The sequence below is a fragment of the Phragmites australis genome, chromosome 1 (genome assembly GCF_958298935.1).
Source record: "Phragmites australis chromosome 1, lpPhrAust1.1, whole genome shotgun sequence".
Lineage (NCBI taxonomy): Eukaryota > Viridiplantae > Streptophyta > Magnoliopsida > Poales > Poaceae > Phragmites > Phragmites australis.
This window is the reverse complement of record NC_084921.1, coordinates 55,675,902-55,745,090: the sequence shown is the minus strand read 5'-3', so window position 1 is coordinate 55,745,090 and position 69,189 is coordinate 55,675,902. Positions and strand designations below refer to the sequence as shown.

The window sequence follows — 69,189 nt, the reverse complement described above, 5'->3', positions numbered from 1 at the left end:
GTTGGATGCATTTTGCCATTTGGCTGCAGTTGGGTACGTGGTGTGGGAGATGGGACGGTGGAGGTTCCTGCTTCCTGCCTGGGCAGCTTAGACTCCCGCTCCATGGTTTCAATTTGGACGGAGGGAAATCAATTGAGGAGGGCAGGTGGCACATAGCGGGCAACGAAATAAACGAGCTTGAGCCGATCTTTAAATGAGCTCTCGAAGAGTCGATCTCGAGTACCTCGCGAGTCTTAAGTTTTTTTTTTATAGTTTTAATATGGACTCTCCGGCTTCCCAGACCACCACCACCAATAAGAAGGATACGCACCAGCGCGGACGAAGGAAGAAGATGAGATGTTGGGTTTTAGGTCCCTGTCGGGACTGGATTTGGTTTGATGCTTCGGGTTTCGGATCTGATACGTTCTTACTCCACCCGGGTCCGACCCAACCTATTGCCACCCCTAATCTTATAACCCCAGACCCACCTGTAAAGAAATAGATTTGTCTTCCTCCCCTCTGTCTTATGTGTGATCTTCAAACTCTGAAAAGAACCCTAGTATCCTAAATCATGTACTGTGATCTCTGTAATAACACTAACACTAGACGTCTTGTATTCACATCCATCTGTCAATAAAAATGATGAATTCTATCCCTGCCTTATCTCCAACATTTTTTAAAATATATCTTGTCTTATATAAAATTTACTATCTCTAAGGTGGAAATGCAAATTTTATAAAAACACATTCTCTCCCTCTAAGTGGGTCTTCTCGCCCACCCATTTCTCACCCACAAGCTGGTTAGTATGCCATGACATTTCTTGCCTATTTAATGGGTGAGAAATATAAATTGCTCGCCGAACGAGCTAGATTTATATCTCGTTTGTTCAACCGGCAACAAGAGTCTATTTTTCTATTTTTTTTGAAACAGATTCATATTTCTACAAATTTTAAAAATAAAAAGACCGGTGAAGGGCTGGGAAGCGGCAATGTTTCGGCCTTTGAACCCATCCGACCATCCCTGGTCCAATCCATGTCTCGACCTTAAACAAGAATTATATATATATATATATATATATATATATATATATATATATATATATATTTAATAATTTCAAGAACACACGTCGGTTTCAAAAAACTCATATCTAACCTATCGTCGCCCGTTCAACGGGCGAGAACAAGGTCTCGTCCGTTCAACGGGCGAGATGTTGTGGGCCCAGGCGTCTGCGGTTTTTATGCGATTTAATTAATCGAAAAGAGTTAGATCTCGCATGTTTACTGGGCGAGATGAAGTTCTCGCCCGCTCATCTTGTACTCGCCCACTGAATGAGCGATATGTGCATATATAGGAAATTTTATTTGTAATCTCTATATATGTGCATATAAATTTGTTTAGACGAAAATTTAAAAAATAGTGCATATTTAGCATAGAACTCGGTACGATGGTAACCTACACTGACAAACATTTTATGGGATATGGAGTTTATCGCGACAACAAACATTAGCATGTATGGTACGTCTAAAGACTAATCTAATAGCGTGCCGCTACTATACCTGACATGCCTTAAAGAATGAAAATATGTCGGTTACAGTAGATGCTCTCTACTGAGTGCACCTAGGATGTTTTCCCTTTCTCAGGGCATCGGGCCCCTGCTCCTTAGCCCGATGAGCTCTCTCACACTTCCTTTCCCTCTCTGCTTCGCGTACTTCAGCCTTAGCGCGCTCCGCCGCTGCCTGTCTCATGCGCTCCTCCTCCTGACATTTTAGCCGGAGTTCCTCCTGCTGTTGCTCATACTCTCGGCGTTCATACGCTTCCCTCCTCCAGCGCATGCTCATGTCGACCCACCGCTTCTGGTGCTCATCTTGCTCCACATCTAGCCATTCCATGAAGTCACAGATAGGTGGAGGCGACTTGACAAACAAAAGAAGATGAGAGATTAGTAAGACATTGTATGAAATCAAATGTAAAGTGCCACATGAGTGATCTATGCCGCTCTACCGGTGGGTACTCGTACAGTCCATGTCGAGGCTTATCGTACTGGTAGTTGGCACACATGAAGAAGCGTAGGCCATAGGTGTAGGAGATATCCTGAGACTCGCGAAGCCTACAAAGGTCGCCACAGAAGCACATCGGCGGTTGGACCCCCTGGGGGATGGAAATCCCCCAATGTTTCTTGGGTGGGTTTGGTGGAGCTGAGGAAAACATTGCTGTTGCGAGAGCTGCGGAAGGAGTGATGTACACATGGATGAGAGTGGGGTTATTTATAGTGGCTGGGGGCTGGTGCACGGACTGGTTGCATGGGCTTGGCAGGGGGCTGGAGCATAGGATTTCCTGTTAAAGCTGGAAAAGTTGTGGTATTGATGCTTGACAGAGATTCCCTGTGAAAGATGATGTTTGGTGTGGTCATTTCATTATGTAAAAGTTCAGCAACGAGTTATTAGTGTCTTTGCATGAAAGACAGGGAATCCTATGAAATCATTGGGATTAGAAATAACATAATTGCAGAGTGATAAATCCTGACCATTTTATTGAAGAAATTAAAGTACATCCCATACAAGGGTTATCGTAAGCAATTTATTGCCGGTCTGTGGCTACAGTACGTAAGGCAATATGCACCGACTCGTACCTTACTTGCACACAATCTACGACACATTACAACGACATGTAGTACTCCATCGCTAAGCGAAGCATGCATTATGGAAAGACAGACTGCCGGGTGCAAGATAATATCTACTGGGTTGGTGGAAAAGATGGAGGTTTCTCATCCAGATATTCCCAGCGGATCTCTTGGAAGTTGCATCCATGGGGTTACAGCTTGCTGCACACGTACCCTTGTGCCATTCCACGTGCCACAGGCCCCAGCACTGTCGGTAGGCCGCACACGCAATGTGGAGGAACCTGCATGTTACCGCATATAGTTAGGTACTTATCCCACCACTTTTCATTGAGTTCCTTTAGCCACTTCTTCAGCCGTTCAACATCTGCGCGCCTCATTACCTCAGTCTTATCGTAGCCGTAGTTGATGTTATCGTACTTTTCTTTGTTCGCGTTCCATTCGTACGTGCACCTGGGTATGTTATACTGTTGGAGGGAAACAACTGAATTAGATGATATTCTCTATACCGATAGGATGTCATGCACACTTACCCAACATTGGAACCAAGCGTCAGTGGCCATGGCAAGCAGGATCGATTTCAGTCGTGCTATTTTTTGGCAGTCGCATCGCGGCATGCGTGCCTTGTGCGCTTCTATCTCTAGCTTGATCTCGCGCTCCTTCTGCTCAGGGTTTTCATTTCTCTTTCGCTCCACTTCGTCACGTTTGAATCTATCATGGCGGTTGCGCCATAGATCGTAAGGGCCCATCTTGCCCTTACCCTTGTTGGACCGTGACCCGGACCCTGACCGTGACCCGGTAGCCATGGAAGGGAGTGTGTTGGAGATGAAGTAGCTATGGATGGGTTCACCTTATATGGTTCAATGCTCAGTGTTTGCTGCGTAGTTGTCAGCGTGCGGTCAAATCGGTCAGAAAAGGTGGCAGCGTGCGGTCACATCTCTCAGAAAAGGTGGCAGCGTGCGGTCAAATTGGTCAGAAAAGGTGGCAGCGTGCGGTCACATATCTCAGAAAAGGTGGCAGCGTGCGGTCACATCTCTCAGAAAAGGTGGCAGCGCGCGGTTATTTCATGGTTAAAGCTGGGTGGTCATTTCGTGTCTTAGGCCTGACTCACGACAGATGTGTTGTCATTTCATGATTAAAGCTATGTTGTGCAGTCAATTCATGTCTAAAGCTAGATTCACGACAGAGATACTGTGATGGGGTCCTCTTATGACTAATGTTTGTCCATTAAGGTTGATAATTTATTGTAGTGGGTACATAAGTAACATCTAGCACTTTGATATTAATCCAAAGTCGAATCCTGTTTTAAGCAATCATCATAAAGCAAGCAATCCTTGTGTGTTGAACCGTTCGTACAATTGCATGGTTGTTGCTAGAGTTGCAATTAATGTTAGTCTCTGATGTGTTTGTTATACAACCTCAGTCTATGTCAGTCCCCAAGGTGCTCGTGCTACAACATGAGTCTAAGGGATTCTTTTCGCGCGTATGTCAAAATCGTGCGCCGACAGAGAGAGAAAGAGTCTTGGTACTACAGAAGAAGGGATAAGGTCGTGGTGGAGACTGTGCAAGCATTGGATGCCTTCCTGCAGCGAGTGGTCACTTGCGGTGTCAAGGTGAGTCCCAGGGATTAATGTCGCGCATCGAGGGGCCGGTGGACGCTGAGTAGTGGGCAGCGTGCGGTCACATCGCTCGTGCAAGGTGCCAGTGTTCTAGCGGTAGGCAGAGCTGTTGATGCCGTATTTGCCGTGTACTAATTTTAATTTCATAAGGCATGTTAGGTGATGCGTCGGTACACCACTAGGGGTATCGTATATACCATCGTACGTTCCGTCCACAATTTTGTTAGGTCACTGTTATGAAATGGTAGATATTATGACAATAACACAAATATAGTAGCATGAACAAAGACAGTTACGTAACACCATGAAAGTAGCAAAGACATAACAACTTACAGGTTCCTTCGAGCAATGGTCTGCAACAAATGTGGCAGATTGTCATATGACGCTTCGTAGGTCCCGAACCTCATCTCAATTGCCTTCCTCTTCACCCTCCATACCTTGTTGTAGCTGATAGTATATTTGTAATCTTCCTCGATTTGCCTGATTATTGACATGGGTTCGTAGTTCAAGTTGTTCACAATCTGGGCATACATCATATTGACGACAAAGGATGAGGTGATGTTCCTGTGGCTGGGCTCAAGTTCGTCCATCATGCAAGTGTGCTCGACAACAATCAACACCTCCCAATAGTCAACCCACTTTCCCTTGAAGCCGTGCACCCTCCACTGGCAACCCCCGTTGGCACACTTCACATCATATTCCTTCTTGCTTGACTTCACAACATAAAACTGCCGTCGTAGCGATATCGACCATTGAATCACAGCATCATTCATGGCTTGACTGGTAGGATACCTAGCACCTTGGGTCACCTCATTCTGCGTATACTCTCAGGCCACTTGATTCCCCTCATTCACCACAAGGTTGTTGAAGTTTGGATTGTTCCAGTCTGCGGGAACCGGAGCATCGTCCTCATCATCCAAGATGTCATACTCAGGAGACTCATCAGCCTGAAGATCATCCCGCTGCATCTGTTCAATTAGAGAAGAAATTCGCTCCCCCTCATCTGCCTCACCGGTCAGTTCAGTCGGATAATCCGATGAACGTGCACTATCCGGATCGACATCTTCCTCATTGTCTTCCTCATCACCCTTCTCCTTCGCGTACTCCACACCCTGCATCTCCCCAGCTGTCTCCTTATTCTTCCATTGCACAAGCAACATCGGAGGCCAACCTCTGTGCACAACATCCTGCAGATATCTCTTCCACACATGATCTTCCCAGAGCGGAAACACCTCCCAGTACACACCTTCTCTGATACGGTTGCTCACAATACTAACAGTCATCTCTTGAACCTCGAGGTCTATTTTGAAACCCCGCATCAGCCACGCATACAAGTGTCCGACACTTTTGTGCATAGGTCTTGAGATACCCTTGTCCATTGACTGAAATACGTACTACCCCTTCCGGACAATATAATATTTCACTGTCCTCATAAAAAATCTTAAACTGCCACATATCCGACATACCTGGTAACTATCGACAAAAACTCTAACATTATTGCAACCGAACAAAAATAAGTATGTAAAACTACATCTACAATAAAAAATTCAGTTACAACTACACTATATCTAAAACCTACATCTAATACCTAACATATATCTAAATACTACATCTAATTGTTAAGATATATGTTTAAATAGTATCTAATTACTAAACTATATCTAACCCTAATTAAAAAACTAGATCTACATTCTAACATAAATCTAATGACTATCCTATCAAGTTTGTAAAAAAATTTAGATCTCGTATCATATCTATGTCAACATCTAACACTACTGGCTATCCTACCAGGTTTATAAAATAATCTAAGAAAAAAAATATATTTCTTCTCTCCGGCAGGGTTTCGCCGCAATTTTCTCCTCTCCCCTCCCCTCTCCTCTCTGCTCCTCTCCTCTTCTCTTGGCTCGGGTGTGGGAGGAAATGAGTGCTGCCGTCGGCAGGGCCGGCATGACTGGCCTAAATATTCAGAAGATCTCGCCCACTCAACGGGCGATACCTTTTGGGTGGGAAGGTGTGGGAAGGGCCCGCTACCTCTCTCCGATTAATTAAATTGCACAAAAGGTGCAGACGCCTGGACCCACAACATCTCGCCCGTTCAACGGGCGAGATCTTGTTCTCGCCAGTTGAACGGTCGACAGTAGGTTCGATTTAAGTTTTTTGAAACCGACATGTGTTCTTGAAATATATATATATATATATATATATATATATATATATATATATATAGGACACCTATTCTATACTCCTAGAGTATGTACTCCCACATGCAATATACCACCTAAACAAACACTTTATACTCTTTTATCATTTTTAGTATACTCTAATACTAATTCTAAGATACTCCAATATGAGTTGTATGAAAAAAAATTCAATGTTAGCCTTTCATTTTTGCTATATACTCTTTTTTATATATAAAAGAAGTATATACACAAATTATGATAAAAAATCATGGAATTTCATTAAAAAATTAGTGGGATTTGCATTATAGTATCTTATAATTACTAATGAAGTATATTTAAAGTGATAAAGAAGTATAACACATGTGTAAAAGTGGTATATGAGAGGTGAGAGTACATACACCCAGGAGTATATACTAGTTTTCCTCTATATATATATATATATATATATATATATATATATATATATATATATATATATATATATATATTCGAACAAGAAAACTTGGCGTCATAGCATTGGCCTCAATAGGGTTTCGTCTTCATCACGACCCAATCACATTAATTTTTTTTTAACGGACGAAATACCAAAGGATATTCGTTATGTCAACACATAATCGACATACAGACATACCATCGTAACTGCTTATGTCATCTTGCGATGATATCCCGTACCAAACTAATTACTACCCAGCAGAGTTAGCCGCCACAGCCATCGTTAGCGCTTGCATCGTCATCGATATTGACCTGTACAAACTAGCCACCGTCAAACACGACTAGTCGCCGCAGTCCGCTGCAAACCGTCGTGTCATCACGTGTGCGGCACATCGATAGCTTAGCTGCGGAGCAACTCTATAGCTTAGCTGCCAAAAATATCCAGGAAGACAGATGGCGTTCTCCCGTCCTTTCGAATGGATATATATATAGGAGTAAGTGAGTAACCAGATTTCAGTGGTTGCGGCTCCCTGGGCAAAAATGGCGCAGCGCTCCCTCGGCCGCCACAAGGCTATAGCCGAGCCGTCGAAGGTCGCCGCCGGCAACTACACGAAGCACGGCAAGCACTGCACGAAGCAACACGTCCGGATCGCCTTTGCTGAAAGGATCATCACTACGACTACGGTACGTACTATCCAACTAAATGAGTCCATGATCCAGCATCCAGCTACCAGATCTTCAGTTGAATCACAATTGCTAGCTTGCAATTAATTACTTTCTGTTGCTCGCTAGTTAATCAATTTCCATTTCGGATGCACTGCATCACGAGAATATATCGCGGCACATGCTTTGCACACGATTACGTACGCGAGGCAAGAGATGATGACGGTAGGGATCCGATAGGGGTTGTTCTTGGAAAGAGGAGTGGATGAGACGATCGAGGGTCCAGCGGGCGACTGTATCAACTGGTCGCTCTAGTGTTCATCTGTTTGCCGAGCATTAAATTAAGATCCCGTTCGATCTAACTTCAGATCTAAGATCTTTTCGAAGCCGATCAAATTTAGCTCTAAATTTTTTTGGATTTAGAGTTATGGATGGATTAAACATATTTAATTGAGTTATTTGATTTTTATTTTAGATTAAAAATAAAATTTTAAATCGTTTTACTTTATCGTATAAATTCTAGATTCAGTATCGATCTCGGAGTTAAAGTTATAACAAATAGATTCTAACCAGTAGGATTTACATTGACATACACAGAAGACGCGCACGCACGTGAAGTTCATCGTCATGGGAGCATACGCCACGGTACGACGTGCAATCAACCTGCACACGTACACACGAGAGACCAAGGTAGGGTTCGCCGCCTGCGGAAGGCGCAAGGAGGAGACGCGCCACACGCACACGACGAAGCAGCATGCCCAGTTCGGTCCCGTCGTGGCCATGGTACGATCCAAATTGAACGACTCCATGTCTCCAATACCGATCGATCCTTCATTCTAAATTTCGGACTGTTGTTGGCTCAAATTGAATTTCTCCTTCTACTTTGTGTCTCCCTGACTAATTGCTTGCCATTTGTGGGGTGTACAGCGCGACAAGTGTAATGCGAACAAGGCACGTGCGCTCGCACAAGCACAAGGACAAGGGATCGCCGCCGCCGTCGGCAGAGCGGGTCGGGTTTGCTACAAAAATCAGCCACAGGGACACCGCTTCACAGTGATCGGTCGCTAAGGCAATAGCAGGAGTGTGCACTAAGTCTATAATATTTTGAATAAAAATATTTTATATCGAATTATATATTCTCACAGTTTGATAAAGATGTTCAATGGTATGTATTCTCTAAATCGAACTTCAGTCACAACCCTTGATGCACCAGGGATAGATCAAAGCACAGCCTCTTCAGGATTTATGATGTTGTACTATTGTATGATAAATTATGCATGAGACGACATTATTTACTGAAACATAAGATCCATTATGAACTAATTGAACCGGTGGTTCTTTCAGATTGATTAAAGTGTTTGAGAGATATGATACAATAAAACATTTCTATTTTCTTAGTCAACAGTAACAAAATGTCGATGCAATTCCAAACGCCAATACAGTTGCATAGCATCATCAATTGTTGTTATGATTGTTGCCTTTAGAATTTGCAAGATCACTCGATTTGCTCGTTTTGCTTAGTACAAGTTGCCGCTTATGAGTCCTGATGTCGCCCCGCCTTCTCTGGAACGAGTTGTTGCTGCTGCTGTCCCCCACCGTAATAGCTGGCGATGAGTTAGTATGAATCGCTCCATCAGCACCATGCCCACACCCTCTGAACATGTCCAGCGACACTCTTTATCCATGACGGTTGTCTTCTGATATCATCTGAAGAAATTCAACTATGCATCATGCAATCCAAAGGATTGACAATCTTTGAGCAGAAAATAAAATGTAAGCCAACGAACGTTCCAATGTTCTGTGTTCATAAAATCCACTCTCATAGCATGCATACCCCTGTTACCTTGTTCATCTTGAGGTATGATGCCTGATGTGATGCTGATGTTCCACTCGTAAAGATTCCCTGTTATATGTCATAACTGCATTGTGATCTCTCTACACTGCAACCATTTCAGTTTAACAAAAAGGATCAGTCTCCACAATATGAGGAATGCATAGGTCAATTGGGATGTTTTACTTCCTGAACTGTTAAGACCAATACCATGCACTTGAAAGAAGCAGTCCACTGAAATAGCTTCTCTGAAGCTAGTTTTATCCACATTACAGAAATTAAACCTCAATATTATGTATGAACTAAAATGCAGAGGAAATAAGGGGGCACAAATCAATAAAATAAGCAAACATGGCGTGCAACATTAGTGTAAACGATGAAGGAAATTTTGTGTACATCTGTTGGATAATAAGGTGGCGCTCAGATACATATTATTCTTAAATTCAGTCACCAGTAGAGATCAGCCCGTAAAATTATATCAATCTGAACCATGTAATCGAAAATTTCTTGTCATGCTGCAACGCTGGGTAATTATATAATTGAGTGCACAAAAAATTTGACACACCAAAACAATATATGGATATGTTCATAGGTACGTGCCAAATAACACCACGAACGAAACCAGCTATTAATAAACAGAAAATATTGTTCATAGCCTGCCCAGTTGCATTGAACAAGACATCTTCTCTATGAGAATGCTATAGATATATATGTTTTTTTTTTAAAATGCTAAAGAATGGAGATAACCCCTTGAGTTAAATACTTCCTGTAAGACAATTTGTTGCATAGTATCTTAGTTTAATGGGACCATATATTTGTATAATTTACACAAAATTATGTACGAATCTTTGCCATTCTAAATTTGACCACATGACATATAATTTCTTGGCCAGCCTTTCACTGTAGCCTAGGCCAACTCCAGCAAAGTCAAAATCCAGTGCTACAGTACTCCGCAAATACTGTAGCACTGGAAACTGCACTCCATCAAATACCTCATCCAGTGCTACAGTGCCAAACAGTGACGCTACAGTGTTGCGGAGAGAGAACGGGGTCTGCATTTTTTGCGGACTACTGTAGCAGCGCGTATCACTGTAAGCAGTACTGTAGCAACACTGCTCGCAGGGACTGACAGTGAGCTGGAGGCAGGAAAACGCGTCGGGTAGTACTGTAGCAACACTGCTCGCAGGCTGACAGTGCCCCGGAGGCAGAAAAACGGGTCGGGTACTGTAGTAGTGCTGTAGCACACTGTTTACAGAGGCTGACAGACGGGCCCAGAGAGAGAAAAAGAGAAGTAGAAGATAGGAAATGGGGTAGCTGTTGGAGATGAAAAAATAAGGGATGCTGTAATAGTGATAGAGGATGCTGTAATAATATTTTTAAAGATAAAAATTTAAAGTAGCTGTTGGAGATGATCTTAAAAAAAAAAAAAGACAGACAGTAAAAGAGAACTTCCTAGACAGACAGACATGACATAACAATCCTTGCTTTTAGTGACATCTGGTAGGCGGACAGTAAAAGAGAACTTCCTAGATAGATAGACAGACATGACATAACAATCTTTGCTTTCAGTGACATCTGGTAGTTGTTCCTAGAGAACTTCCTCAAACAAGATAGTACTGTGTCCAGCAATCGGCTTGTTTATGATATGTTGTGCTGACTTTTGCCTCACTTATCTGCAGATGTTCTATAAGCAGGCCAAGAAAAAGAAAACCAACTCTTGTTGTACAATCCTGTAAGGAAGTTTGGCATCCAAAGGCAGTATAATTGAGTTTTAGTGGTGCGAAACGATATATGTTGCCATTTTCTTTGCTGTTATCCCTGACGAATGGCATAAGCATCACGTTCTTGTCAAGTGTTAAACGAAGTTATGCTAACTTATTAGTAAACGACTCGGCATTTGTGATTCTATGTTATTAACATAAACGTGTCCAAGTTGTTATTGCGACGGGATCTGTGTTTGCCTTTGGTGTTAAAGCTATCAGGTGATTAATCCCATCCGTTTATTTCCTTGGATGACGGTTGCTCCTCGTATTATTTTTTAACCCTTTGGTGGTTTTGTAGCATCGTCAGAAGTGAAATTCGCGACGATTTGAATAAAATTTTAGCAGGGGATACTAGGAATTAACAAAGGCAAAGTGAAATATGACGCTCTCGAATTTACAGGAAGGTGAAAGCTAATATGACGCTCTCGAATTATGTCACCAGCTCACAGTAGTTTAGGTAAGGAATAACAACAATTAGCTCGTCCACAAGAAGAAGATGGCGAAGAAAACCACAATCCCAATCATGGCGATCTGAACACGAACGGACGCTGCGAACCCCACCACCTGCATCAAAGCGAAAGGGAGCATGAGCGTCAGAGATCACATCAGCAAAGGGGAATCATGGTCCAGCACAGAGAGATCGCACAGTACCTTGCTGCCGGTGCCGTCCCCTGTGTCGGGGAGCGGGAGCATGGTGGCGGTGTCCGTCATGCCAGTGGGCAGCGGCACCGTCGGGTTGCTGCCGATGAACGGGTACCCCTCGCCGCCGCTCGGCCCCACCGTGGGCGCCACGAAGCCGAAGTGCGGGGCGGCCTGCTCGGGGGCGCGGCTCGGCGGCAAGTCGGCCCCGGCGGTGGGCTGTGGAGCGGAGAGCGGTGGGAGGCCGGCGTGGTGGTGCGCCGGGATGGTGCCAAGTGAAGAGCCCTTGCTGCTGACGCCGTCGTGCCGCCCGGAACTCGGATGCCACTGCGAGACAGGTTTTTTTTACAGTTGAGTGACAAGTGCAGAAAAAAAAAAAGAGAGAGAACTTTGGTTGGGACATTCTGTAGTTGCAATGCGAAAGAATTGGCAATGCAGAGCAGGAGTGAGCTTCGCTTCTTCCCTTAAATGGAACAACACTAGGAAGAAGGACCGGTTCCTATGAGTTCAGTGCAAGGAACTCATGCGCTTGGGCATTTCAGCAAGTGAAGAAGAAAAGCTTGAGGCGTCTGGAGGCCAAGACATCAACACCCTCGAGAGTGAAGGCTAAAGAAGAGGAGGAGGACTTCTAACAACAAACTGCATCCCCATTTCGACAAAGAGAAGACGAGACAAAGTTACCGTCGAATCCGCCGCCGCTCCGGACGGCAAGCACGCCATGACCCCGGCGCACATAATGCACAGCACAGTAAAGCCGCCGTGCCGCTTCTCCACCTTCATCTCCGGCAGCTGCTCGTCTTCCTCTTCCCCCTTTTTGTTGCAGGTTGCAAATGTACTAGCAAGACGCTGGCAGTGGCAGGCGAGCTATTGCTCTGCGTGCTTTCTTGGTTCTTGCTCTGAGAGTAACAATGGCAGCAGTGACCTTCCTTCAATGTGCAGTACAAAATGCAGGGCCTGCTTCTTTTGTACTAGGAGAGGTAATGATATGCTACAGTCAGTGTCTACAGAGAGAGGACCGCAGCTACAGTCCTACCGCAGTGAGCCCCAAAACCGAAAGCAAAAGCTCTCTCTGTTTCTGTGGCCTGCTGCGGTAACGAGGCATTGGAATCTCTCCATGCTTTGGGGTCGGCAGTGAGTTTACAGATCTAATTACCCCGCCGCATAGGATGCCACAGTATATTTCAACTTTGAACATATCGGCAAGGCAATTTACTGACTCTTGCTGTCGCGGAAGATTTGATTCCCAGTGACTTGAAATCTAGAAAAACCCTGCAACTTGAAGGAACAGTGAACTAGTAACAAGTTTGGTTTTTCCTATGAGAGCAGAATCCTTTTTGCATCTTTGACCTGCTGATGTAGGAAGTTTGCTGTTTCCGGAAGCAGCGCTTTTTAGCGAAGCATTGGTATACTAACACCGCTTATAAAGACGTGCTAAAGAAAGGGTAATGAGGTGCTCCTAATTACGTTGAACGGCGCAGTTTATTTAGTACTAATTGCTTTGGTGTCTGCACCGGAGGGTCTAGACCTAATCTTAAAATGTCAAGACATAATCCTATAGAATCCGATTCAAGGTGAGTCTAGACCGGGCAACATCTTCACCCACAGGTTGCTCGCGGGCCACATTTAGCCCAACTCGGCCCACACTCCCATAGGCCACAACCCACTCTTGAGGTCAAATTCTAACAAAACCATCTCGCTGGTCCACTCCCAGTTTGCTCGATCGACCGTTGGACCCTCCCCCTCCCCTTGGCCATCGATCGATGCCTGCCACCCCCTCCCCTCGGCCATTGGCTCCCGCCCCATCCCCTCTCCCCCCTCAGCTGCCCGGCCATCGACACCTCGGCAGGCAGCAAGCTCTAGGGCGGTGTGGGCGTGCGCCATTGTTGGGATGACTGAAGAGGATCCGATCTGGAGAGGACCGAGATGAGGAGGGCCAAATCTGAACTAAGTCTGTCAACGAGCTGAGCTCGAACGAGCCTGCATAGCTAGGCTCGAGCTCGATACCATCACGAGCCGAGCTCGAGCAAGTCTAGGAATCTCGAATGGGCTCGAGCTTGACTCGTCTAAGCTCGATAAGCACACGAGCTCACGAAGAAACTCAAAAATATTATTCTTGATTGAGTACTAAATCCAAACGGATGGTGGAGATTGGAACAAAAATAGATGATCAACGGATGTCTACTGGAGGCATGCACATACGGACACACAAAAGAACGAAACGAGCACACACCAGTGCAAGAAGCAAAAAGATTGTCACTCGTCTGGTCCTTGCTGTGCTTGCGCTTGGAAATGGAAGAGGCAAGAGCCGATTGCTAGATGCGGCAGACGGGCAGCGGTGCAGGTCCTTTGTGGCCATGTCCAGCCGTGTTGCAGATCCAAGCATGATGGGATGAGCTGCGGACAGCGCCCACCGACCGGCAACCTCACCCCGTCGGCGTTGTGGGAGCTTTCGTCTGGTGACCTGCAGCCTTGGCGAGGAGTAGTAGGGAGACGAAGGAAATTTGTGGAGGGCCCAAGGGTAGCATTGGTTGGATGCATTTTGCCATTTGGCTGCAGTTGGGTACGTGGTGTGGGAGATGGGACGGTGGAGGTTCCTGCTTCCTGCCTGGGCAGCTTAGACTCCCGCTCCATGGTTTCAATTTGGACGGAGGGAAATCAATTGAGGAGGGCAGGTGGCACATAGCGGGCAACGAAATAAACGAGCTTGAGCCGATCTTTAAACGAGCTCTCGAAGAGTCGATCTCGAGTACCTCGCGAGTCTTAAGTTTTTTTTTTATAGTTTTAATATGGACTCTCCGGCTTTCCAGACCACCACCACCAATAAGAAGGATACGTACCAGCGCGGACGAAGGAAGAAGATGAGATGTTGGGTTTTAGGTCCCTGTCGGGACTGGATTTGGTTTGATGCTTCGGGTTTCGGATCTGATACGTTCTTACTTCACCCGGGTCCGACCCAACCTGTTGCCACCCCTAATCTTATAACCCCAGACCCACCTGTAAAGAAATAGATTTGTCTTCCTCCCCTCTGTTTCCGCGCTGCTGTGACAGGAAAACAAGACAGGACGGGCACGCCGGGTCGCTCTGTGGCTGCCCGGTGGGCCCTCTCCACGGCGCCCGTTGCCAGGGCATTTATGGTGACGGACGATCGGGCGTGGGGCGCATTTTTCCGCCCCCGGTCACTTCGCACAGAGGCTGTGATGACGTCCTTTCTATTTATGGTGCCTTGGAACTCGTGCCCTCCCGTTCGGGGCACGCTGCTGTCGGCGGGTATTTAGAGCAGCCGGTAGCACAGAAGAAAGGTGTGTGGAAAAAAGAAAAGAAAGAGAGGAAGAAAAGGGAAAACAGAAGGAAGTTTGAAGTGAGAAGAGAAGATCGAGAGCACCCAAGGCCAACAGATACACACAGACCGAAGAACAAGGAGCCCCAGGCTCTAAGATAGATAAACATTCTTGTAACTAGCAACATCCTTGAGGGACTTTCTCAGGGCATTTATAGTATCCACACAGGAGTAGGGTGTTACGCCCCCGTGCGGTCCGAACCTGTTTAAATACCGGTGCATTTACTTCGTTCCGCACTAGGTCACTCCACCCCGCCGGCCATCGCATTCATACCCATTTATTTCTCTGGCGAACATATTCAGGATCATCCCCAGGCCGAATCTCTAAAAAGGGGTCCCTCAGGATTCCTGCGACAGGAGTTAATCCTCCGACAAGGGCCGAGATGAGGAGGGCCAGATCTGGACCCTCTGGCTCCCCGGATCACCACTGCTGACAAGGAGGATGCATACCGACACAAACGAAGGAAGAAGATGAGATGTTAGGTTTCAGGTCCCCATCAAGTCTCGGGTCGCCGCCAGGGATGGGGCTGAGGGTGGTTTTTGTTGAGGGTTGCCATCGAGGACCCCAGATGCCCCCTTAGCTCTGCCAATCTAGGTCCGAGGACCATCAAGCTTTGGACCCATCCGGACCCCATGCCTCCGGAGGGGTCCCGGAGACCATGCCTTCGGGACTCTCTAGACCCCTGAAGTCACTGGCTCTTCAGAAAGATCAACCAGGAGGGGTCCCACAGGTTCTCCCTCCACCCCCACTTGTAGCAAAGTGACCGGCATTTAATACCAGTCAAGTGGTGGCCGCCTGACACGTTGGTGCAAATGGTGACCGTCTGACACGCTAGTGCAGTGCGGCGTCGAAATAGACGACCAGTCGCTAGAACAACCACCTCACCAGCCGTAACAATGAATTACGGGATTGTCCCTGTACCCTATGGTACAGTAAAGAATTTGTATCTCTACCAGTATAAATACAGATCTAGCCAGCAAGCCATGGAGCACTGTCTTTTCCCATAAAACTCATGGCTTTCTATCCGTCTTCGTTTCTCCTCCAAGCTTAAGTCATTCCTGTGAATTAGCTCTTGTCGCACTTTGTTCATGGAAGACAGTTTCTTCCCCCAATAGTTTTACACCCAGTATTAATTTCGAGGCCGAATTGGGTTTGATGCTTCGGGTTTCAGATCGGATACGTTCTTGGTCACTTAGTCCCAACCCCATCCCGTTGCCACCCCAGATCCTATAGCCCTAGACCCACCTGTAAAGAAACATATTTATTTCTCCCCCCCCCCCTCTTAGTCTCAAGTCTGATCTTCAGACTCTGAAAAGAATTGCGAACGGACTTTAGCCCGGGTGGCAAGGGGATCGCTCGATAACGAAAAGGCCCAGGCTCGAGTCTGTAGGTGGGGATGTGAATGGCAGCCGCCCCCACCCACCCGCGTGGAGTCGCGTTTCCATGACTCACGGGTGCACACCAGTAGTTTAGGTGGTTATGTGTTTAGTATGTGCGTTTGTAATCTAAAAAAAAAGACTCTGAAAAAACTCTACTATCCTAAACCATGTACCACAGTCTCTGTAATAATCCTAGACATCTTGTATTCACATCTATTTGTCAAAAAAAATTATGGGTTCTATCTCTATTCTATCTCCAGCATTCTAGTATCTACTGCATATTTTTTTTTAAAAAAATCTTGTCTTATATAAAATTTGCTCTCTGAGGTGGAAATGCAAAATTTATAAAAAACACCTTCTCTCCCTCTGAGCGGGTCTTCTCGCCCAATCATTTGTCGCCCTCTGGGTTCTTTGCATAGCCACGTTGGTATGCCACATTATTTCTCTCCAGTTCAACGAGAAATATAAATCGCCCGTTGAATGGGTGAGATTTATGTATTGCTTGTTTAATGAGTGACAAACCTATTTCTGTAATTTTTAAAAATGGGTGCATATTTCTGTTAATTTTGAAAATTAAAAATATATAGATAAAAAATTCTCGGTTCCTTAAAGACCGGTAAAGGGATGGGAAGCGGCAATGTTTCGGCCTTTGAAACCCCCCTGTCCAATCCATGTCTCGGCCTTTGAACAAGAAAACTTGGCCCAGAGGCCGCGGCATGGCATTGGCCTCGGTTTCATCTTCATCATGACCCAATCACGTCGTGCGGATTCGAGTTTTTTTTACATTTTCTAACTTAAAAAATTAAATAAATAGCTCTCAGATGATTTTTTTTACAGAAATAGACACCTACCGCCCTCTTAAAAGACTGCAGCTCTTTCAGAGAACGGTAAGATACCATGGTGACAAACACAGGCTTACCGCCCTCTTGCAGCCAGAGAGCAGTTTTCCCGTGGTGAACAGTACTCAGCGCTCAATTTTCTCTTCTCGTCTTCTCTGTTTAAAATAGTGGTCTTCTGTTGCTCCAAAAATCTTAAATTTTTTTTACATATTCTATAATACATGTTCAACCCATTTTAATTAGATTCACTTAAAAATCATATGTATAATTTAAACTAAAATTCTCTAAAAAAATGTACTTTTATAATTTCTAGAAATTATTAGGGGCATCAGATAAATTCTCAAAAATCTAAAAAAATCACTAATATTCTTCTTATATGATAGACTAATAATTTTAGAAAATAATTTTAGAAATTAGTCCATCATATAAGAAGAATATTAATGATTTTTTCTAGATTTTTGAGAATTTATTTGATGCCCTAACAATTTCTAGAAGTTATAAAAGTACCATTTTTTTTTGATAATTTTAGTTTAAATTATACACATGATTTTTAAGTGAATCCAATTAAAATGGGTTTCACATGGATTATGGAATATGTAAAAAAAAATTAAGATTTTTGGAGCAACAGAAGACCGCTATTTTGAAAAAAAGAGATGGAAAAAAAAATTGAGCGTTGAGTACTGTTTGCCACGGGAACACAACCCTAGCCGTTGCTACAAGGGCTAACCGCCTTTTTAGAGGGTGATAAGGTCTGTGCTTACTACCGTAGTATCCTTACCTCTCTCTAAAAGAGCTGCAAATTTTTTCATCCGGGAACTGTTTATTTAATTTTTTAAGTTAGAAAATGTAAAAATAATAATAAAAAAACTCTGCGGATTCTCCGTGCCCCTGAGTTCAGAAGAAGCTCAGCTAGGGGATGGATTCGGTGGAATGACCGTCCGGAGGGCAAGATGGTCTTTTCAGTTGGCAAAACAGAGGGAAAAGAAAACGAAATAGGTTTAAATGGGCCAAAATGGCAAAATATCGAAGTACGAATCTTTTGAGTGTAATCCTAGCGAAACCAAGCAAGGTTCAAAGTGGCAAAACATATGTCGGGTGTGAAAATACCAATAATTTTCTCCTGCACGTACGTTAGTAATTAAGCAACGCAACCGGTACGCGTTTCTTTCTCGACTGCTCTCATCCATCACCGAGGGCAGTTTCGGTTTGCATTCACATGGAAATTTCTGCTGACCTGTAATGTGAATCGATCGAATAGGAAGGAAGAGGTCATGCATGCATGCTATCAGGTTGAGTTGCTTAGCCGCGTGGAGCGGGCAACACCACCATGGATGGAGGCTGGATCCATCCATCGACCCACCTTGCTTGTGAAATCCTGCAGCAGATCAGTTTCAGTCCATAGATATGTCGACGGACACGCGATTAATTACGCGCTTTCCAATCGATTAAGTTTCAACTCATCAGTTGCAATTGATTATATATACTCCACATGGCAGCCGGTTTCATCCTCATCACATCGATCCATCCATCAACACTTACACACCAGCAGTGCATTGTAGCAGCAATTCTCTCTAGCTAGCTAGCTAGCCACAGTCCACAGACCTCCGAAATGGCGCACCACTTCCTCGGCAAGCACCACAAGGCCAGCGCGGCCGAGCCGACAAAGGTCGCCGCCGGCGACTGGCGCAAGGAGGAGAAGCACCACAGGCACATGGAGCAGCTCGGTCAGCTTGGCGCCGTGGCTGCCGGAGCATACGCGATGGTACGATCCAGAATTCTTATATGACTCCATGGATCTTGCGCTGTGCTTCATTAGCTCATCATATCGTTAGTCAATTACTACTCTCTCTTGCTGAGAGTTACAAGTAGCTAACTGTGATTTGACATTTGGGTATGTACTCCGAACAGCACGAGAAGCACAAGGCGAACAAAGACCCGGAGCACGCGCACTCGCACAAGATCAAGGAAGAGGTCGCCGCCGCCGTCGCCGTCGGCAGCGCCGGCTTTGCCTTCCACGAGCACCACCAGAAGAAAGACGCCAAGAAGCACCGCCGCCACGGACATCACAATTAGTTATATATTTCGTCGTGCTATATATATTTAGATTCATGTACCGCACATATATATATAGCAGTACAATAAATGGGACGCCGAGTATATATTTGGGTATATATGTATCATCCTACTGTGTCCTGTACTAGTTACATAGCGTGCATTTGTTCGTTACTGTATTTTTTTTGTACTTAGATTTGATCCTTAATTATTTATCCCTGCATTTGCAGTTTATCACACGTACATTTCTTTCTCCACTTTTGAGTTTTGACATACCCTGAATTTATTCCATACCAATTTTTCAGGAAAAAAATTGATAGTCCAGTACATGATTAATAAAGTTCCTCCAAATAGCACGTACGTACATTGCAAGCAGCAAATTAAACCAAGCAAAATGAGATAAGTACAGAACCGCAACAACCAGGCTCTTATTGAAAAAAAAAACATACATGTATATGATCAAAGGCAAATAAATTACTTCCCCGTCAAAAATACTTTGGCATTTTAGACATAACATGATTTTTAAGATATATCTTTGACCGCTATTTTATGACCTTAACCAAAAGGTCAAGTATTTGTGACAATATGAAATACCGTAAAATGATATATAAAGGTTTATTAGCAGCAAACACGTGTTCGGAAGCAGAGGCATGCACGACTCTGCAAATACCATTTAGCATGCCTAGTATATAGCTGAGGGCTCAGAAGAGGTGGTGGTGCTTCGTGTGCTCCTTGGTCTCCTCCTTCTCGTGGTGCTCGTGGAACGCGAACCCGCCGGCGGCCGCCACCGCCGCCTCCGCTATCCTCTCCTCCACCTTGTGCCTGTGCGCGTGCTCCGGGTCCTTCGATCTTCTCCTCGTGCTGCATCCGTGCGTACATACAGCTCATTGATCGATGCTGCTTGCATTGCTAGCTTACTCCGAGGAAAACAAACGAACGTACCATGGCAAAGGCGTCGGCGGCGAGGGCGCCGACCTCGCCCATGCGCTCCTTGTGCTTGTGCTCTTCCTCCTCCTCCTTGTGCCTCTGGTACTCCTCCTCGTTGTCGGCCGCCGCTGCCACCACGGTGGTGGTCGTGTCTCGGTGCAACCGTCGTATCCGCCGTAGGTGGTCTCCTGGACGACAACGGCCACCGCGGCGGCGACCTGATCCTCCTCCTTGTGCTGGTGGAACAAGTGGTGGTGGTGGTGCTTCTCCTCGGCAATGGCTCTTCTTGCTGGCAGTGGCAAGCTTTTCTACTTGCCCTTGGGGATTGCAGGCTTTGCGTGTTTGATCCACGTAGTTGAAGCAACGTGGATCGTGTCATGCACTAATGAATCATTATTGATCGGTTATACCGGTAGCTAGCCTCAAAATCAAATTGCAAGCTGATGAATATCCGGCGCGCAAATTCTGCAGAATATGCAGACCGCAAATCCGATGAGGTAGAAATTAAACCCGATTTACTGGGCACGTAGTAATTTCTCTCCAGCCAATCTTCAGAAGATTGATCATCTGATTGTTTCGGATCGGGATTGACGGTATGGATCAAACAAGCTGGTGCTTGAATGCATGCTTAATGGTGCGGCATCTTCTTCACATGATAAGATCGATAGAGATTAGTGCTATCTTACAGGGACATAATTTATTCTTCTTGCATATATTATCTGAAGTGACTAAATTAGCAAAGAGTGCATAAGACAAAGATAGATGGTCATATTTGTGCGTTGAAAAATTGCACATTCCCATACCATAACCAAACCAAATAAGGCCGGACCGGCTCGAATTGTAACATTATAACGGGTCATCACTATGGCCGTAGTCTGTTAGTTCCATGATGGCTTATTTTACATTAGACGGTCAGAAAACTAAATAGAGTGCCATCTCACTTAAACAAGTTCATTAGCAAACAAAAATTTAACATCACGATCGGTTAGGGTATTTAATTTCTGACTGTTACATCTATTGAATAGGTGGCACGTTGTTATCGTTCTTTCAACGGACGACGATAGCTCAGATGTGCAATATTTTAAAATAGATTTATACTTTTACAAATATTAAAAAAATATATATATATATATATAAATAAAAAAATCACATTATAACTAGGCTATATTATACACACATTTTCACTTCATGTAATACCCTGGTCTAGTATTTTTGGTTTCGGCTCATGTGGTCTAAGTGTTTTGATTTGGTAGAATTAGCCCAACGTTGGTAATTTAGATATGTCAGGACCAATTTATAAGACTTCGTTCTCCAAACATCACTTCCGGGTTAATCGTTTTACACAAAGTGAGGAAAAAAGTATAAGTGGGGTGCTATATGTATGCGGGCTCACCCTACAGGTGGGTTAGGCTATAAGAAAATTTTAGAAGCATGGTGTTACAAATGGTATTTAGAGTCAAATCTCGCTGCACGAGTGCATGGCACCAAGGGGAGATATTGTATTTGTCTACCGTATATGCGGTTAAGTATCGAGTGCGTCAGCATTGAAGGGGGTATAGTGTAATACCCCAATCTAGTATTTCTGATTTCGGCTTATGTGGCACAAGTGTTTCGATTTGATGGAATTAGTCCAACCTTGGTAGTTTGGATAGTTTGGGGCACCTCTGGGTTAATCTTTTTACATGAAGTGAGCACGAGAGTGTAAGCAGGGTGCTATACATATGCGGACTCACCTCACAGGTGGGTTAGGCTATAAGCAAATTTTGGAGGCAGTGTGTTACACTTTATTAGGTTGATCATATCATTCTCCGATTAGCTGTATAACAAATGCTCAATGATAGCCTTCAGTTTCCAATTAATACCATGTAGCCATTTGATCTCATATATGAGGATATATTATTGACATGTCGTCCAAGTTACCAGTTAAACAAGATCATATATGCCTTAATTTCTTTTGAGTGCATCCATGCGATCCAAACTGGGAACATAAATGCTCAAAAATTTTGTGCTTACAAGCTGGACTTATCTAAAGCATATGATCTAGTGGATTGGACATATCTACAGGGAGCTATGGTAAAGTTGGGTTTTTGTGAACAATGGATTAACTAGATTATGCAATGTGTGACCCTTGTATCTTTTTCTATTAATTTTAATGGAACACCGTATGAGAAGTTTAAAGCAACTCGAGGGCTACATCAAGGTGATCCCCTATCACCTTATCTCTTTCTGTTGGTGGCTGATGGGCTCTCAACCTTACTCAATAGAAAGATTGGACAAGGTAATTTGCAAGCTCTCAGTATCTGTCGGAGAGCACCGCCAATCACCCACTTGCTATACGTCGATGATAGCCTGCTATTCTTTAAGGGAGAGGTCAGTCAAGCAAATATAATCAAGAGGCTCTATCTGATTATGCTCGCAGCACAGGTCAACTAATCAACCCGTCAAAGTGTTCAATTATGTTTGGAGCTGGGTGTCCCCTAGATGCCAGGATGGAGGTATGTGGCGTGCTACATGTGCATTAAGAAGCTTTCGAGACAAAATATCTGGTGCTTCCTACTCTGGAGGGGAGAATGAAGTGTGATCAATTCCAACAGATAAGCGATTGCTTTGGGAAGAGACTAGCCGATTGGAGCGACAAAAATTTGTCTCAGGCTACTAAGGAAGTGCAAATTAAGTCTATAGCCCAAGCCCTGCCTACGTACAATATGGGTGTCTTTAAGCTACCGGCTACTTTGTGTGATGATTATATGAAACTTATCAGAAATACTGGTGGGAGCAAATAACGAAAGATGCAAAACTCAGTGGATCTCATGGGAACAAATGATTATGCCTAAGTGTATGGGGTATGGGCTTTCAAGACTTGCATCTGTTTAACCAAGCTTTGTTGGCCAAACAGACTTGGCAGTTTGTCTATCATCCCGACAGTCTTGTTGCACGATTACTGAAAGCAAAGTACTACCCACAGGGTAACCTTATTGACACTGCTTTTTTAGGAAATGTGTCTCCAATTTGGAGAGCGGTCATGTATGGAGTGGAGCTACTACAAAAGGGTACCATTTGGCGTATTGGAGACGGACGATCCATTAGGATTTGGCGAGATAATTGGATATCACGTGACATGTCTCTAAAACCAGTCACAAGAAGACGGAGATCGCGAGTTAGGTGGGTGGCGGACTTAATTTCACATAATAGAGAATGGAGAGGTGACCTTCTACGAGAAAACTTTTCGTCAATCGATGTTGACAAAATTACGAAGATAAGATTATCTGGTCGGGGTAGAGAAGATGTGCTGGCTTGGCATCCTGAAAAGTGCAGCATTTTCTCAGTAAAAAGTGCTTATAGGCTGGCATTTTCTCAGTAAAAAGTGCAACAAGCTGAACATCAGGCCACATGCAGTGGAAGGACGGACAGAAAGATCTTATGGAAGAATATTTGGGATAATTATGTTCCCCACCAAAAATGAAAGAGTTCACCTAGCGAATAGCAAAAGAAGCTTTACCTATAAATGTGAATAAGAAGAGCAGACACATAGCACATAGATACATGTGAGGTATGCAAGAATGGGGCGGAGGATGGGTTTCATGGAGTAATTGGATGCAATCATTCTTGGATTCTGATCGAAGCTGCACGAAGGAGTGGTTGGTTCCTAATGTCTCAATGCTTCAGGACACGGGACTGGAATGGTTCTTGTTATTACTAAATAAGCTCCAAAGAAGAGAGAGGGAATTTCTTATTATTCTGTTGTGGAAGAACTAGAATGATAGGAATGCCATCACACATGGTAATTCATGGTTCTCGGAAGAGAGCTCGCTGATATCTCTGTCGGCACTTTACCGAACCTTGTTCCAAATTCGACAACCGGTAGATGCTGTTTTGAAGGGGAAATCAGTGCTGGGGGTGTCTCCTAGAGCCAGCAGGAATGTCCAATAGGGAGGCAATGTAGGTAGGAAGGAAAAATATAAGTGGAGACCGCCGGATACAGGTTGGTTAAAAGTGAATGTTGATGGAAGTTTCATAGCAGGCACTGGGGAGGCGAGTGCCGGAATTATTGTCAAAAAGGCCGATGGAGAAACCTTGTTATCCGGTTGGCGTATCTTGTTCAACTATCCCTCAGCGGAATGTGCATAGATGGAAGCATGCGAAGAAGGTATGTCTCTTGTTCTGAACTGGTTCAGCGGACCAGTCAAGGTGGAGACTGATTCCAGCGCTTGTGTGATGGCCCTGACGGCTCCAGGATCCAGTAGATCAAGTTTGGCAAGGGTGATTCAAGATTGCAAAGACCTGATGGGAAGTCTAGGACAGGTGAAGATTGTCAAGGGAATGAGAGAGAAGAATGTTATCGCTCATGAGTTGGCGCAATATGCTAAGAGAGCAAACAGCTCAGCGGTTTGGCTAGCTGGTGTTCCAAGTTGTATTGACCACCTCCTAAGTACTGATTGTAATCATTCTATTCCTTAATCAATAAAGATCTTGTTCCCCTTGCAAAAAAAAAAAGTTAAACAAGATCATCCCACTCCGGCCATTGGAACCCATCTTCTTTGTTTTTAATGGAATTTCACATAATAGTCACCCCTGTTATCTCCATAATGTCAAATTATCCATATTAACTCCCATGAGAATACCTCCAAACTGTCCTCTGGGAGATGTCCAATGCCATATGTACTCTTTACCACCACAAAAGTGATCGAGGCATGTACGCAAGTAGTCATCTCGGAGGATGCCAATGGAATCTAAATTTTCTTCTATAAATGTGTCAAACAAAAACCTATACTTAACTAAGTCCATAAGACATCTACTATTCTAAAATATTCTTTTCATTTGAGGCAAGTAGTCATCTCGACGTGTTTCAAGGATGGCAATGAAATCCAAATTTTCTTCTATTGATTTGTCAAACAGAAAACTATACTTAACTAATCTTTAAGACTTCTGTTATTCTAAAAGATTCTTTTCATTTAAAAAATTTTAGTTGTTTTTTTAAAGTACCCTTCACATGTATCTTTGAGATGAGGGTCCTTTCCAATTTTGAGGAGCAGCTTTCGGACTACTACCAATGTAGTCATTGTCCTCGTTCATAACTTCCTCAGTCAGGTCACTACATAAGTGCCAAAGAATGAGGTTGTCCAAACCGTTACCCTCCGCATCATGTGATTCACCATTGAGCTGATAAGATCCTGGCATTTTAATACAACTAACAGAAGACATAATAATCTTACTTTCATTATCCCCACCCTATGTTGTTTATATTGGAAGATATACAAAACAAGAAAGAATGCGAACGGGCTCACAGCCCGGTGGCAAAGTCTCCCTCAGGAGGGACCAAGCCGCCTCACACGACCCTGCTCCAATGAAGATCGTGGAAATAGATCCCACCGTTCAAAGAAAAAGAACAAGAAAGAATGGAATTGTTGAACATACCACCTGTAGTCGGTTCCTCCAACTCCAAGTTACGCCTAACTATCAGCCTCTGAGCACGTATCATGGAGTCCTCATCCGTCGTGGCTTACCTTACTTTGCTCCAGTGAGCATGTTTGGTAGAGCTTCTCTTGATGCAAATTCTCCAGAAGGAGTGATTATGTGAGTAAAATGATTTTGTTGTTGAGAGTGATTCTCTAATGTAAACTCTACGAAAGAAGTGATTTTACGTGAAAATTAAATCAGAAGAAATTACTTTTTTCAGTTCAACAGTATCAAGTTTATTTAGAAAATCACTTTTACAAAATCATTTTGAAAATTAAAAACTAAAAAATGTTGTTTGCAGCTTCCTTTGATTCTGAGGGATCTCCCAAACTGGCCCTTTGAGTCGAAGAAGGTGTTCGCTTTAATTTGCCGGTGTTAGAGAACCCCTACCCGCCTGATGCAGCCCTACCCATGGTGTTGGCCACAATAGCCATCACGCCAGCCTCCTTGGTCAGCTCCGGAAACCCATGAGGCCATGACACCACGCTCATCAGCCGAACAATGAGCAACTTCCTCGGCTATTACAATTTCTTTTCCATCTCCTTATTCTCAACAACTGCATCGAGGATACCCAATTTTCGAGCACCTACGTACCCTGTGCTTGTGCTTGTGAAAAGAGCAGCCAGAAGAGCTGAGATGACACTGACACGCAACACATAACTTAATTGTATAAATAATTGTTACACGCTGACACTGCAGAGTAGAATGCAGAAGCAGAGTGATCAGACACGTACGGTACATACATGCATGCATGCAGCATGCTCTTATTTGCAAGCCGACTTTATTTGATTATACTAAGAGCGGTGAGCAACACACGTCATATATATTTAATTGCTCTTATTTACTTGCACACACACGGACGTCATGTCATGACCACATCGCCGCGCGCCGGCTTGAAGCTGCGGCGAGGCTCGCCGTTGGCATATCGTCGATCCAGCATCTCAGTTGCAGTAGTAGCCGTGCGGCACCCTGTGCTCGTTGCCCTGGTGGCGGGCCTCCTTGTGCTCGCGGTGCTCGTGGTAGGCGTAGCCGCCGGCGCCTAGCGCCGCCACACCCGCCACGCCCTGCTCGATCCTGTGCCTCTGCGCGTGCTCTGGGTCCTTCTTCGCACGCTGCCCCTCGTACTGCAATGATCACCACCAGCTTCCATTCCATCAGTTACATACTACTTACGTACATGCATGGTGATCCATCATTTAATTGATTAGTCAATTCGTTACCAGAGCGAAGGCGCCGCCGGCGAGGGCGCCGACCTCACCGAGGCGCTCCCGGTGCTTGTGCTCCTTCTCCTCCCTCTTGTAGTACTCCTGCCCGCCGCCATAGCCGCCGCGGGAGTAGTCCTCCTCGGAGTAGACGGCGGCCTGCTTGGCGCCATACCCACCGCCGTTGTAGCAGTCGTCGGCGTACGCCGGCCTCCTGCGGTCGACGTCGTCGTAGCACTCGTCGGTGTGCGAGTACACCCTCCTGCTGCCGTGCCTGCCGGCGTCGTAGCACTCGTCGGTGTTGGAGTACACGGTCCTGCCGCCGTCGTAGCACTCGTTGGTGTTGGAGTACACGGTCCTGCCGCCGTGGTAGCAGTCAGCCATCTCGGTCGGTGCGGCGTGCAACTGCGGCGTTGATCGGAGTGTTGCTATTGTTTGCTTTGCTTGGTTGCAGCAAATCGTTGCAGGAGCGGGCGTATTTATACTGTGACGAGTGACACTGACAGGTCACCGTGGACGGTAGGGATTGGCGGAATCGCCTCAACCTCTTCACGCTAAGTATTTGATAAGTCCCTAAATATGAGTTGTTGTTTTACACTTTCACGACACTTTTCTAAAACGGTTTTATATTTTGGATCCGAAAAAGTACTAGCATTGCGAATCAAATTAAGCCCTAAGACGTTTGTGTATGTGTGCAGAACCTGATGCTTCCGGCGAGCATTTTTTTTCTTTATGCGATGATACGGCAAGCAAATTAAATTAAGCTCAGGCCCGGTTATAAAAACCAGGGAAAACCCATCGTGCCAAGATTTAACAACCCGGTACGATTTACAGAGTATGGCGGTTGCTTTTTTTTCACGTGCTTGCTTTTTTTTCTTCTTTTCAGTTGATGGTTGTGAACTGTTTTATATGCATCCAACGTCTCACAGTTTTTCTTCAACTTTGGCCCATTGCCCTCCCGCCTGCCTTGCCCCGCTACGCTAGCTCCCTCGCCTCCCTCCCGCCTGCCACCTTAGCCGCGCTAACCTTTCTATTTTTATGCTCCGCTGTCTCCCGTTGCCTCGCCTCTACACCGCCTCCTCAGCCAGGCGACGAAAGAACCCCTCCCCCAATCAATCTCCCATCGGAAACCGCCGTCGGAGCATGCCTCCCCTCACCGACGTGTGTTCATAGGATTTTAGAAGCCGGAAATTTAGAAAGCGTGACAAAACATATAAGTGCTGTTTTTGGTCAAATTTAGGTTCGCATGCTACTGTGAAGTTTGACAAAACAAGAGTCAACTGTCCGTCGAAAAGGCATTTTAAACTGTAAATGGTACAAAAGATTATATAGATGACCCCAAGATTTCCCAGTTCACACAAGTTTTTTCGTGTGGTTACATTTATCACTAAGATGGAGATTATACAATTGATAAGCAAGGATGAGAAGATTCTTATGCGCGTTGCTATCTCTCTTTCCGTAAAGAGCATGCGATAATTCGCCAACTGGGAGAATTTTTCGCAGCACTCAGTAAAGTTATTGTTCTTTTTCCAGCAAGTCTTGCTATCACATCAATTCCATCTCTTCTTGTTTTTATGTGAGAGAATGCAGTTCGAAAAAAAAAAGAATGTACATTTCTTCATAATAATGAATTTGTGATAATATATTTTGTCAAAAAAAAGGGGATAACAGTGCACAAATACGGCAAATTACAGTAGGTCTCAACAAACCAAGACGACACGAGTAACCCTCGAAACTTAGCACGAACCATTAGCACATGCATGAAGCCATATACATAACTACAGTATTGCAGGGTACTCGAGATAAACATACAGATCCTTCACAGTACTCAGCTGGTGGTGAGAGTGTGAGACATGCATAAGCAACAACCATACAAAGACCAATAACATACACCCAAAATTGCAAGATCACATAAAATAGTTCTAGACATATCCAGCAGCACCACTTCGAAGTGTATCCTTGGCCAATTGCGTTGCTTTTACACAAGAACACAGCTTTTCCATGAAGCAAAGAAACATCCAATAAATTTGCTGACTAAACCCAAGTTTGGATTTAATAACTCTCATCTGCATGATTTCTCACAACAAAATATCCTCCAAGGGCAAACAAAGCACCACTACTACTCATATTTACTCCAGAAAATTCAGATAATTTTAAAGGTTCCACAAAGGGGTAAAAAAAGGTAATCTTAAAGGGATACTTTTGTCACTTACTTATTCGCTACTCAAGCAGATATTCTAAGGTAGATAGATGATGGAATCCACAATCGCTCGCGCCGTAAGGGAGCAATACAGTGGGGAAAGAAGAACATTTCATCGTCCAACATGCTTTCCAATAGTATGATTCCAAGTCGGCCAAAGGATAGAACATGAGAAAATGCAGATGGAAAGTAATTATTATGAAAAAAGGAAAATGGTGTCAAGTGCCACGTCAATCGAAGTAATTCACATAAGAATGTATGGTATACGGAAATTCCTTGTCATTGTGTGCCCGCGCCATGTGAGGGCTGGGCTAGGAGCGGATTTTGGACCCATGGTGTTAACAGTTTTGACAATGAGATAATATCAATTAACTCTAGTTAAGTTCAATCAATCCTAATTTTCACCAATTACCAACAATTCAAGGTGATTCTGACTGATTCAAAACATTTCAAATAAATCTCAGAAATTATCCAGTATACGGAAAGGCAATAGGGACTGCAGGGCAGCAATTCATCCGATTCTGGGATTTTTTTTACCTTGACCGGAACCATATATACTAACCGGTGTAGAAACAATAAAGAACAAAAATATGGTCACATGTCTGTCAATCTAAAAAGAGAAAGAGTGATCGAATAAACATGTATTGGCTTAGCTGCTTGATTGGTTTGATCTAGAATCCCCAAGGAAATAACCCCTTCAATACCAACCAATGGTTTCACTGTCAAAGAGATCCCATTTGACATTTTCACTCCTAAACTTAGTGGAGGTTAAAGACAGCATCAAAACAGAAAAACTGATGGTGGTAGGTGATAACAGGAAGGATTTTTTGGCAAAAGAAGAGTCATATTCTATATCATAGATAACTGAAGTAGGAGAAAGGCGAATGGATCTAAACTTAGCTAGTTCAGAAAAAAAATCATGTAAAATATAGTTATGAAACAACATGGCCTTCCTACAACTATTTTTTTGTCAGTCACCCACCTGCAAGTTTTCTTTGATACCAAATACCCACCTAGTATTGTTGACTTCACAATATGGTTCTTTTTATGGCTTCCGTTGTGGTGTGGCGGCTTCTACGTGACTTCCAACATCTCCTATACCATTTAATCCAATATATCGCTCTATTTATTGCACGCTTGAAGAGGATAAATCCACCTAAGTATGAGAGAAAGAAGTGCACATTATAGAGTTATATATATTCTAGACCAATATTTAATGGTCCTGGAGACACTAGAAGCCTAGTTGGAAGTCATCATATCATGTTAAAAGACATGCAAGCGCCATGTTGTACACAATCAACAGCCATTGGGGGGTATTTGACATCAAAGAAAACTTATGGATGTGACGTTGACAAAAAAAAAAGTTGTACAGGGAAACACCATAGTTGTAGGTGGGTTTTTGCAATTTTCCCTTATTACTATCACATAACTTCGCTGATTTCATAATCAAAGGGGGAAACAGGTATACTTCTTTTTTTTGTTAGTTATACTAATATGAAACCAATATGTCTCCAACAATGTTCATCACATTAGAGCTGGAAAAGAAATTCTTACTGCAAAAGATATACTTTAGTCTCTATTTTTGGCCCTCAGACCATTACAGTAAAAGATCAAGTAGCAGAGGATTCAAAGATTTTCAATTTCATAGTTTGAGACTATAACTATGAAGAAAAATGCCAATTCATATCGTAATCCAACTAGGATCTTTTGAACAATAATCAAGAATACATATCTCCAATCATAAAACTTAGCATGTAGAGGCACATGTTATGAGGTAGCAGCAAACATTTTTGGGAAAAAAAAATCTGCCCTGCTCACCATATGTGCTACTTTGTGACCGCCAAAGCACTCTCGATCTGTTTGACCAGCTGGTTGGCAGGCAATGCTCCCTCCTGAATGCCAGGTAGCAAAACAAACCATGAAAAGGACATAAAACATAGTATCATTAGCACAAGTTAAACAACTATTCACGAAAATGAAAAAAAAAATGGTTTGTTCAAAACTTACAACGCGATAGCAAGGTTTCCCATTTTTGAAGATGATGAAAGTTGGTAATGCTTCGATTTTGTAACGATTTGCAATGCTTGCGTACTTCTCAGTGTCAATTTTCACAACTTGAATCTTGTCACTTAACTTTTCACTTACTTCTTGAAGTATGGGAACCATGTATTGGCATGGACCACACCTGGCCGAAGAACAAAAATAAATACAAATGTATGTCATTAAAGTACACATTTGTTAACCATCCTAATTCAGGCTAAGTAAAGGCAGGGAGCAATGCCGATGTAAGGACTGGTCATCGTTAATTTGAATGATCAACCGTCTGCCTAATATGCATGGCTTAATGAAGCTAAGAAACCAATAGACATTAGCTGTCAGTTTGGAGTTGGGACAATGTTTGATGAGCACACTATGAAACTAGGTTTCTGATTTCGTTAGAACTCGGAAGGAAACAATGCACAGCATCATGAGCAGTGCATGAACAAATTGACCACACAGTGTCTTGTTTTGTTAGAACTCAGAAGAAAACGATGCACATCATCATGAACAGTACGTGAACAAAATGACAATACAAAGCAAAAGCATTGAAATCGGTAAGGTACAATTTCAGATATTCCAAATACCAGTTATGTATTAGGAGGAAAAGTAACACAATTGCACTTGCTAGTCCACATGGTGAACACTAAAGGCAAAAGTGGAAAACACACCCAACATCTCCCTCTCTATTCCCCACTCGAGCAATAAACACAGTGATACTGGAGAGAACTTATATGTAGTATAGAACACTGATATAAAGACATTTGGTACCACCAGTTTCGGTACTTCAGTAACTTACCAAGTTGCATAGAAGTCAACTAATAAAGGCTTCTCGGACTTCTCTAGTAACTCATCAAATGAAGAAAATGTTTGCTTCTTCGCTTCAACCTATCCAAAAATTAAATATAGATGAAATATCAGAAATAAGTGACAGAAATCCACAAGTTTTTTTAAAAAAAAATAGAATTATGTAGTATTAACAAAAAAAATATTACATATACAAACAATTATAGAAGACTACACAACTATAAGCACACAAAACAAATGCAAATAATATCAGTTGGCACTTGATCATTTCTAGAGTTACTCAGCAAATGAGAACAAACTTATAGTTCCAGTTAATTCCTATAGTGATGTTCAGGAAAGTAATCTCAGGAGTACTAAGAAAAACATTAGCTACTGATGGCATAAAGTTCCACCGTAATCAGGTTAACAACCTTAAAACACAGCTATGTTTAAAAAAAAGTTGGATATAGTCACAGATATATCAAATTACTAATTTATTGCCTTTGAGCTCAGAGACCCCAGACTCTGAATTGGAAATTTGGTGCAGTAGAAGAGATAAAATTTGATAGCTCATAGTTTCAGTTTCAATCTCTCAAAAGTATGAGGACAGAGTGCAGGCATTTAGGCAGCCTCGACTGGACCTAACTTTTTCGATTTCCCAGAGGTAATTTGGATTGAGGTTTCTCCTATGATACATTTCAAAGGAACGACCCCGCCGTATAAAATTCGCGCATTCCATTCCATGAGCTAACAGACACAGCAGCCAAAATACTTCGTCGGGTAACAAGAATCAAAGGGTAGAGGAACTGTCACGAAGGCCTCACCACGAGCGTGGCACCTCGTCGAGGAGGCGCGGGCCCTCGCCGGAGGCCCAGGGCCGGCGGCGAGCAGCGGAGCGGCGTCCACCGCGTCGCCGTCGAGCGAGCGACGGGCCGGCACGGCGTCGGCGACGCCAGCGCCGCGGCCGCGGGGGCGGTGGTGGTGGCCGCCATGTGTTGTCGAGCTGCTTGGCCTAGGGTTTTGGTCGGCGCCTGCGGCTGTGTGGCTTGCCGGCTTCCCTTATCTGCTTTGCCGTTCCCTTCCCGATGCCTCGGAGGAGGAGGAAGATTTTTTAATAATATTATTTTATTAAAAGTTGAAAAAATAATACCTAAAATTCGATATTTGTATAATAGATTCTGTCGGTATTTACTTTTGCAAGTTTTCAATAAATATATTATTTAAAAGAGTAAATTTTACAAAACTATAATTTTTTGCACCTAACTATCAAAAAATATAACTTTTGAAACGAGTTTAACAAAACTACGAGTATTTGTGAAATACAAAACTATATTTTTTTTACATAAAACTATAAATATTTTATGTAAAATAGTTGTAGTTTTGTGAAACTATTTTTATGTAGTTTTATAAAAAAAAATGTAGTTTTGTGTTACTAAGAACATAAATACTTGTAGTTTTATAAAACTCGTTTTGAAAGTTGTAATTTTATGATAGTTATGTGTAAATAGTTATAGTTTTATAAAATTACTCTATTTGAAAAAGAAAATTTGGTTCTGAAGCACCCAAAGTGCATGCTTTAGAAAACTAGCACCAAAATATCCTTCTACACTTTAATAGTACCAAAAAATCAGAATGTTTAGTTTTTTAGATCTCTGACACCTTTTCCATCCAAGCTAGTTATATCTGACCAAAATACATCTTCTTTCATTCATTCATATAGCAAAAACATAATCAAATTAGCCTATCATCCATACAACTAGGATAAACCATCCAAAAGAAAATTAAGAATAGACCAATCATCCAAAAGGAAAACAATAACATCCAAAAGGGAGGCAAAAACAGAGAGCAACAGCAATGCTCACTTCTAATCAAACATTATTAGCCTCCTACTAATACCCCCTGGTAAGACATGTGCAGCAGTCATGCTCCTAGTTGTAGGTCTGGACTTACACCTAGTGAGGCTTGTATAGCACCCATGCTCCTAGTTGCAGGTCTTGGGCTTCCTGAAGTAGTAGGACTTAGACTTGCTACCATGTTTTTATTCTTTTTTGGTTTTTTAGGTGTCCTCTTCCTATAAATAGGGAAAGTAAGTTCAAGTTTTTTTTTTAAAAAAAAACTTGTGTGAGAAAAGGAGAAGTGATGTCAAAATGCACCTCTTTTGAGTTGTTGGGGCTGCAGGAATTGGTGGAGGAAGTTCCTCTTCTAATTTCTATTTGAAGATCTTTCAAGCTTTAGAGGTCTCATGGCTATATCAGAGTCCACTCTTGCCCATTGAGTTTTATCACATATAGGGTTGATCTCAAATACATATGTCAAGATGAACTTCTCCACTGAATAGTACTCATGGACATATGACTCAACTTTGACTCCTCTCATTGACCCTATTAAAGAAATAACATGTGTGCAAGGTTTTCCACTTACCTCCCATTGTCCACAAGTACATGCGTGCTTTTCAAGGTCTACTGCATTCCTCCAAGCTTTACCATACCCAGTAGTTCTAGAGACATATGCCTTTCCTTCTCCTTTTCCTCCCCCGCTTTTAACGATGGTATAGCGTAGCCTTCTACTCTTCAAATACAGCTCATGGATCACACTTGGGCAAGATTTTGTCTTTAAGTTTACTAGCTATAGCTATCTCATAGCAATTTTCTCCATAATCTTCTCCCTGATCTTATCCAGCAGATCTACTAGTGGCAGTTCCTTGAAATCCTCTATCCATGAGTTGAAGCATTCTAATATATTATTGTTGACATAGTCCACCTTGCATGCCCTTAAGAATTTAGCTCTATACCAAAATCGGTTGTGGTGGGTATGTAGGTAAGAGATTGCAGCAGGCTCTACTATAGATCTATTCTCCAGCATCATTTGATGCCTCATCGGTGTGCATACCCAAGCACATGGCCACATGTACTTCAACACATCCCCTATGAATTTCTTCCTGAAATTGGCCATCAAGTGTCGAAAACACTCTCTATGTTAAGTTGCATCACCAAAGACAATGTTCACACTATATTCTAGCCCCTTTCAAGTATCTGTATGTATAACTAAACCAGGGGGTGGTCCAACTACCCATTTTAGATGAGTCATGAACCATTTCCAATTTGCATTCGTCTCTTTGCCAAAAACCCCATAGGCTACTAAATACATCCAATTGTGGTCATCAATTCCAGTTGTTGAGGCTAACTGACCACTGTATTTCCCAGTTAGGTGTGTAGAATCAACCCCACGGTACGACCTACATCCACCTAAACAACAAGGTAAGTATCTATCATATTGCACCTTTGTCGTATTGAATGAAGTCTAAATATTGATAAATTATGCTTATCAATAGGTTTGCATGTATAGAGAGTCAATGTTGGGTTTTGATGGGTAGATCCTATGTTGAATTGCATTGTCTCTACCTTGATGTATTGTTGATCTATATCCTTGTAGCTTGGGTTTAATCATGCTAAGGTCTAACTTAAAAGTGATGCGAGATGCTTAGCAATGCATAGGTCCTCGGTAGAAGTCGAGCGGTGGAACGTCCCATTGTTCGCGAGCTATAGGTTAAATTACTTTCACAATGGTTACCGTGTTGGTTGGTCGAGTGGTGAGTATGAGACGAGCTGTGGATGGTGCTATGATTGAGTTTTGTCCTGTCCGGATGTGGAATTCTCCTGGGTAGGTCGGTAGAGGAAAACCAGACACCGTAGGCCGCTTGCATCGTTAAAGGCCGATCGTCGGGGTAGTTGGCTTTAGCACTTACCTTACTCACCACATGCTGATCTAATGGTAAGGCAAGCCGAATACCTTCGCAGCTGTGGCTTTGTGGGCGTGAATATCGACGGTGTGAGCGGGCGGGGTTGTAAGTGGTACTAATTTGCTTCGGGAGTAGTTCTAGTATCGCCGCGCCGAGCGATGCATGCCCCACACGGTTGGGGCTGGTTGGGAAAGGTTAACACGGGTACCCCCTTGTGTGCACTTTAGCGGGTGGCACAAGCCGTATGGTCCCCGAGTCGTGTGTGTTCAGGAGTATCCCTCTGCATGGTGTATAAACAGTTTGAACTGCCGCGCATTCGGTCATGAGCATGCTATTGTTTTATTTGCACCCGGTCGTAGAGTTCTCGTGGTTTGTGGTTCGGATATGTGGGAGGTGGTCGAGATGGCACTTGTTATATGTTGATACTAATGTGGTTTTAGTTTCATATGATCAGTTGGTAGTTGCAGGGTAATTTCATATATGTTGGTTAAGTTAGTTGCTCATACATATGTCTAGGTTGCTTACCGCATATATTTTACTTAACCTTGTGGTCTACTCTTGCTAACAGCTTAATGCATAATCTTTGGAGTCGAGATATTATATACCCATATTATGTAAGACTTGCGAGTACCTTTGTACTCAGGGTGCTGCCCTTAAGTTGATGCAGGTTCACAGGTCGGTGAGGAGGGGGCGGCGTTTGTCTACTTTGTGCCTGCCGATTAGCACACTTTACTCCGGACTCAGTGTCTTGGTATGGAGCCTAAAGGCATGTGACTCCATATCCTTTTGTTGTGTAGCTTTTAGTCTTCCGCTGCTTAGTTCTTTTACCGGTTAGGAGTTGAGCAGGTTTTAGTCTCCTCCTAGCTCTCTTTTTGCTGTAAATTATGATAACTTGTTGCATGCTTAAAAACTTATAATATAATGTTAATTACTCGCTCTTTCTTAAGCTTTGTTGTGATATACATGTTGGAAATGCATGTGTTTCGATCTTGGACACAAAACACATGCCGGGACTACCAGGATGATATTCTGGTTAATCATCGAGGTTGTGATTATGAATAATGATCCTCCTGGTGATTAATTAGAATATTATTTGGACGTTTTCTCACACCTCATATCAGCTATCCATACCTTTGAAATCTGCTTTCCGGTTACCTTGATAGTACTAGCACAAGTGTGCTCCACCAACTGTGATACCACAACCACATGTAAAAAAATATCAAATTATATAAGAATATGTTCGTCACATTTACATAAGAACTAATGAATGTTCACCAAATTATATACCACAAATGTGATATACCCTAGAAGTTCCTTTACATAAACCCTCCATCGACAATCTTCGTCTGCACACTTGGTCCTGTACCTTTTTGTGCTACTATGTGTAATTGCAGTCTCAAACTCATTTTTAATAGCATATTGCTTCATAGTTAAAATGAAAACTTTCTTGTCTTCAAATTTGCTTCCTACATCAATCATTAGATTATCCTGATCATATGATGTGAGGGGTGCAATAGCAGCATCTAGAACTTGTGCTTCATCATCTAGAACTCAGTCTTCATCAAGCTCTTTTCTGTTGGTTTGGTCTTTTCTGCCGGCTTGATCCTTTCCTTTGCTCTTTTCTACTTCTTGTTACACTTTCTGCACCATCTGTTCCTTTCCTTTGTCCTTTTCAACTTTCTTGAAGTACCTCCACTCCTCATCATACCTAACTAGCTCATATGCATCTGGATCATCACCACAAACCATATAATGTTTCTTCTCTACCTCTAGTGGTATGGGTGTACCTATAACAATGTCGCTATACTAGGGTTCCTCAGCCCAATCAAGTTCTCGTTGTAGAGTGTTTCCCACCGCCTTTACATCCTTTGGAATCTTTGTGAGAAACAAATGCTCATATTTGTCTTCGGTCGTGATAAGCTTCACCTTCCTTAAAGTCCTAATCAAGCCAAGAAATTCATCGTTAGTGGCTAGCCTCACAGTGTATGCATCCTTAGAACTATACCAGAAATTGGCCTCATGTGCACTGTCCTAACCATAGTCTTTACCAATTTCTTTCACCATATCAATTATCGAGTATTTCTCCGAATCCACCACTCAGTGTAACATTTTTCCCTTGCAATACTCCTTTATACCAACACGGATATGCACATATGAGCTCAGTGTCACTTTCAATTTGCACGCATTCTTTGGGTCGACGCTGCAACATAAGTGCTTAAAGTTAACACATGTCACACAAGACAACATCAAAACAAATTGGACAAACTAGATTGAAAAAAGAAGGGAAATAGCTCACCCGTCGGGAATCTCAGCAGGGTCCATGAATCTGTTCTAAGATGCTCTACTTCTTGCTCTAATATATATAACTACAAAAAGAACAACAACCAATTTTAGGTTTCATCGTCTAATTTTTGGGTCCAATTTTTTTTTTCCCAAATTCTAGGGTGGGTTCACCATAAAATCCCACAAAAATGAAGAGAGGTAGTGGGGCTTGCTTACCTATGGGCGCTCGGAGGGGAGAAGTCAAGGTCGAGAGCAACCAGTCCAAGAAAGAGATGGGTGCAGCCCCCTTGTAGTGTTTTAGCGCAGCGGGCGGACCTGCTCGTTTAGGCAAGGCCAGCGGATGAGGCGCAATGGTCCGATAGATAAGATGTGGAGTGGGCCGATGAACGAGGAGAAGCAGGACGCCAGGACTTTATGGCTGGACGAGGTGTCTAATCGCCGCCGCTCGTCGGGGTGGCCGGTCGTCACGGCCTGTCACCCTCAACTCGTTTTCAACTTCGAATGAGACCGAAAGGAAGCAGGTGTGACTTGAGGATATAGATGGAGGTAGTTGTAGTATTTCACAATTCTTATTGGATTGAAAAAAATGAAAAATAGGAATAATATTCACGGTAGCCCATAGAGTGCTAAAAAACAAAATTGTGTAACTTTCAGATGCTATTAAAATGTACAGGGACATTTTGGTAGTAGTTTTTCTAAAGCCTACACCTATGGTGCTTTAGAACTAATTTTTCCTTAAGAAAAAAGCTCAAGGAAGAAGGAAAAAAAGGCGGATTCATATCCTCTAACTTTACTTCAGCAAAACCAGATGTGCTACAGTAATTTGCGAGTGTATAAACAGTAAAATGCAGTAGCAAAAAGTAAAATACTGTAGCAAAACACTGTTGAAAAGGGTAATGTAGCAGTATTGTATCACTGAAATCCTGACCGTCTATTCGTGATCTGGCTGACGGGGAACGCTAACTGCAAATTACTGTAGCACATCTGACTTTGTCAAAGCAAAATCAGATGATGCGGATCCGAAAAAGAGCGCCTGCGTCGTGGACCGACGCAACGAACAAGAACCGAGGCCATGCACCGAGTCTTCGGAGCCGTCGGTGGACCAGCCCCATCCACAGATCGGATCCAGATCCTCTGTCGTTACGAAGTCAAGTCACGGGTAAACAGAACCTGTACAATAAGCAGCGAGATATGCTACAGTACATGTTACTTTAGTAGATTCAAACATTGTTCTGATTTTACTATACGTGGGTTCTGTAGCACACTGTTGCTTTAAATCTTGACCATCCGTTTCCAATCCAACGACTGCCATCTGCCTAAAGTCACAGTTACTGTTTCTCTCTGATCCTCTTACCCACGGATGACGGATCCACCAACCTCCAGTCCCCAACGACGACGAAGCAGAGGGAGCCGGGAGGGAGCGGAGCAAGCCAAGGATCTCCTCCGCACCCAACTCATCCAAGATCCCTCGCCCCGAACTCTTTTTAGGGTTTCGGAACCGGAGAAATCCAAAGGGGACACCCAAAGCTCCCCAATCCGTAGAATCCCCATGAGCTCGGCGCAAGATCCATTCTACATCGTCCGGGAGGAGATCCAAGATTCGGTCGGTAATCCTAGCTCTCCTTGCTCTTTACTCTCTCTTCGTTTCCAGCGAGTGCAAGCTTCCTGCTTCGAATCGTCATCTTGCATCGATCAGGATTGGAAATCCGAGCGTTTGTGCACGTACCCGTGTTTGTCTAATCTCACCGAGTTCGCAAATCGTGCCCATCGGGCAAGAAAGATGTTGAGGTGGTTTCGTTACTCTTGAATTTCAATTTGCAGTTAGGGATGTTCTCGAAAATATAATTTTGTAATGTGAGGTATATTTTCTATATATTAAACATATGTAAATGGGGATATGCAGGCTACCTGATACACCGCCTGCACGGAGCTCTCATGGTAGAGACTAAGGCCTTAATTATCTCTCTTGATCTGATAACTCTGTTGGACTACTTTGGCTTCATAACTCTCTCATAGTTTCAGAAACATATCGCATCATCATGCATTTACCTTCATTGGAAAAAAAATCATGCATTTACCTGTGGTATTCAGTTATTCCTCAAGATAAAGCTCCTTTGTACTTGTGTTGCTTGGCTCCACCGTAGCTTCAGAAACATATTTATTCATCCACATGCATGTTTCTACGTTCTTCTTTTAGTCCTGACGGTATAGTTCTTTCTGCTCCAGATTGATAAATTGCAAAATACCTTCCACCGTTGGGAGGAAACTGCTTCAAACACAGGAGAATATGTTCATCTGACAAAAGAGCTTCTTACCAGCTGTGAAAGCATCGAGTGGCAGGTATAAAAACAGAGTGTAACAATGCCATAAATCTTTGCTGTTGCTGTTGTTGGTACATCCGTACATGTAGAAGAAACTGCTAACACAAGTGGAGAATGCAAAATTCTTCTTTGGTCATTTGTTATGCATCTAATATATCAATTTTGTTTTTTAATGGGATAAGATATCCACTTCCTTGATGCAGAATTATTCTAGTCTAAATGGCGTTTGTTTATGTTGAAAGGTAGATGAGCTGGAAAAGACAATCTCAGTTGCATCAAGGGATCCTGCATACTATGGACTTGATGAAGTCGAGCTTTCTAGACGACGGAACTGGACTGGTTCTGCTCGTAATCGGGTAAATATTTGATATTCCATCCTTCATTTTGTACCTTTTTTTCATAATATAGCAATTCTTCAATGATTGCTTCTTTACAAATTATACTACAACCACCCTTTGATGTCTCTTCTACCTACTTGTTAGGATTATCAATGAGGTGTATTTTGAGCATGCATGAGTTGCACAATTGCAGTTAGCATGATATCCTGTAGTATGGAAAAGGAAAGACAATTGGGGATATTATGTTACTATGTTCCGGATTCTGCAGTTGCCAATGTAATGTTTGTTTATTCTCGGATCCCATTTACGGATGATTATATTCAGGTTGGCAGAGTCAGGAGAGCTGTTGAAAAGGGGAAGAGCAATTCAGCAATTTCGAAACACCAGGACTTAATGGGCACAGGCAGAACCAACCTCTATTCTGCCCAAGACAATGATGACTTTATTTCTTCAGAATCAGATAGACAGCTTCTACTTATGAGGTGAGTTTGCTTTTGCTTTTTTTCAATGTACTGTGCAAATATGTTGGTTAGAAACATGTTGTCTGTTTAACACATAGGATTCTGGCTTTATGCACGTAGGTAGTGTTTAATTTGCTGTTTTTCTAGTCATCATACATATAACATTTATGTAACCTCTGCTGAATGTCAGTGCTTTTAACCATCATAAGCATGCTTTCCTTTAGTTCTAAGGCTTTGGTTTTTGACACGCTGACACACACACACTGCTTTTTAGTTAAATGCTAGAAGTTGTCAAGTTGAATTTGCCTTAGTGGCACATACACGTTGTATTCTTGCTCATCTGTTCTAGTTGATGCTTTCGTTGCTCTTCCTGGAATATTACTTTGGTACAACTTATCCTTGTTTTCACTCATTCTTGTGTTTCCACCAGCACATCGTTATTATTATTTTATTTAAGTAGCTATACAACATTTTGTTAGTTTTGTTGTTGCTTTCTTGTTGCTGCAAGTAAGCCATGCATGTACCAGGATATCAATTGTAATCAAGTTATTATCCCTGGCCATTTCTTTCAGTTGTCTAAAGATGTAAAATAATGTAGATAATTATTCAACTTGAAGTTGCGAGCCAAAATATTTCTGTACTGACTTTTCCGTCAGGCAGCAAGAATTACTGATTATTTTATCTAAGTAGCTATACAACATTTTTCAGCTTTGTTGTCGTTTTCTTGTTTGTGCAAGCAAGACATACATGTACTACAGTACTAGGCTATCAATTGCAGTCTAGTTACTCCTGATAATTGTTTTTCTAACAGTTGTCAAAAGATATAAAAATTGCAGATGACGATTAATCTTAAAATTGGTAGCCAAAATATTTCTAGTTATATATTTTTCTACTGAAGTCATGAGAAGTTCATATGTTTTGCATTGGCTTGATATCTGTACTGATTTTCCCCCCTTCAGGCAGCAGGATGAAGAACTTGATGAGCTCAGTGCAAGTGTCCAACGGATTGGAGGTGTAGGGCTAACCATACACGAAGAGCTGTCTGGACAGGTAATTGCTATTGGCAAAGGGCAAAGTTGCTAGAGTTGTGCTGTAAGGGTAGCATTATAAAAAGAATAACCGGATGTAGTAACTGGAATACACATTACTGGTTTACAGGAAAGGATCCTAAACGACCTAAGCTTGGAGATGGAGACTACTTCGAACAGACTTGACTTTGTGCAGGTTTGTTCTTTCTGTCATCTTCAGTGGGTATGTTCCAGTTTGCATGTCCACATAACATGCCTTTTCCGAGAATATGAATATCCACATGTCGCGAACTGAGCAGTAGCTCAGTTGATTAGTGTCTCCGGTAGAGGGGACGGTCACCCGGGCTTGAACCCGGGGCACACCAGTTTGTGGGTATCTCCCTGAGAAACTGATTTCAATGAGTTTCCTGGCCAGTCAGGATTCGGTACTCAATTATCTTAAAATTTAAAAATTGCCCGGGGGAGTCTGGAGTCTCTCGTCGTCGAGAAAAAAAAAATCCACATGACACTTGATCCTGCCTTTTCCTTTATTTCTTTTCCCCAAGAATCTAATTGCAAAGTAAAGCCCTGACCATTTTCTGGTGCAGAAAAGAGTGGCCATGGTAATGAAGAAGGCTGGCATCAAGGGGCAGATTCTGTTGATCGTGTTCCTGGTTGTTCTGTTCATTATACTATTCGTTTTGGTGTTCTTGACATAGCCAAGTGCACCGGGCTTCAGTTTCTCCTACTTGTACTACCTACCTGCTTATTGTAAGTTGTGGTGAAACATAAATATACGAGCTACCCATCTTTCATAAATCTTCTCGTTCTTGCAATTATGCCATTCTATCTATCTGTGATCGTCGACGCTTATATATAGACAGATAACAGGAAATTTAAATTGTCCATGAAACTGGATTAGCATTAGTAGATATAGCCGTCCTGACAGCTTAATTTACACCAGATTTTGATTTCGTGCCATGCATGGTCATTTTATTTCCCCAAGACGCTTTCGACGACATTAGCAGCCTCTTGACACCGATCACGGCTAGTCTAGAAGACGAGGCTCTCTGCCTCGACGACGCTCTCCACGGCTGACTACGGCAGGGCGGCGCCGGTGCTGGGGTTGCGCGTCGAGCAGTTCCTGCGGATCTGCCCGAACTGCCCCTGCGAGCCGGTTAGCACGTTGATCTGCCCCATCTTCACGACGGAAAAGGCGAACTATGGTTGAAGAAGGCCTTCTGGCTCTGCGCGAACTTGGCGACGACGGGCTTGGTCCTGGCGTCGGTGAAGAGGTCCTGGTCAGAGGTGATCGAAGAGCCTCTCCCGGTTCACCAGGTTCACGTAGTACTTGTTGTGGAATGCGTTGGGGCGTGCGGACGTCGAGCACCGTCGTCCTCCGGTCGGTGCCCTTGGCTGGGCAGGTCTGCTTCAGGCTGCCGGCGAAGGTGTTGTTCAAGGTGGGGTCCGGCCGCGGGAACAGGCGGTCCTCGAAGGAGGTGCAGTGCCCGAGCCCGATGGTGTGCCCGCCGGAGAGCGCCACCAGGTCGTCGGTGTCCAGGTTTATCTTGGACAGCACGGCCAGCAGCGCGGGGACGTGGGAGGTCGGCGCCAGGAGTCCGTTCAGGACGTCTTGCTGCGTCGCAAAGTGGAGGCTGTCGCGCCGCCCCAGGGGCATGCACCTTGTACTCCGGCCCTCCCGACTGCACAACGCTCGCAACGTCGTCCATGCATCTGGTCTCGCGTACGTGCAGCTATCTGTTTGTAACCAGAGCTAGATCGAGACGACGACTGTGCATGCGTACCACCACGACGGAGTCCCGGGCGGCGAGCGCGAGGATGTCGGAGCAGGAGACGACGGGGCGGTCGCGGATGTCGTTGATGGCCTTGAACGCGGCGGGGCGGAGCGTGAGGTTGGGCGGCGCCTGCTGCTCGCCCGGCCCGGTGGCCAACCCGTCCAGCAGCACGTACGGACGCGTCGCAGCCCTGCATGCACAGCACATGCACCACGACACGTACGTCAATCCGTTCAGTCGTGGACGAGTAGCTAGAGACCTACCTGGACGAAGCAGTCGTGGAAGTGGAGGCGGAGGAGCCCCGCGGCGAGGCCGATGTCCTTGCGGACGGCGTCCTTGACGTTGACGAAGGCCCCGGACGATTGCCTCCGCCTTTGGGCAGCTCCGCTTGTACAAGTCGAACGACATGCCGCCCACCACCGGAGGCTGCCTCGCGTTGCCGGCCTCGGCAGACGCGCAGAGGAGGGCAGCTACTGCCAGTGCGGCAGCGAGCGTAGCACCACGAGCAGCCATCTCTGCTCTCTCCTCTCCTCTCCTGTCCTGAGTGGAAAGCACTGAGGCTTCATCCTACCGGAAACGAGGCCTATACCGAGTGCCTACGTGTATGCCGAGTGCATTATATCGGGTACTCGGCAAACAGCCACATACGCCGAGTTCCCAACGAAAGCACTCGGCAAACAATTAGGCACTCGGTAAATTCATCAAAAAACACTCGGCAAACAATAGCACTCGGCAAAAAGAGAAAAAACACTCGGCGAATTCGGGCACTCGGCAAACAACGCGCCACGTGTCCCTCCGTTCGGCGGCTGACGGTGAGTCGCCCCTTTGCCGAGTGTCGTCTAACGGACACTCGGTAAACATGTATGTTTGCCGAGTGCCTGATATTAGGCACTCGGCAAACTATTTTTTTTCTTTTTTTTCTTTTTGGTTTCCTTTTGTTCTCTTTTCTTTCTCGTAATAACAACCGATCAAGGGCCGCCACACATCGATTCCGGTACTACTGCAGTATGGTTTAAGGATGATATTGTTATGAACTTGGAGTTAGAATTCAGTCGTGCTTCAAGATTGAGATGCAGCAGATGTGGACTCCTGGGAGTGGCCCTTGGAATCAGTTGTGCTCTAAACATGTGTCAAAGATGCTACCGTGTGATGAGCTGAGCTCACAAACAAAGGAGAATGACAATTCTTCTTGCTTGCCTTAAAAAAGGAATTTCTCTGCTATATACTATCATTCCAGCTGTCATCCAGACAAAGAAGGAATTTTCAATGCTTGCCAAGTGGAAGAAGCTAAACGTATGGAGGAAGTGCCGGAGTCAACCGCAAAGGACTTTTATGATATGTTGTCTACGGCGTAGCAACCCCTTCACGGGCATTCCAAGGTTTCTCAATTGGATGCCATCGGACGCCTAATGGCTATCAAGTCCCAGTTTAGCTGCAGCCGAGAAACCTTCGATGCAATGCTGACAGTTGTTGGTAGCCTTCTCCCGGAAGGTCACATTCTGCCAAAGAGTATGTACGAGTCGAAGAAAGTCCTCCGTGCACTTAAGATGCCATATGAGCAGATACATGTTTGTCCAAAGGGATGCATATTATTTAGGAAAGAATACGCGGACGCAAAGTACTGTGTGAAGTGCAATTCCTCTAGGTATCTCGGCGCTATTCTGTACTCACTTTGCCGAGTACCCTCTAATACACTCGGCAAACGTGATGTGATTTGCCGAGTGTATTCCACGGACACTCGGCAAAGTCGCGAGCGCCACGTGTCCTCTTTTTGCCGAGTGTATACATTAGACACTCGGCAAAGAGGCCGTTAAGGCCCTGGCGCTGTTAGGTCGTTTTTTTTTGGCCGAGTGTCGTATTTGGCTCTCGGCAAATATGTTTGCCGAGTGCTCGACATAAAACACTCGGCAAACAGCTGTTTGCCGGTACTGTGTATGCCGACCGTGTTATGCCGAGTGTTACACTCGGCAAACACGTTGCCGAGTGTTTTTAGGCCTTTGCCGTGTGCCCTGGGCACGACAAAGTATCAAAATCCGGTAGTGATGGCTACCCGGCGTCCCGGCCTTCCAATTTATGCAGGTTATTAGTTTCTTCTTCTTTTTTTCCCACAACAGAAGGGGAAAAAAAGAAAGAAAAAAAAAAACAAGCATGCATGGCATATTGACGTGATTGCAGAATTCGAGGAAGAAAAGAAGATATTACATCTCTCTCACGTCCAAGATTGCATATATAGAAGAAGCAAGCAGCAGTGAGAGTGAGGTGATGTATATCTGTGGACCTTCTTCAATTTCCTAGACAAGCAATTCTGCAAGTGCTCTCGGCCAAACACAACCTACGCGTGCGTCATACGGAAATGCAACTCCATATCCTTTGTACACCTGCATCTCAGTCATCTATCTTTTCTATGATACTCATTCATCCGTTGATTCTCTTATTTACCTTATGATTATTTTCATCTAACTCTTTAATACAAATCTCAATACAAATAAACGATTCTGTTAAAACATGCGTCCGCAAGGACCAATAGAATTTTCATGTTCATGCATATTGTTGCCATGTGCTCTATCTTCTCCTTCTCCATATCCATGTACTCAGTGGACCGGAGGGGGTGCAGATGCACCCAGACCCAAAGAAAAATTTAGCGCTAACTATTCTCTATTCATCACATATGCACCCTCTTGGCTCAAGACCATGCACCCACAGAGCCAACAAGCCAAGCCTCAACAGCCCAAAAACCAGTTAGCCATAGAGGAGGTTGTACTTCAGTGTTCCAATTTGATGAATTATTGCAGGGTTCGATTAGATTTAAGATTTCAAATTTGTTGAGGTCAAATTTTGTTTGGTAAATTACTTCTTTTACGTTTACTATTGGTAAAAAATGCATGTTTTATGAGATGTGGCGTGTGTCATATTGGGATGTATATCATTAATTTGCACGTATTGAGGTGTATGGGGAGCTGAAAAAAATTCATTGAAATCAGTTTCTCAGGGAGATACCCACAAACTCTCCGATTTTCTTGTAAGATTGAACCATTTTTTATCAATATAAACAACATCAAATAGCCCCTTGAATATTGGACTATTCGGCATGCTGCATGGATCAAGCATGGATACACACCACTGTAGCCTACTTTTCTTGTTTGCATCTGTTAAGTATGGTTTTATACTGCTTGAATGACGCCTAATGCGACCTTCCCGTTTCAGTTTCAGCAGTTTGGATTTACTCACATGTAACAGAGCACATACATCTTCCAATGTTGTTCGATCCTTAAAAGGAGTGTTACGTAGTGCAGATAAATCTATTTCAATTCGCTTACGACCGGAGTTGCACTTTCTATTAGAAACATCTACCGCAAGGCCTTGATCAAGATAACTTTTACCTTGCTTCCAAATACGTTAGATAGTTCGAATGTGAAATCCGAATAGTTCAGCAACATCCTTGGTCACATGATGCTTTAATTTTCCATTGGTGCTTCTTCCTAATAAAGCTTGAAATATTTGTTTTCGTATTGCATTTGGCACATCTTTCTTGCCTGAACATATATACACTCAGATTTAGAAAAACAATTGCAAGAGAAGATCGAAAAACAAAGAGAACAAGAGACTTACCATTAGCATCTTCTACAGGTGGTTCCAAGTTCAAGTCAATCCCCCCTTCCAAATCATTGTCATTATCATCTTCTACAGATACGTAGAATGCCAAAAACATGAGTAGGTTGGAGAAGAATTGTTCACGGTAAAAAGAACATTGTACTAATCTGGAAAACATGAGTAGAAGAGTAGAAATCAAGAAAGTTACCGTCTTGTTCGAGTAGTTCCAAGATCAGATCCATCTCTTCATCAGGTGGTTCCATATTCAAATCCATCTCTACTCAGGACTGTTAGCTTCCTCTGATGTGTGGCAACGTGATTTTGCTTAGCATGCAGTTTGATGCGTGGCCAGGAGGCCCAGCTGGACTTATATAGATGCATGGCACCATCCAAAACAAATGCGCGCTGCTGCGATTAGAATACTTAGGCGGGAATGATTAGCAACATGTACGCGCGGCCGCAATTGACAAAACGAATACTCGCTGCCGTCGAGTAGTTCGCGCGCGTCACGTACGTAGGCGGAGGAAAAAAAAATACACACGCGCGCGTCACGTACGTAGGCGGAGGCAAAAAAAAAAACCCGCAAAACAAAGTTTCGAACCCAGGCCTACTAGCGTATATGCTCCTATACCTGAGCTCAAACCACTAGGACAATAACCATTTGCTGACTTGATGGGGGCACCCAACCTGTTTAATATGGGAAAAACAGGAAATAGTCCACCGAATTAATCACTCCTTGGTATGTTAACCAAGGTTCAAAACGACTACTTTTTGAAGACCGGAGGGAGTATATGAGCTCGTTGCTGGACCGTAACAAACTTAAATATGCAATGAGTCAATAAATATATAGTATCATGTCTAGGTAACTTCATATCACCTCTATTTCATTTTTGCACCCTTTTTTCTATTTATGCATATAAGTATATATAATCACCTTTCTATGTATTATTTTTAGAAAATACAATATAACTATATAAGTATCGGTATATCCGTATCAGTAGCGGAACAACATGGTGTGCATTTCTAGTTTCACCTCTAGTTTCGCCCTGCATGTACACAAAGAAAGAAAGAAAGAATCTTATGAACCGAGTGAGGTCCTGTCAATTCAATTTACATGCCGTCCAGATTACTGGAATCGCGTTCTGCACTGGCACTCTGGTTGTGCTCTTTCCTTTACAAGTCTGTGTGTTGGTTGGCAGTTGATTCTGGTTTGAATCCCCTTTTTCCACTTTACAAATTTGTGCCGGCCGAGTTTATGTAAGCGTCAAAATTGGCATCACTGGTACGATGCGATGGATGAATATCAGATGAGAGAAATAGATATATTAGATAGGTCATACATTTATAAGGACACGTGGAGTTGCATTTTCCCTCTGGTTTCATCTATATGCTAGTTCTAGCTACTATTCACGTAGGCGGTCGTCTAGGACGACGACTAAATGCTAGTCTAGGCCTTGGCGTCCAAGTTAGACAACAACTAAATGGTCGTCGAGCGCGTTTAGACAGCGATTAGACATTAGTCACGGGATGACAATCTATCTAGTGTCTAGATAAGAGCATCTCCAGTAGACTGACTAAATTTCACCATTTATAACTCTATTTGGCTATTCACTCAAAAAGATTTCCTCTCCATATTTCTACACACTCTAACAGACTAGTCAAACCTCACTTTCTATATCCCATTTACCTATGTTTTATTCGTAATAGCTAGTTTTTGCAACGACTATATTGCAACAACTATATTTCTCCTCTATATATACGCAACACACACTAAACACTAAAATTCCTCATGTAACTTAGGGTTTTCAAAAAATTTAGAAATTAATGCATTAGTTTAGATGAATATTCATTAATTTTTCCTGATTTTTTGGAATTAAATTGATACCCTTAAAATTCATATAAGTTACAAAACAGTCAACTTTGGAAAAGTTTCATTTAAAATCTGTAAGAGATTTTGAGTTGAATCTAGTTAAAATGGATTCTTAGTTATTAATTCTATTAGCACAAAAACAGGCGTGATTTTAGGAGCTCTATAAAGTCACCTTTTGAATTTCTGAAAGGGGGGAGAATTAATGAAGTTCTGAAGCAAAATGCCTCAAGTTGCTGGAGAGGTCAAGCACAATTCTTTATGAGCCCTATATTTAGGGGGTGATCGGTTGCCTGCACGAACGCATCTTGACTCGGTGAATGTATATAATCTCATAGAGAAGCGTGTTTGGTTGTCCGCATGCACTGTTCTAGCCTGGTCCGCTCATGCAACTAGACTCACTTATCAGTGTCACAAAATCACCTTCATGCGAGTAACCAATCAGAATCTCAACTCTTGCATCCGCTCATACGACCACAGATTCAATCAACCAAACAGAAACTAAGCTCAGCCTGTCCAGACAGATACAACCAACTAAACACTCTTCTTTTTAACCAACATGACTCCGCTCAACCTGCTTCCCCTTAGCCTGCGTATACGATTCATGCAAGCAACAATACATGCGGACAACCAATCACACCCTTAACTTCTCTCTTTTCTCACTTATCCCCTCCCTCACCTGCTCTCTCTCTCATTTCTCTCCCCAGCCGAGAGCACAACAGCGAGCAGCAAGAGCTCCCTCTACGGGAGGAGGCCATAGTGAGCTCAATCGCCACCTCCATGCTGTCGTTCGTCGACTTCTCCGCCGGCCGAGCTCTCTTCTTCCTCCCGGCCAAGCACCATCGGAGCTCCACGACCTCGCCATCGATCCACTGCTCCAGCTCCTCCCTGCCCGAGCCGACCTCCGATGAGCAGCTCTGCGAACGAGGCAGGATCCACCGAGACGCGGGAATAGATCGAATTGGTTGGGGGACATAGCAGTGGTGGTGTGATTGGGATGGCGAGCCGAGAAGGAGCGCTATCTTTGCTGAGCGAGCGGGGTGGGATGACGTGTCGACAGTGATGGCCAGTCCAATAACAATTCTGTTGGAGAAGTTATTTTCGTACTTTTGACCAAATATAACAATAGCGGGTTATTTGTCTCGTGTACTTGAGGGAAAAAACCCTGTCAGGCCTTGCGATGCTCTCTCTCCAGTACTCGAGGCAGTGATCCCAGAAAGGCGCCTTATGATGAGAAACCCTCACAGAATATGCTAAGCGCAAAATATCATGTACGCACTGGAATGACATTATTTTTAATAACAAGAAACTCTCTTCTCATTTGCATATTATTTTTACATGTGTATACTCGTGCCATACTTGGTTTGTGCTTCTTTGACAGGACTTGCGAGAGACAGTTGCTACGGCATGCACGAGGCTGAAGCAGGTGGTCAGGTTCTTCAGCAACCTTGGTTGGGATTCTAGGCTTCAGATTCAGAACCTTTAGTTAAAGGAGCTGCTGTTGAGTAAACCATGCTCACACTTCTTTTTCTTGGTATTTCTTACTACTTGTTTTCATCCTTTTTGAGTTGTATGCATCTTTGATATGTAGAGACCGGAATGAGCTTCTATTAGTTGTAATCATCTTGTTATAACAATATAAGTCAATGTCACACCTCAAAATTCTGATTTTAAGTTGTGAGCATTTTAAAACAATAAAATAATATTTTTTCTGAAATTTGAAAGCTTTTCAAATAAATTTTAGAGTTTAAAAAGAATTTGTTTTGTGTGATGAAAAATATATTTATAAAATATAAGAATATGTTAAGGAATTTCAAGGTTGGATAAATCTTTGTTCCGTTTTTCCCACATTATCCAAAAATCTTCCGTGGACAATATCATCTCGCATCATTTTGATTCAACCTAGTGTGCACTGTTTTCCTCAATGTTTTTCTCTCTAGCCTGTGGCTCCAAACTAGTATCAAGCCATCAACCTTGTATCACGTTGGATTACTAGCAGGATGGCCCACATGTATGCTAAAGCCAGCTCAAACCAGCTCGCTTGCATATGCATGTACCTGATCTTTCCATCCACCTCCAAACGACGTCGTCCATTCGCCTGGCAGCCACGGCCGCCCAGCTACCCATATCCATGGCACTTGCCCTCCCCTCTGTCCCCCATCATTTCTTCATTTAATCCCCCGCATCAATCCAATCTTTATTCCCCTCAATTCAAGATAAAAAATTACTGCTCTAAATGTCTCTGATGGCCATAATGGCAATTGAAGCCGGTTGTCAGTTACTCCTCGTCTCCAGCCTTGTCTTCTCACTCAGATTCAGAGTTCAATACAGCCTCAAATGCAAATCTTGACAATACCAAAGTTGTAGGTCTCGTCGAGAGCTTCAATTTGAACTTATGAAAGTCCCCTTTTGGATAATGAACCTAAGAGTTATAGCCTCCAAAATCAGTACTGCACAGATAAATCTGAGTTCAAACAGTTTATCTTGTGGTACATTTTTGAAAATTAAGATGGTATTTTCAGAAGTTCCAATGAATATCAAAGTTGCAGATCTTTTCGAGTAATACAATATAGAGTCCAGAAACGTCCAATTTGGAGTCCGCACGATGGAGATATCATCCTCGGAATAGAGAGCTGCGAAAAAAAAACTGTAACCGACTCGAACTCGAATCCGATTCGTGTTCGGCTTGGACTCCACCTCAACCAGCCGCCCCTAGCCCTATAAATAGGAGTTGCACGTCCTCTCATATCCCTATTCCACGTCCTTAAGCCCTAGACGTCGCTGCTGCCCTGTCCGTGCGCCGCCGTTTGCCGGAGCCGTCACCGCCGCCGCCCGTGATGCGCTACCTCGTCGTCGTCTCCGCAAATCCTTCTTCTCCGATCATCGCAGCAAGGTGAGGACCCCGGACTAGCTCTTTCCCCTCCTCCTTTACCCTGTGTTGTTGTCCCATGTGATCCCTAGCCAAACCCCCATCCCCTAGAATCCATCGTCGCGCTGCCACGGTCTTCGGCGTCGCGGACTGGTGCGCCATCGCGGATGGCATCCGCGTTCCCCGGCCGATCAGAGGTTGGATCGCCATACCCTTTGACCAGCACGTGCCCCAAGATGTTCCCCACACCCTCACCAACCCGTTTGGCCATTAGATCCCTCAAGCGACCGGGATCACGATCACCGTGCCGCTGCCCCAGTCTGGAGTTCTGCGCATGCAGCGCGGGTTCAGATCGCGTTCTCTGGCGATCTAGCACTCCAATCCATGAGTACTTTGGCCGAGACATGGCTCTAATAGTCATGTACATACTGCCAAATTGGTTTGTCCATAGCTGTAACAGAGCTCCCGTTATCGACATCGCAATCCCTGCTGCCAAGTGCTGCACACGTCCTGCGAACCTAGAACGTCAGCCGCGTTCCCCGGCGGACCGGAGCTCCAATCATCGATCCCTTTCACTGAGATGTGCCCCTGATTGTCCTCAACAATCCCTAAAACCGGTTCGGCCAGAAGAGCATCGAAGCTAAAGATGTTGTGGTCGCTGCGCCACTGCCCCCTTATCCGGATGTGTTCGTCGCGTGCACCCGGAATTCATTCGCGTTCCGGTCAATACATTAGTGTTTTTGATGCACCGACCACGTCACGGTGTGTTACATCACATCTTCTGTGCGGCCACATGAGGGTTCCCTCAGATCTACAGTGACGCCACCAGGAACGCAATCCCAACTTTCAATATCGTTGCACAGTCTTGCCAAAAGTTCCAACCAATCGATCTCCTTTTCATGTGAATTTCTATCCAAACCTCCATCCTAGCATTGTGTTCCTTATACATATGAAGCTCTGTGTTCAAGTACTTTCCTTAAATTCATAATTTATCTCTGGGAACACGAGCGTCTTCTTCGCTATGTCTGTGCGCGGCCACCACCAAACCTGAGAACGTTCGTCGCTATTTTGCCGCTATCTCAGAACTCCTCTGCCAAGACCAACTATAAAACCAAGCTTGCCTTCTCGCGTTCTACACCATGCTCTCCTCAATTTGTTGAAACTCACTTGCGGCCTGACATCGACGTCAGTGACCACCACCGCCGTCGCCCGTGTCCTCCATCGCCGGTGACGCCGAGAGCCCACCGCTGGCCATCGCCTTGTTCCACTCTGTTCCAATTGTTAGTTAGGGTTTTCCTTCGATAAATAATTGGTCGAGAATATTTTCAGGGAATATTCTGGCTCCTTTTTCTTCAACCCTAATTTAATCTTCCGAGAACCTGTTCTCCTTCGTCTGAACTCTGATTTGAGCGGTTCTTGCGCCCAAATTGTTCTAAAACCGTACCCTATCCAACCATAGTATTTTTATGATGTGTTGTCTCTGTTTGGTGTATTGTTTCTTAGTTGTTTTGTACTGTCTCTTTTGTCGGTAGATCTTGTGAGCAGAATATGGCGTTTCTAGAGATTCAATGAGCTACAAGGTCGAGACTTCAAGATATGCCAGAACCGAGTTTACGAAGATAACTGAGCAGCAACCAGGCAAATGTCCTTGAACATCTTGCTCCTATTTTTAGGATTTATATGTAGTCATTTATCCTTCAATGCATGCCTGTCTAAATTGGATTCCCATGTTAGGGTTTACTAGATTCTGTATGATTATCCTTATCGCCGTTGATGAGTCTTGGGTTATGAAGGGTAGATATGCCAGTTGCTGTCATGGTTAAGGTAAATGCTAAACTTGACTAATGTCTATGCAATAAGAACCAAGTATGGTAATCTTTTGTAGCAACATGGTATAGGGATCCTAACGGGATGTATGTGTGATGATGGTGCGGGAATGCACGTGTGCGGGTAATGCACAGTTGGATTGTGGTTGTTCCTGTGTGGGATCCTAAGGACCGGTTCTTGAAGCCTGTAACCTGGCTAAACAGCGCAACCATAAGGCCTATATGGGTACAGCCTGACCAATTAATTTGCCACCCCTCCGGTTCTGTGGGCACCAGTGGACGGTTGAGTGGTACAAGAGGGGGCTTCTGTAGCGATGTAATCGTCTGTTAGCGGTGAAACCTCAGTGGGTGCCTACGGATCGGCGGGAGCTTTGTAACGGTCTTGTAGTGATCTCCTGGCAGCACACCATAGGAAGTGTGCAAGTGCTTGATCAGCACGGCAACATGGAGACTGTCACCTGGTAATGCGGGTGATGAAATCACGACTCGTAGGTAAAGTTTGCAAATTTTGCAGAGTATAAAACTGATCGATCAGCTATGCTCATGGTCAAGAGCAGGCTTGGACTTCTTCTTAATTAGTTGGGATCAGGGTTCTGGTATGGATGGTCGGGTAGCCGGTTAATGGGATTAACTGGTGAGTTTTGGTAGCCGGATATGGAATATCTGGTGAGTTTGGTAGTCGGATATGGAATATCTGGTGAGTTCGTGTTCAACCTTCCTCCGGGCTTCGGGACTTCGCTTCGCTGTATGTCACCCTCCGGGCCTCCTGTTTTCTGCCGTATGTCCTTGGCATTGTCCCTGCGAAATACATTAAGGACAGCTTCGCTCCTGTTTCGTTGATCGAATTCGGAGGTACTATTATGGCGAAGTATGGTGGCCTGTCCTGATGAAGTTTTGAATTTTGATGGCCATCTTATGAGGCTGGCAATGTGGATTTAGATCTCGCGTAGCTGTCGCTGGATGTTGATCTGTGAGGACTAGGGAGTAGCTAGCACAAAGCTGCTACCTTCTCTTAGTACATGTGAGCTTGGCTCTCGCGTAGCTGTAAGGAGTTTAGCACGTGCGAACTTGGCTCACTGACTTGAATTATGTTTATGCTTTTCAGTTAGTGTTGTTAGGGTGTATTTGCTGTCCCTGAGCCTGGATTTGAAGGAGCTAACGAGGATCGATCGGCGACCTCGAACTAGACAACCAACTTAGGACATATGGTCAAAAGATGATCAATTTAGGACATTATCAAAGTCACACCAACTTTGAGACATATAAGATCAATTTTCCCTTCCAACTAAGGAAAAAAACTGAAATGAAAGACCTCTTATAGCAAACAAAAGAAATAGTGTCCCCCTCCTAACCCCGTACGTGCGTGCAAAAAAAGAAACAACCTTAGCCTAGGGTTTTCTCACTGCCACAACCCTTGACTCCCTCCTCTTCCACCATCGGCGACCTCGCCACTAACCCCGAATGTGCGTGCGAAAAAAGAAAGAGCCCTACCCTAGGGTTTTCTCACTGCCGCAACCCTTGATCCCCTCCTCTTCCACCTTCGACAACCTCACCGATGGTGAGGAGGAGTGGGGTCCCATCCTCATCGTAGATTGTAACATCCCAAAATTAAAAAAAAACCAAAACATCAAATAAAAAGAAAATTTTAAACCTTTCCTTTTCCCTCCCCTCCCTTGGGCTCTATCTGGCCCGTTCCTCCGGTCCAATGATCCCCTAGCCCATCTCCTTTCCCTCTCTCCCGCGCCTAGCCCCTCCCGAGCTCACCGTCCCCCACCTCCATGCCGCCCGCCTCCGCCTATAAAAGGGCACCCGCCTGAGCCTTGCCACCCCAGCCCGCCGGCATCCCGAGCAAGATAACCATCCCCTCGCCCTCCCTCACTCCCATATCTCTCTCCCCCCGCCGGGCACCAAGCCTCCCCTCTCCCTCGATATCACCCTCCGGCTCAAATCCGCCGCCGTTGAGCTACCCAGAGCATCCCTGCCACCTCCTCAACCCTCTCCTGTACCTCTCTCCCCTCCTCTGGCCTCCACTGAGCTCCTTGAGCCACGCCAATGGCACCACTCTGCCAGACCTCCCCGTCCCCTCTTCCGCCCTGCCACCTCGCAAAATAGATTCCCTGTGCCCTGGCCTTCCTCCTTGTGCCCTCGTCGTCGAAAATGGCGGCCGGACGGCCATTCCGGCGAGCCTTCGGCGAATCCTCCGCCGCGGGCCGCAATCTCGGCAGGTGGCGCTGCCCGATGCTGATAGGCAATCGACACCATCTCCTCCGCCATCCCCTTCTCTCTGTGTAAACCTGATAGGTGGGCCCGGCCGCCAACGTCGTTTGGCGCGTAGTCACCCCCCAAGGCCTCCTCGGCCCATAGGCTAGCCCAGCAGCACAATCACATCCCAACTTTGGCCCTGTCGGTGTAATGGGTAAGGGGGTGCCCTGCCAAGAGGGCCCGTGCCACCGACTGCTAGCTGGCCGTAGATATTTCCAAGATCGCGGCCCCATCTCGTGACCAGGACAGGGCTCATGCTTCCAGCCCCTGGTCGTGGAGGAAAACCTTGTGACCAGGTGCTGGTCGTAGGATAGGTACTCACATAACCAGTCAAGTCTCATTTAATGCAGTCCACTCGAGTGTGTTTTCCTTACCCAGGCACTCCCTTTCGGCGGGCTCGGTCGTGGTGCGGCGTGGTGCCGCAGTGACCCATCCCGCATCATTTAATGCTACGAGATGGCCTGGCAGGTGATGGCAATGGCGTTCGGTGATAAGACGGGGCGAGTAGGATGACCGGGGCGCGACGGGCGTGTGCATCCATCGTAATGATGGGCTATTTACAGCTAGGCGTCGTTAGGCGTAGGCTTGACTCCTGTTTTGGCACGATCCATTTGTATGTACATCTTTCCTCTGGTATATAAAGGGGAGAGGAAGTCTGACCAAGGAGGATACCGGTTCATATTCTCCATCAATGAATACACATGACGTAGGGCTATTATCTCGCGGGAGGCCTGAACCTGGATAACCTTGGTGTTCTTGAGTCTGTTCCACACACACACACACACACACACACACACACACACACACACACACACACACACACACACACACACACACACATCTCCTTAAGAAACTTAGATCACGCACCTGCCGTCCGGTATACCCCGGATTTATTGTTAGGGATCCTCCCCCGATAGTTGGTGCGCCAGGTAAGGGATGTGTTTTTGTTTGCATTTCTGCAAGCTTTGAAACTATGGTTGGGTTACCCATGTCCAGATCCACAGCATCCATGGAGTCCTGTTCCGAGGATCCCAGTTGTTGTGAGGTTTTTGTCATAGGGTACGAGCCAGATGAGCCTGTTGTATTCTGAGTATGGGACACCGAGATGGAATCAGAGGATTATGAAACCGAACGGGATGTTTGCATGGTGGACCATGCAACGGGGAACAATAGAGATGCTCATGACTCAAAAACCGGAGGTGTGCCCCAAGCTGTTGGCCACGAGGAAAACCAGGCCGACACCGGGCGGGGAGACGATCCTATCCCGCCCCAGAAACTACAACACAACTCGGTGGTAGCGGCGTCATCTTCAGGACCGTCACACCATATGCGGAACATGAGCACCGGGGGCTCTCCCCCTAGCGATGTCTCACCGCTCCATGGCCGGTTACTCGATTATGAGACCATGACCCCAGTGCAGAACCTGCAAATGGCACGGGTACTTCTTAGCCACCCGCCGGTGGCGATACCAGAAGGTTCGTCAGTAGCGCCATGGCTCCACGACCTTGCCCTCTCAGTAGAAGCTGCCTGATGCCAAACCACGATAGTCACTGCCTCATCCATCGCAAGGGGTGGTCGAGGTCGTGGTTGTCAGGGCTCACAGAAAACCCCATGACAGGAAAGACTCGGTGGTCCCTTGGTACAGGAAGTACACGGAGACCTCCACTGGGCAGGAACAGTCAACCCACTGACTTGCATGACAACCTTCGCCATCGCGACCTCCGTGACGTCATCTGGGGCCAGAGAGCCACTCGAGCACAAGAGGACCACGCCCAGTGAGAGCTGGAAAAGGGAAAGGGTCCCTATCGCTCGCCCTCCCCTTGCAGGGAGATGTTGAATTCCTCCATCCCTTCACCGGGGCCACGAGACCGTTGACTCTCTCCTCACACACGTGAGGCTGCCCATCGGCAAGGGCTCCGTGATATGGGACGGAGTGCAACACTTTCTTCGCTCGGCTGAGAGAGGTGCGCTGGCCGAACAAGTTCTGGCTGGTCCTAGCCAAAAAGTACGATGGCTCGACCAACCTAGAGGAGTTCCTATAGATCTACACCACCATGGTGTAGGCCGCAGGAGGCGATGAGAGGGTTATGGCAAACTATTTCCCGATTGCCCTAACCGATTCAGCCCGATCTTAGCTAATGAACCTCCCCCATGGTTTGGTTCATTCATGGGAGGACCTATGCGACCAGTTCGTCACTAACTTCTAGGGAAGCTACGCCTGACCAGGGGTCGAGGATGACCTGTACCTGTTCAGGCAGCGACAGGGCGAGTCGCTGCGCGATTACATCCGGCGCTTCACCGAGCGCCGAAACACCATTCCAAAAATCATGGGCGAATTCGTGGTTACAACCTTCCAGAGGGGGGGGTCAGCGATCATAAAATGGTCAAAAAACTGGCCACCAAGGAGGTCCGGAGCACCACTGAGCTCTTTGAGCTCACGAACAAGTATGCACAAGCCACTGAGGCTCGAGAGCGCCAGAACGACGCTAAGCTAAAGCTGCAGTTGACCTCCGACCAGCCCGCCTCTTCTAAAGGGGATAACCGGAGGGAGAAAAAGAAGAACAGATGCAAGGTCGGGCCACCCGACGTCATGGCGGTCGAAAAGACCGGCTAGCCGTGCCGATGCTTCAAGAAGAAGGATGGCAAGAAGGGCAGGGGCTACTGCCCGATCCATCACACTGAAGCTGAAAGAGCGCAAGCTTGAGTGCAACAACGAGGGTGAGGATGGGGCCGACCCCGACCCATCGACTCTCAGTTTCCAGCAGGCTGAGCACATGATCCACCACATCTTTGGGGGAGCCGTGACGTATTCCTCAAATAGGGAGTACAAATCAGTAGTCTGGGAGGTGTGCGCGACTATGTCGGACTCGAGTCCGCAACTGAAGTGGCCAGAGATTCCTCTCACCTTCTGTCAGGCGGACCACCCCGCTTGCATCAAGCGCCCCGGGCGTTACCCCATCATGTTGAGCCCACGGTGCGCAATGTGCTGATCGATGAAGGGAGTTTGATCAACCTCCTCTTCGCCGACACGTTCTATGCCCTACAGGTCCTGAGGAGCTCACTGAAACCTTCTCCTCCCTTCTTTGGGATCACCCCAGGCTCTTCAGCCAAGCATCTAGGGCGGATCAAGCTACCCGCCACGTTTGGTTCACTGAGCAACTTCAGGACTGAGATGGTCCTGTTTGATGTGTCAGACTTTGGGATCGTGTACAACGCGATCCGGGGTCAACCAGCGATGGCCCAGTTCATGTTCATCGCCCACTACGCGTTGTACGATGCCATTTTGTTGTGTATTTGCACCCGTGTACATGCACATATACATAAGAAAAAAAAAAGAAAAGGAAAGGAAAAGGAAAGAAGAAAAAAGAGGAAAAGAAAAAAAGAAAGGAAATGGGCCCTCGGCCGGCCCATTCTTTCGGCCGGTCCAACCCGGCTCCCTCCCCCTCCTGCTTTCTTCACTAGGCTGGCCCGGCCCACCCCAGGCCACCTTATCCCCACGCGCCGACTGCCCTAGGGCACCTGGGCACTGTTCCTCTTCCTTCTCTCTCCCTCTCCGCCTCCGTCTCCCATCCGAGCTGCCGCCCATCTCCTCTCCTCAGTGCGCAAAGCCAGCCGGCCCGCCTCCCCTTGCGCCAGCCCAGATGAGCACCACCGCCGTCTCTCTTCCCCTCCTCACACAAGCCGGCCCGAGTTGGGCCCCCTTTCTTCTTCCTCTCGATTGCGTGCTTTCTCCCGCACCTTCCTGCTCCCTAGGCCCGCGCCGCTCTCCCACGTGACCAAGCCGCGTCACCTGGTGCTTTCGCGCCATGCCCCCTTGTGGCAGGACTCCATCCCTATCCCCTCTATCTGTATCCCTATGTTTGAATCAGTTCCAGATCCGATTTTGTGAGGATTTGTTTTGGTTTTCCTCTGTGGATTGGGACGGGCTCGACTTTATCTCCTCCCGGATGCCCGAGCCGCCTATAAAAAGGAAGGGAGGGGCGGTCGGTGAGGGGATCGATCGCTGGAGTTCGACGGAAGCCCTACCGCGTCAAGGTTTTTGCCGTCGTTTGGGTTCGCTGAGCCACTGTGCGAATTCATCGCCTAAGCTCGCTATCGCCAGATTTGTGTCACTACCGCACGGGCCCTTCGCCGCCACCATCAAGCTCGGCATCAACGGTCTTCATCCTGCTCTCCATCAAACATGCCGATTGGTCAGAGCCCCGTGGCCAATGCCTCCCTCTTTGGTGAGCTTTAACTCCAATCACCCTTCCGGTTCACATGCTTTGTGGTGTGCCGATTGGCCATCGTGCCGTCGTGATGAGCTCACAGTTTACGTCAGATTCGTGTGCTTTACCTTGGCCCGGCTGCTGTTGCACTTATGCTTGTCCCCGACCTTCATGTTGTTGTGCTTTTGTTGCTCGCCACTGGCCGATGATGCTAAAACTGAGGCCCTCCTTCCCCTTCCTGTTCTTGAATGAGTGATGATGGCCAGCCTTCGAGCTGTGGTGCTGTTGGGCCTTTGGCTCATGGTGGTGGCCCTGCTGTTATGTATATGGCCGATCGCTGCGATCCCTTTGGTGGTGCAATGTGCTTGTTACTATCCTTGTTTACCGGATAAATGTGGGTTGTTCCCCTTTAGCCCCATGAATTCCGATGTTCATTGACGGTGGATTGCGAAGTATAAAGTTTGATGATGGGTTGATGAGGCTTGATTACTTTAGCCCTTTTGCCATTGTTATTTTCTGTTGTTGCCGATGGATATGGTACTAATGATTTTGGGTTGGCTATGTTGTGATCATAGTCCCTGGTGCTTAGTTCAGTTAAGAATGGATTATGTTTGGTGGGTGCTGTTGGTTAAGTTGTGCCTGTGGTTCCTTATCAATTGTTGAGCAATTTGTGGCCTGTTGATAGCCTTCTGCTATTACTAATCTTGCTGAGCTATTACTGATTATATGCTCTGATGATGGCAATGTGGCTTGATCACGGTCTTGCCCTTCTGTCATTTCGACTTTGTGGCTTAATACATGTGCGGTTGTCCGATCATGCTGATCACAGAAAAAATATATATGCCATTGGTGGCTAGAGCCTGTGTGGCCCACAAGTGTTTTCCCCTCTTGCCTTTGTGGATTTTGCCTGTGTGGCTCGTTGCCTGTTGCCTTCAAGGATGGCCGATGAGGACAAGTCCGAGGCCCGAAGAGGGAGTTAGTGAGTCAAGCACGGCGTCGGGCTCCTGGTCGTTGCCACGCTGCCGCTTCCGGTAGAAGTTACGCATCGTGTCGCGCTTCTAGCTCACCTCTTCTTACACATACACAATTCTGAGGCCTACGTGGCCGATGATGACCCGTGATACATAAACAGTCCATAAAGCTCATGCTAGACTGTTTGTCCCGTTTCTTCTACTGTTATTTGTTTTCTAACACTCACTTTACTTTGTCTGCGATGCGTGTGACTACAGCCTTGCAGACTCGGAGATGACCTGACGATGACCAGTGTAAAGCAGCTTAATCGAAGGTAGCCCAAAGACGGGCGTAATTAACCGGAGGCCTCACGAGGCCACAGGAACCAAGACGAAGCAATCGCTGAAGAAATCATAATTCAAATAGCGTGTGCATTGTGGAGTAAAGCTTTGTAATTGAAAGTGTACTTTATGAATTCAACACGAAATGAATAAAGTTTACAATTTCATTACATTATCTCCTGTCTTTCATATACTCTGTATACTGGCACGCCTGCAAACACCTTACATACACAGTTATACAATACAAATTCAAACACGAGTTTCGAATCCGCGAAACACGTGTACCAGGCGATCAAGATCCCTGGTCCTAAGGGAGCCATCACCATAGCATGCAATCGGAAGACAGCCCTGTATTGCGAAAAGAGGAGCCTCGATATGGTCAAGCTGACTCCCAGGTCGCGGCTCAAGGACGCGGGGCCGAGTGGTCGTTCAAAGAAGATTCGTGTCGTCGCCGACCCCGCCGACCAGCTCAAGGCGGTATGCCTGGACGATACCGACCCATCCAGGATGATCCAAATAGGGGCTGCCCTGTACCCAAAATAGGAACTTGCGCTCATCACTTTCCTCCGGTCGAGCGCGGACATCTTTTCTTGGAATCTATCTGATATGCCCGGAGTCCCTAGGGAGGTGGTCGAGCACAAGTTGTTTGTATGACCTGACGTGCGACCAATAAAGCAAAAGGTGTGTTGGTTCGCACCGGATTGAAAGGAAGCACTTCATAAGGAGATCGACAAGCTCCTGAAAGTAGGCTTCATTCGAGAAGTTCAGTACCCAGAATGGCTGGCTAATCCAGTCATGGTCCGAAAACCCAATGGTAAGTGGCAGATGTTCGTTGACTTCATCGACCTCAACAAGGCATGCCCCAAATATTTGTTCTCTCTGCCCTGAATCGACCAGCTCGTGGACTCAACTGCCGGTAGTGAGCTGCTGTGCTTCTTAGATGCTCGATCAGGGTACCATCAGATTAGCATGTGTGTGGCGGATGAGGAGAAGACCGCTTTTGTAACACCCTTCGGGGTATTTTGTTATGTAAAGATGCCTTTTAGCTTGAAAAGTGCCGGTGCCACTTACCAGTCCATAAAATCAAGGTAGTCTCCTCACTCCCGATCGGAGAAATCCTTCATAACAGAGATGCAATAGTGAGAACAGCGAAGTGGGCAGTAGAGATTAGGAAATTTGATGTTCAGTTCATTCCTCGAATGGCTATCAAGTCCCAAGTGCTGGTCGATTTTGTGGCCAAGTGGTCGTCCTTTGAGCCCGAGCAGGTGCAACAGCCAGAAGCGGAATCGTACTGGACCATGTGCTTCGATGGATTGTTCATGCTGAAGGGAGCAGGGGCAGGAGTTGTCCTGACCTCCCCGACCAGCGACAACCTCAGTTATGTAGTTCAATTATGTTTTCAGGCCACTAACAATATTGCACAATACGAGAGCCTCTTGTCTGGAATGCGAGTAGCATCCGTGCTAGGGATAAAATGTCTGGTAGCGATAGGGGACTCGCTGTTGGTTGTGAACAAGTGAAAAAGGATTTTCTGTGCTCGGACCAGACAATGGTGGCATACCTCACTGAGGTGAGAAAGCTGGAGCGACGCTTTATCGGTTTCGAGGTTAAGCATGTCCTACGCAAGGACAACTTCCTCGCCTATGAGCTGGCCCGTCTGGCTTCTTCTCACACACCTGTCCCGGTCAGAGTCTTTGAAGAAAGACTTTCATGACCATCCACAGCGACACCTCGCCAAGGTGAAGGGGATGCTCCGCTCAGAAACGGTGCACCCGAGGTAACGCCTTTGGAGGCAACGTCTCCTTTTGTATAGCCCTCGGGTGACCACGCAGTGGTCGCCCAACTAGATTCGGGTGTGACCTGGATGGATCAGATCTTGGTATACCTTCAGAATCGAGCGATCACTGATGATGATGCGTCGGCAGAACGGGCCATGTGGCAAGCCCGCGGATACTCCTTGCTAGAGGGATGCCTTTACCGCAGAGAGAGAGAGCAACAACCTTTTACTGAAATGCATCACTCAGGAAGAGGGGAGCACACTACTCTCCAATATCCATGGAGGCACATGCGGTAGCCACGCTTCATACTGCACCTTGGTTGGAAAAGCGTTTCGGCAAGGATTCTATTGGCCCACGGCCCTCCAGGATGCTTGCGAGCTGGTGAAACGATGCGAGCCATGTCAGTACCATGGCCGACAGATCAACCTATCAGCCCAAGCACTGCAAACTATACCATTCTCTTGGTCTTTCACTGTCTAGGAGCTCGATATCTTGGGACCGTTCCCTAAAGCCCCTGGCGGTTTCAGATTCCTGTTCGTGGCAGTCCACAAATTCACTAAGTGGATTGAAGCTGAGCCTGTCAGGAAGATCACCGTCACATCAGCGATTAAGTTCATACAAGGGCTGGTAGTGCGGTTTGGCAGTCCAAACCGCATAATTACGGATAACAGGACTCAGTTCGCCAGTAGCGCTTTTTGAGACAACTGCGATTAGATCGGGACCAAGGTATGCTACGCGTCGGTTGCACACCCCCAGAGCAACAGACAAGTCAAAAAGGGCAAATGGGATCATACTGCAAGGGGTGAAAACTCGGGTCTTTGATCAGCTTAAGAGATATTCAAGACACTGGGTGGACAAACTCCCCACAATACTCTGGTCGCTACGAATGACCCCCAACAGGGCTACAGCCGAAACCCTTTTGTTCCTGGTCTTTGGTGCGGAGGCAATGCTCCCCTCCGAGGTCGGCCGCCGGTCTCCTCGAGTGAAAAGCTACTCGGATGATGACCAGGTGGCTTGACGGGTGAATGACATAAACCTGATCGAAGAGTTCCGCGACCGCGCTCTAATTCGAGCAGCCTGATACCAATAGAGCCTCAGGCGCTACACTGATCATAGGGTGCAGGGACAGATCCTAGTCATAGGCTACCTTGTCCTTAGACAAATCCAAAATAAGGCAGGTCGAAATAAGCTCTCCCCCAAATGGGAGGGGTCGAGGTTACCCGACTTGGTGCGGTCAAGTTAGCCATGGAGGACTGCGGTGAATTGCACAACTCTTGGAACGTAGCTCAGTTGCGCAAGTTCTATGTATTAGGTTGCCCGAAAACAAGCCATTTTCTATTTTGCAGGATGTTCCGGATGAGCGTGGAACTTAACATGTAAGTTTTTCGGTTCAAAGACCAGATACTCTGTTTTGCAGGATCTCTCAGACAATAATGGTGTCCCATCGGCTTGTAAGGTTTTCAGTTCAGGAATTAGACCGCCTGGTCGTTAGCTTTTTCTAACGACCAGACGGTCGGGGGTTGGAACAGTACATTATTTCCTTTTTGTGCCACCGGTTTATTTTGCCTGTACACGCATTTGGTGAGCACCAGATCTACTAAGGGGGAACGAAAACTACCACTCGCACAGTGTCAGGGTATTTTGCGCTTGTGGGATTTTGACCGCAAAGCCACAAGTGCATGCGCTGGTCACCACCGAAAGGCTTGTCACGCTGAGGGCTGTCCTGGGCGCCATAAACCTAGCTAGCAAGCAGTACGGACAACCTCGGTCGTCTCTAGAAGTAACGGGCAATCAGAGCCTACTAACCACATGAACACAGGGAAAACTTATATAAAGACGAGTCCTTGGGCTACAAAGTGGCAATTCAAGTATTGCGTGGGGGCTGGATCTAATGGTTCCATTCAGTGTCCCCAGGTTCCGAAGACGCTCCTTAGTGGGTTGAAACGGACGGTCCAAAGGAGGGAGCGGGCAGTGTACAGAAATAAGTCGACTTGGTCACTGATCTTCGCCGTGGTCCGCTGAACGCCTTCAAAGCCTGCAGCGATTGCCACAGCAAGGTTGACGGTGGGGAAGTGCTCGCTAATGCAGGCCAGAGCAAGGCAGGCACCAAAGACTTCGACCTCGAAAAAGTGGTCGCTGACGGTATCACGAAGCTGCCATTCGAGGTCACCCGCCTCTTCAGAGACCGCCAAAAACTAGTCAATATGACGGGTCACGATGTCCCTAGGAGTTGGGCGAACATGAACGCCAGCGGCCCAGAACAGCGAGTCGAAGGGGGTGAATGCCCGACTAAGGCAGCCATAGAAGCGCTTTCACCGTTGGCCGCTTTCCCTTGTCACCTGCTCCAGGTCCCTCTTCACCGCCAGCAGCTCCTCCCGGCAGGCTGGTTGGAGGAACAAATCGCAAAACACGCTGGAGTCAGTTGGTCGGGCCTTACTCAGCTAGTCTAAGACTACACGTGGCAAAGCTGGCGCACCTCTGAGATCGCTCTGCAGGTTCTCTTGCTCGACCGTGAAACTGAGTTCACACTTGGCCACTACCTCCTGGCTGCGCTGGTCAAGGATGCTGTCGATGGGAGTGGTCGAAGGGAAGGGTCGAAGCGAGCAAGGGGATCAGACATGTCAGGGACTCGACGACCACAACAATGACACAAGTCCATCAATTAAAATAACAAACTTCGTTCAAATATACTACAAGTTTTAGGTACAACGTGATATTTACTCTTCGGTGGCCTCCACCTGGAAGAGGGATGCTACATACTCCTCTGCGCCCTGACACTCTGCCCGTAACCTCTTCTCGGCTTTGGGACCAACGGTTGCGACCCCCTGCCGAATGGTCTCGAGATTGAAGTTGGGGCCACAATGCGGTAGCACCGTAGTACGTACCCTGCCGTGGCTTTTGCCGCCGTCGCCACATCCTTCGCCGCCCTAGCCACCAGGATGTCCAGAAGCTCGAAAAACTTCTCTGCCAAGAAGTGAATGGCGTATGCAAAGCCCTCCGTAGACTCATCCTTCGGCTCATGGGGTTGCAGCCCCATGCTCCTTACGGGTCCCCGCATCTCCTGGAAGGCGTCCCGAAGAAGGCCGAGCAGCGAGTACGGCCTTCTCCTGTTCCAACACCATCTTCTCCTGCAGCAACACGGCATTCTCCTCCTCGAGCAAGTGCCTCGCCCCATCTCTTTGGCCACCAGGCTCTCTAGCTCGGTGCACTGGCGGTCCGCCGCCTCCTTCACAACGATCAGCTTGTTGATGGAGGCAGGGAGGCTGGCGACCAGGGAGAGCAGGTCGGAGGTGGGAGCAGGCCCCACAATTGGCTCTGTGGGTGTGGGGATCCCTACCAGAGCCTCCGGCACTGAGGCCACCGCTGGCTCAGGGGCTGGACCGCCCTACTGAGATGACGGAAGAAGAGTCGCAGGCGGGGGTAGCAGCAGGTGTAACAACCCAAATTCTTAAAACCAAGGAAATTAAAAAAAATTCTAAAGAAATTAAAGAATTTGCAAAATTAAATAATCCTAAGTGCATATATGTGTATATATTTGATTGCTTGATTGATTGCTTGATTTTGTGAGCTAGTATGTATATATATATGTGGTATATACGCTGTATAAGTATAATATACATGTGTATATACATGAGAGAAAAAGGAAAAGCTTTTTGAGCTAAAAGGCCAAAGCCCAGCTCTCTCTTCCTCTCTTTCTCTCTTCTCTCTCGGCCCAGCTCATCTGCCGGCCCAGCCCGCTCTCTCCTCTCTTCGCTCCCTCTCTGCTCAGCTCGGTAGCGCAACACAGTAGCAGCAGCCGCCCACCGCCGCCCGTGTAGTCGCCGCCGTGTCCGAGTCGGAAATCGACCGCCCAACGAGTTCGCCAGAGCATCTGGAAGCTTGAGACGTGCCGATTTTGCTAGAGCCCAAGCCAATCATGAGATGTGCACTTGAGTTCATCCACCGGCTGTACGAAAACTCAACCAAATCCGTGAGATGGAGATAGAGATGAGCTATGGGTCAAAAGAAGGAAGAAATCCAGGAGTCTTATGTGAGCTTTTGCCCAAGAGATAGAAGACCGAGCGCGTTTGTATCATCAGAGTCAAAATCCGAAACGAATTGGAGATAGAAGAGCCGCTCGCCTATATATATGCGATCCTACACCCTCCCCAGATCATCCCGAAGCTTTTGCCCAACTTTTCACCGAGAGATCGACGCCCAAAGCTCATTGCCGTCGAGCTCTGTAGCTTCAAGGCGCCCTCCATCGTCGCCAGCCTCTGTGGAGTTTCGCCGCCGCCGACGCGTGCCCTAGGTGAGTTCCCCGAGCCTCCCCGATTCTTTTCCGCCGCTCACCGGAGTAGCTAGATCACCAGAGCGCCGTTTCGATGTGATTCTGGCGATGCGCCATCGCGGAAGCCGTCGTCGCCGCCTCTGTTCCACCGGAGCCGAGAGCCAACTCGTGTGAGCCGTCCGATTTAAAACACAGGGTCGAGATTAGAAGCCTGCGTACCCCTTCGGTAGCCAATCATGAAATGCAAAGTGGCGCTCATAAACCCAGTCAGCCAGATGCCACATCACCGAGCCAAGTCATCCAGCCACGTTAGCATTTTTGCTGATGTGTCGTGCCACCTCAGCCCAGTCAACGTTGTTTTCTTTTTAATTGTTTTAATTGTGTGATGACGTCATAACTAGTATATATTGCGTAATAAATAATTTTCCAGTATAAAAATAATTTTGATAAATAATAATAATTAGTAAATTAATTTCTGAAAATGTTTAATAATGTTTTTTAGGTTTATTTAATTCTGTTTAATAGGGTTATATAGTTTTATAATTCAAATAAATGCTAGAAAATTCCTAGAAAATCATAGATGGCTTTGGAAAAATTCTAGAAAATTCCTATCAACATAATTTCATCTGTAGATAATCTTTTTAGTCCAGATTTTAGTCTTTAGAAAATCATAACTTGTCAACCGTAGCTCCATTCTGACCCGTTCTTTCGCCGAATTGTCCAGAATAGTGTAATCTTGTGAGTGATGATGTTTGTTGTGTGATGTTTGGTTCTTTTTGGATCGTGGTGTTTATGTGTTATTTTTTTCCGCGTATGTTGCGAGTAGACACCAACGTTCAGGAGGAGCTAGAAGGTCTGCAGAGCCAGGATTTTGAAGACCCAACTGAGTTCAGTGAAGGCAAGTTGTGCTCTTGATCATTTCTATCCCAGTTTTATAAATATTTTGTTTTATAGATATGCATGCTAATAATTTATTGGAAATCCCAAGAGTTAGGCTTTACTCTAGTTTTCCCTTATCATCCTTGTCGCCATAGTATGATTTTGGGTTATGGATAGGTAGATGATGCTTAACCTTGCTTTGGGATGGTAATAATGATAATTGTTCCACGTACTTGATAATCGCCCTATTCAACAATGATAAAATATGATTATCGGGGGTGAATCCCTGACAGTGATTCCGGGGTATACTGGACGATGAGCGCGTGATCCGTGTCCTAAGTGTGCTCGTGTGTTTGTATACTAAGAACACCAGTGGTTATTCAGGTTCAGGCCCCCCGTAGGGCAATGACCCTACGTCATGTGTAGTCTTATTCAACACCCCCTTTTACAAGAGATATCCCC

The 69,189-nt window shown here is 45.5% G+C and overlaps 6 protein-coding genes and 2 pseudogenes across 10 annotated transcripts; 3 read left to right on the top strand and 5 right to left on the bottom strand.

Annotated features, from left to right (window-relative positions):
- Positions 1-7,318: 7,318 nt before the first annotated feature.
- Positions 7,319-8,837, top strand: LOC133929264 (uncharacterized). The gene is made up of 3 exons (XM_062375959.1): positions 7,319-7,511; positions 8,088-8,273; positions 8,418-8,837. The coding sequence occupies exons 1-3, from the start codon at positions 7,368-7,370 to the stop codon at positions 8,556-8,558; spliced, it is 471 nt and encodes a 156-aa protein (XP_062231943.1). The 5' UTR covers positions 7,319-7,367; the 3' UTR covers positions 8,559-8,837.
- A 2,210-nt stretch (positions 8,838-11,047) lies between these two features.
- On the bottom strand, positions 11,048-12,503 carry LOC133886472 (uncharacterized). Its single transcript, XM_062326168.1, has 3 exons — positions 12,405-12,503; positions 11,736-12,065; positions 11,048-11,648 (listed from the first exon to the last, which is right to left on the bottom strand). Exons 1-3 carry the CDS (start codon positions 12,501-12,503, stop codon positions 11,559-11,561), a joined length of 519 nt encoding a protein of 172 aa, XP_062182152.1. The 3' UTR covers positions 11,048-11,558.
- Positions 12,504-18,692: 6,189 nt separating this feature from the next.
- LOC133929282 (abscisic stress-ripening protein 1-like) lies at positions 18,693-19,584 on the top strand. The gene is made up of 2 exons (XM_062375982.1): positions 18,693-19,041; positions 19,188-19,584. Exons 1-2 carry the CDS (start codon positions 18,889-18,891, stop codon positions 19,350-19,352), a joined length of 318 nt encoding a protein of 105 aa, XP_062231966.1. The 5' UTR covers positions 18,693-18,888; the 3' UTR covers positions 19,353-19,584.
- A 594-nt stretch (positions 19,585-20,178) lies between these two features.
- Positions 20,179-21,118, bottom strand: LOC133886461 (abscisic stress-ripening protein 5-like; annotated as a pseudogene).
- Positions 21,119-26,366: 5,248 nt separating this feature from the next.
- Positions 26,367-27,384, bottom strand: LOC133929254 (abscisic stress-ripening protein 5-like). Its single transcript, XM_062375951.1, has 2 exons — positions 26,936-27,384; positions 26,367-26,839 (listed from the first exon to the last, which is right to left on the bottom strand). The coding sequence occupies exons 1-2, from the start codon at positions 27,299-27,301 to the stop codon at positions 26,657-26,659; spliced, it is 549 nt and encodes a 182-aa protein (XP_062231935.1). The 5' UTR covers positions 27,302-27,384; the 3' UTR covers positions 26,367-26,656.
- A 1,146-nt stretch (positions 27,385-28,530) lies between these two features.
- Positions 28,531-33,043, bottom strand: LOC133929238 (thioredoxin Y, chloroplastic-like). Of its 3 annotated transcripts, none has more exons than XM_062375938.1 (5): positions 32,765-33,043; positions 31,954-32,042; positions 31,125-31,302; positions 30,936-31,009; positions 28,531-29,244 (listed from the first exon to the last, which is right to left on the bottom strand). In XM_062375938.1, the coding sequence occupies exons 1-4, from the start codon at positions 32,930-32,932 to the stop codon at positions 30,944-30,946; spliced, it is 501 nt and encodes a 166-aa protein (XP_062231922.1). In that variant the 5' UTR covers positions 32,933-33,043; the 3' UTR covers positions 28,531-29,244; positions 30,936-30,943. The 3 variants fall into 3 exon arrangements, with proteins under 3 accessions (XP_062231922.1, XP_062231913.1, XP_062231906.1); XM_062375929.1 differs by lacking the exon at positions 28,531-29,244 and adding an exon at positions 30,019-30,273; XM_062375922.1 differs by lacking the exon at positions 28,531-29,244 and having other exon boundaries at positions 30,647-31,009.
- A 6,264-nt stretch (positions 33,044-39,307) lies between these two features.
- Positions 39,308-42,962, top strand: LOC133929217 (syntaxin-61-like). Of its 3 annotated transcripts, none has more exons than XM_062375901.1 (8): positions 39,308-39,565; positions 39,866-39,900; positions 40,189-40,302; positions 40,526-40,639; positions 40,946-41,103; positions 42,042-42,132; positions 42,241-42,306; positions 42,698-42,962. In XM_062375901.1, exons 2-8 carry the CDS (start codon positions 39,898-39,900, stop codon positions 42,806-42,808), a joined length of 657 nt encoding a protein of 218 aa, XP_062231885.1. In that variant the 5' UTR covers positions 39,308-39,565; positions 39,866-39,897; the 3' UTR covers positions 42,809-42,962. The 3 variants fall into 3 exon arrangements, with proteins under 3 accessions (XP_062231885.1, XP_062231878.1, XP_062231893.1); XM_062375909.1 differs by lacking the exon at positions 39,308-39,565 and adding an exon at positions 39,579-39,750; XM_062375894.1 differs by lacking the exon at positions 39,866-39,900 and having other exon boundaries at positions 39,309-39,565.
- Positions 42,963-43,142: 180 nt separating this feature from the next.
- LOC133886453 (cationic peroxidase SPC4-like) lies at positions 43,143-44,398 on the bottom strand (annotated as a pseudogene).
- Between the last annotated feature and the right edge of the window lie 24,791 nt (positions 44,399-69,189).

Bases quoted from the DNA above. Each gene is read 5' to 3' on its own strand.
- LOC133929264 (XM_062375959.1), top strand. From the start codon at position 7,368: ATGGCGCAGCGCTCCCTCGGCCGCCACAAGGCTATAGCCGAGCCGTCG. The intron at 7,512-8,087 runs GTACGTACTATC...TGACATACACAG, and splicing joins GGATCATCACTACGACTACG to AAGACGCGCACGCACGTGAA. The intron at 8,274-8,417 runs GTACGATCCAAA...TGGGGTGTACAG, and splicing joins TCGGTCCCGTCGTGGCCATG to CGCGACAAGTGTAATGCGAA.
- LOC133886472 (XM_062326168.1), bottom strand. From the start codon at position 12,503: ATGAAGGTGGAGAAGCGGCACGGCGGCTTTACTGTGCTGTGCATTATG. The intron at 12,066-12,404 runs GTAACTTTGTCT...CAACTGTAAAAA, and splicing joins GAGCGGCGGCGGATTCGACG to AAACCTGTCTCGCAGTGGCA. The intron at 11,649-11,735 runs GTACTGTGCGAT...GCTTTGATGCAG, and splicing joins GGGACGGCACCGGCAGCAAG to GTGGTGGGGTTCGCAGCGTC.
- LOC133929282 (XM_062375982.1), top strand. From the start codon at position 18,889: ATGGCGCACCACTTCCTCGGCAAGCACCACAAGGCCAGCGCGGCCGAG. The intron at 19,042-19,187 runs GTACGATCCAGA...TACTCCGAACAG, and splicing joins CTGCCGGAGCATACGCGATG to CACGAGAAGCACAAGGCGAA.
- LOC133929254 (XM_062375951.1), bottom strand. From the start codon at position 27,301: ATGGCTGACTGCTACCACGGCGGCAGGACCGTGTACTCCAACACCAAC. The intron at 26,840-26,935 runs GTAACGAATTGA...TGATCATTGCAG, and splicing joins CCGGCGGCGCCTTCGCTCTG to TACGAGGGGCAGCGTGCGAA.
- LOC133929238 (XM_062375938.1), bottom strand. From the start codon at position 32,932: ATGGCGGCCACCACCACCGCCCCCGCGGCCGCGGCGCTGGCGTCGCCG. The intron at 32,043-32,764 runs GTGAGGCCTTCG...ATTTTTGGATAG, and splicing joins GACGAGGTGCCACGCTCGTG to GTTGAAGCGAAGAAGCAAAC. The intron at 31,303-31,953 runs GTAAGTTACTGA...TTCTTCGGCCAG, and splicing joins GTTGACTTCTATGCAACTTG to GTGTGGTCCATGCCAATACA.
- LOC133929217 (XM_062375894.1), top strand. From the start codon at position 39,323: ATGACGGATCCACCAACCTCCAGTCCCCAACGACGACGAAGCAGAGGG. The intron at 42,133-42,240 runs GTAATTGCTATT...ACTGGTTTACAG, and splicing joins ACGAAGAGCTGTCTGGACAG to GAAAGGATCCTAAACGACCT. The intron at 42,307-42,697 runs GTTTGTTCTTTC...TTTCTGGTGCAG, and splicing joins ACAGACTTGACTTTGTGCAG to AAAAGAGTGGCCATGGTAAT.